This window comes from Lepus europaeus, chromosome 11 (genome assembly GCF_033115175.1).
Source record: "Lepus europaeus isolate LE1 chromosome 11, mLepTim1.pri, whole genome shotgun sequence".
Taxonomy (NCBI): Eukaryota; Metazoa; Chordata; class Mammalia; order Lagomorpha; family Leporidae; genus Lepus; species Lepus europaeus.
The window spans coordinates 88,179,185-88,240,132 of record NC_084837.1 but is presented as its reverse complement, the minus strand read 5'-3'; the positions used below and the strand labels follow the sequence as shown (position 1 = coordinate 88,240,132).

General features: G+C 50.3%; 2 protein-coding genes and 1 pseudogene across 2 annotated transcripts in view; 1 reads left to right on the top strand and 2 right to left on the bottom strand.

Annotated features, from left to right (window-relative positions):
* Positions 1–1,545: 1,545 nt before the first annotated feature.
* Positions 1,546–18,680, bottom strand: LOC133770602 (DIS3-like exonuclease 1). The gene is made up of 17 exons (XM_062206658.1): positions 18,538–18,680; positions 17,648–17,798; positions 15,648–15,735; positions 14,119–14,316; positions 12,308–12,484; positions 11,865–11,940; positions 11,148–11,288; positions 9,936–10,105; positions 8,843–9,004; positions 6,955–7,199; positions 6,415–6,507; positions 4,841–5,374; positions 3,908–4,062; positions 3,646–3,821; positions 2,930–3,075; positions 1,927–2,107; positions 1,546–1,836 (listed from the first exon to the last, which is right to left on the bottom strand). Exons 1-17 carry the CDS (start codon positions 18,674–18,676, stop codon positions 1,546–1,548), a joined length of 3,123 nt encoding a protein of 1,040 aa, XP_062062642.1. The 5' UTR covers positions 18,677–18,680.
* Positions 18,681–20,064: 1,384 nt separating this feature from the next.
* LOC133769601 (mitochondrial import inner membrane translocase subunit TIM14-like) lies at positions 20,065–20,398 on the top strand (annotated as a pseudogene).
* Positions 20,399–48,295: 27,897 nt separating this feature from the next.
* The window catches only part of LOC133770601 (DIS3-like exonuclease 1), a 17,046-nt gene continuing 4,393 nt past the window's right edge, over positions 48,296–60,948 (bottom strand). Inside the window, exons 4-17 of the mRNA XM_062206657.1 lie at positions 60,803–60,948; positions 59,030–59,206; positions 58,585–58,660; positions 57,867–58,007; positions 56,657–56,826; positions 55,581–55,742; positions 53,701–53,945; positions 53,161–53,253; positions 51,578–52,111; positions 50,652–50,806; positions 50,390–50,565; positions 49,674–49,819; positions 48,677–48,857; positions 48,296–48,586 (exon numbers count right to left, since the gene is read on the bottom strand). The exon at positions 60,803–60,948 is cut by the window's right edge and continues 52 nt beyond it. Of these exons, the coding sequence (XP_062062641.1) occupies positions 48,296–48,586; positions 48,677–48,857; positions 49,674–49,819; positions 50,390–50,565; positions 50,652–50,806; positions 51,578–52,111; positions 53,161–53,253; positions 53,701–53,945; positions 55,581–55,742; positions 56,657–56,826; positions 57,867–58,007; positions 58,585–58,660; positions 59,030–59,206; positions 60,803–60,948 (2,693 nt within the window). The remainder of the gene's footprint in view (positions 48,587–48,676; positions 48,858–49,673; positions 49,820–50,389; positions 50,566–50,651; positions 50,807–51,577; positions 52,112–53,160; positions 53,254–53,700; positions 53,946–55,580; positions 55,743–56,656; positions 56,827–57,866; positions 58,008–58,584; positions 58,661–59,029; positions 59,207–60,802) is intronic.

Here is a 60,948-nt window from a genome sequence, read left to right as displayed (position 1 = left end):
TGGATCACTCCCCAGATGGCCGCCAGGGCCAGGCCAGGAGCATCTTCCCGGTCTCCCACGCAAGTCCACTGCTATCCCAGACCGTAGCAGAGCTGGATGGGAAGAGGAGCAGCCTGGACTAGAACCAGGGCCCATATGGGATGCTGGCACCGCAGGTGGAGGATCAACCTACTGTGCCATGGTGCTAGCCCCAGACTGCAGTTCTCACGTCTGCATCCCACATCAGAGCACTGGTTCAAGTCCCAGCGGCTCCACTTCAGATCCAGCTCCCTCTAATGCGCCTGGGAAAGCGGTGAAAGGTGGCCCAAAGACTCGAGCCCCTGCACCTGCGTAGGAGACCCAGGTGGAGTTCCTGGTTCCTGGTTTTGACCTGGCCCAGGACTGGTTGTTGCAGCTGTTTGGGGAGTCAACTAACAGTTGGCTGAGCCCTTTCTCTTGGGTCTCCTGCTTTTTTCAGATGAATTTTTTTTAAAAGAGCAAAACAAAGTCGGGGGGTCGGGGGGGACTCTGTGGCATACTAGTTTAAGCTTCTGCCTGTGGCACTGGCATTCCATATGGGCGTCGACCATTCCTGCTAAGGGCCAAGGAAAGCAGCAGAAGATGGCCCAAATGCTTGGGCCCCTTCCATGCATGTTGGAGACGTGGATGGAGTTCCAGATTCCTGGGTTGCACCTGGCCCAGGCCCAGCCCCAGCCATCGTGGGCATTTGGGGAGTGAACCAGCAGATGGAAGACCTCTTGGTCTTCCCCTGTCTGTGGCTCTGCCTCAATTAAATGAAATAGATCTTTAGAAAAAAAAACAAATGGTTTGTTATCCCATCATTTTATAAAAAAACAGAACCACCAACACTCTACTGGGATCTGTCTGCCTTTATTTCTGTTGCTTTCTTGAGATTCTGTGATTTCTTTCTCTAGTGATGGTTTTACTGGAGGGCGACTTACAGACAGGAATGTACACACTCCGTGAAGCACAGCTGTGTCCCCAGCTCCAGACAGATGTTCCCAGCTCACCCTCCCCGCCTCCCCTCCTCACGGACTGCCCCTCCCCCAGCTGCTGCCATCATAGATCAGGTCTGCTAGTAAAAGACAAGAGTAGCACTACTTCTTTCTAGTGCTCCTCCATCAGGGCACTGTCCCATCTGTCCCCTCAAATCAATCTTCAACATGAGACAGTTATAAACGAGAGGAATATCTTCCATCCATTGGAAAACATCTTTAAAGAAATTGTATTCCCAAAGATTGTGCCCTTAGAAAAGGAAGCTGAGGACACATTGTAAGAAATACATTTATTATTTATGGTAAATATGCCCAATCAAGACATCACATACACTGTGGTTCACAATCTGCTGGGAAGATGAGGGCACACAGAATTCATCACTGTCCCAGGGCATCTTAAGCACATACTGCACTTGAAGTTGTCTCCATAGCAACAGGAGGTGGCGACACAATTATAACGGTACAATATGTACTACTGTTTATCCTGTACAAATAACAGGATTTGTGCAGTAAATGTAAAAATAGTCAATCGTGACTGACACTGAAAGTTTCATAGAATTCCAAGATGGCTCGAAAGGTCCTGGATCGCTCGATTCTTCATCTCTTCCAGGAGAGTGTAGAGGCTCTCTCCCTCTGTCTGCCGAAACTGCCGGTATTCCTCAGGGAGATTTTCTTTGCTGTCTTCGGCACACTGAGTGTTTCCCCCCACTAACTCTCTCGTGGGTGATGGGGAGCTTTGGGGAGTATGCCTTGCCTCTGGGTCCACGTAGGCTTTCTTGCTTATGATTTCCAGGTGTAGGTGATTGGGATGATACGGTTTTACTTGTGCAGATATTTTCACCTGTCACAGGAAGAGGAGAGATGTATTCCCGAATTGCATTCTCTACTTTGCATTGGAAAGGACACACACAAGGCACCCGCACAGCCTTACCGTAACATGCTCGAACATGCGGAAAGCGACGCCTTGCCCGCTGGATGTGACACGGTCTGTCCTCTTGTACCATCGCCTGGGTGCTCCTGGGGCCCAGACGCCAAGGTTTTCACCATTGGGCCCCAAATGGAGGACACAGCCATCTTTGGTTTTCAGATGTGCGGTTCCTTTAATCCCATACCTGAATCATTGACAGATAAGACAGTAGTTTTTTACAGCAGATTTTACACTTATCTACACAGTGTTCCTTTTGTAGTGAAAGCAAAACAGGCCGGCGCTGTGCCTCAACAGGCTAATCCTCCGCTTTGCGGCACCGGCACACCGGGTTCTAGTCTCGGTCAGGGTGCCGGATTCTGTCCCGGTTGCCCCTCTTCCAGGCCGGCTCTCTGCTATGGCCCGGGGGTGCAGTGGAGGATGGCCCAAGTGCTTGGGCCCTGCACCCGCATGGGAGACCAGGGGAAGCACCTGGCTCCTGCCTTCGGATCAGCGCGGTGCACCAGCCACAGCGGGCTGGCTGCGGCGCCATTGGAGGGTGAACCAACAGCAAAGGAAGACCTGTCTCTCACTGTCCACTCTGCCTGCCAAAAAAAAAAAAAAAAAAAAAAAAGGCAAAACAAGTGTTTGCCTGCATCCCATATTGGATGTGCTGGTTCGAGTCCCAGGTATTCCACTTCCCTGCTGATGTGCCTGGGGAGGAGGTGAATGTGACTACTGCTCCATACATCAAGCGGCGTTCCAAGATCCTGGCCAACTGTGGCCATTTTGGGTGGGAATGAGTCGATGGAGGATCTACTTCGCATCTGCCATCTTTCAGATAACTCACTGAGTTAGAAGGTGCACTGTTCTCCCATCTCCCACGTTGCCTTATATTTAGGCATCCTTACAATATGTGTATAGGGAACCTCCAGAAGCAGTGGTTTAATAATTTCGTCTGCTGTGCTGTGCGTGCTCTCTGCAGCTGAGGCAGGCTTTCTTACTCCCTACTGCAGCAGATGGGACATACCTTGGGATGTAGAGCTGCACAGCGGTGTCCCGGAAGCCATAGATGATCCCGTCGGCGACGCAGCGCTCGTCTCTGTCTGCATCTTTGTCTCGGAAGAAACGGCACTGGAAGAGTTCCGTTGCCTGCCTTTGGCACAGTTTCGCAGCCTGTAAGAAGCCACAGGCCCAGGGCCTGGTCAGAGATCCCCTCCACAAGGTTACAGCAGAGAGCGATTCCCACAGCCACTGCTCTCTGCTGTCCTGGGAACACCCAGGATCGTTGCCGGTGTTCTGTCTGCGCACCTCTAGACCTGGGAAGGCCATTTCCAGGAACTTCTCCAGGCCCCATCATCATGCCAAGTCTAAAACTCGAGTTCTTCCGCGAGAAGCTTCTCTAACCTTTCCTGCTGTGATGGGCTGTGCAGGAACAACCATGCGAATTTTACAGAGCATGGTCCAACAGCAGTGCTGTATCCTCTCGTTCGTGCTGTCCAGAACCTCAGTGGTGAGGTCTTCCTGTCTGTGTGATGTGAACCTTCCCACTTTTTGAGGACGTGTAATTTAGGCTGAAGTCCAAGTCCATGCAACTTTCCCCTCTTACATTTGTGAATGGATTGGGAGCATGGGTCAGATCCTTCTAGACTCACATGATCCTTTGCTGGACTAACATGGCACTAAAGTTGAGTACCCAGCACAGCTCACCAAGAGGCAATGGCTAAGAATTTAAAAACCTCCTACCCTGTGTCGTTCGTTGATATGATCACACAGCTCTTCGAGACTTCGTTCACTTAACAAATTCAGCTCCATTTCCGGTTTGTCTCTTGCAATAGCTGCACTCAGTAATCGATGTACTATGATATCGGCATATCTCCTTATTGGTGAGGTAAAGTGAGTATATTTGTCCAGGCCAAGTGCTGTGAAGAGAAACCAAACGATTGAAGATCAGATTTGGAAACAACTTGCTCCAGGCTATGGCAGCCCAGGACCCTTTGTCACTCACCATAATGGTGGAACTCGTGCTCCCTGCAGGAGCCTGTCGAGAAGTAGAGTGCGTTGGACATGGCCAGCGTCGCCATGTTCCGCAGCAGCTTGTTGACTATTGGGTCCGAAACGTCGTGCGCATTATCCAGGGAAAGCGCCAGGGACCTGTTAGAGCTGACAGAACAGAGGAGCCCGGTTTTACTCCAGGCACGGACAAGGCAATGCGTTCGGAAAAGCCTCCCGTCCCCTCTAAGTAACTTCCTCTGCCAGCAGGGAGACGTGTTTCATTCACGACCACATTTCAGAAGCAGCTCTTCTCTTCTACTACAGCAGCCTAGAGCTCCAGAAGTAATGCTACACTTGAGTGTCCCCCGAGTTAAGATTGTCCCTGCTGCGGCTGGCACCCCATATGGGTGCTGGTTCGAGTCCTGGCTGCTCTACTTCTGATCCAGCTCTCCGCTGTGGCCTGGGAAAGCAGTGGAGGATGCCATCCATGAGGCAGACCCAGAGAAAGCTCTTGATTGGCTCAGCTCCAGCCATTGCCACCAATTGGGGAATGAACCAGCAGGGGGAAGACCTCTCTGCCTCTGCCTCTCTAACTCTGCCTTCTAAATTTTTTATCGAATTATGGCCCCAGCACAACACCTCCTAAGATGCACAAAGAATCCCGAGTTTGTTAAGTAGATCTGGGAACAGGCATTGAGGCCCAACAGGCTACGCCTCCACTTGATACTGGCATCCCAGACGGCTTGTGATCCAGCTCCCTGCTCATGGCCTGGGGAAAGCACTGGCAGATAGCCCGAGTTCTTTGGTCCCTACCCCCATGTGGGAGACCCAGATAAAGCTCCTGGCTTTGGATCAAGGCCCAGCTGGGGAGGGAACCCACGGGTGAAGAACCCTTGTGGCTCTGCCTGCTAGCTAGTGACTGTGCAGCCCAGCCTGGCGCTCCTACCTCGTATCAATGTAGAACCCTCCGGCCTGGGCGCTCTGCTTGAGCTCCGAGAAGAGGTTCTGGCGTGGAGGCGGGTGCCGGCGCAGCAGGGCCTGCCTGGGGAAGCTTTCGTAGATTTTCCTGGCCACCCAGTGGTTGGCGAGTATCATACACTCTGCCACCATCCGATGGACTGTACGTTGCTGCCGGGGGACGAGGTCGAGAATGTTCCTCTCTTCATCGAACAGCACACCGATTTCAATGCCGTCCAGATCTAAGGCACCATCGAGACCTCGCTGCGCCCGGAAGTGGCTGGCTATGTCTGCCAACTTTTCAATCGCCCATGTTAGTTCCTGCAGCCTGTCTTCTTTCTCCTTTTTGTCCATATCTTGGAATTCCTTCATGTCATTTGTGATGCCCAAGTTCCCATCGAGGAGCTCCTGAGCTGCTTCGTAGGAGAGTTGGTATGTGGAATGGATAATTGACCTTCCATACCACACACTCTTAATCTCGTAGGTGGTCCTATGCAGTTCCCAGATGACACTCATAGCGTATCTACAAAAGCAGTAACATCAACAATGTCACTATCCACACCTTCACCCCTTGCAGCAAGAGAACTGAACCTTCAATGTGATTTGACTGAAATGACATTTCTACAGGTTTCTGCTCCAAAATGAGGCATACCGCCCCGACACTGGTTCATTCCAGATGCCCACAATAACCACAACTGGGGCAGGCGTAAAGCAAGGGGCTAGGAAATCCCATCAGGTCTCCACCACGGGTGGCAGTGGCCATCTTCTGCTGCATCCCCAGGCTCCTTAGCAGGACCGTGGAATGGAAGTGGAGCAACCAGGACTGGTGTTGGATGTTGACCCAAGTGCCAGGGCCAGTGCTGTGGCACAGTGGGTCAAAGTACCATGTGGCAGTGTCAAGGATGTAGTTCCAACCCTTCTATCAAGTGGGCAGAGAGAAGCAGACAAGGTATTGTGTGCAAGCCTATGGGAAATGAGGCATCCTGCACTGCTGGTGAGCATGTGCCTGCTGTGATCCCTGAAGGCAATTCGATCCTATTCACACTGACGCATGGGCTCCAGCTCAGATCCCACCTCCTGAGATTCCCCCCTGTCCTTCTGAACATGCAAAATTCAGCGCAGCTTTGCTTGTAATAGGACAATGGGCAAATACCTGACTTTCCAGTTCTTAATGTGGAATTCTCTCCAAGACACATGAACTGCTCCATTTAAAAAAATGCTAGGTGTGTAAGAAAGGAGATCATGTGTGTGCAGTATTGTCTCTAGAAAGGTTAAAGTCCTGGCTGCTCCTCTTTTGATCCAGCTTCCTGCTAATGAGCTTAGCAAAGTAGCAGATCCTGGCCCAAGTGCTTGGGCCCCTGCCATTCACTGTCTAACTCTGCCTTTCAACTAAATCTTCAAAATACAGATAGAGGTACAGATAGAGGGAGAGCAGAGGCAAGCGGTGAGGAGGGACAGGGAGGCTAGGGGAACAAGATCAGGCATTCGGGTCGGGCACAGACCAGCACAGGGTGGCTGGGGAGGAGAGCACAGTAGAACCAAGGGCTACAGTCGTGAGCTCACCTGTCAACGCCGCGCAGCAAAGAGCACACATTGGAGCTAAGGACGGAGGGCAGCATGTCATAGCGCCGGTCGGGCAGGTAGTACGTTGTGGCCCTGGAAACACATAGGCAGTGAGACTGTCAGCAGACATAGGCCCGCGGGCTGCGGGGTCGCACAGGGAGGAGACAGCCAGAAATCACTGCCCAGAATCCGAGGCCGTTTGCCTCTTCATCAAGTGCTAAAACGATCCCCATGGACCCACTTTGCTCTGACACTGCTCGGGGCACATTCTTCCGGGAAGGCAAACTGACATCAATCTTGCTCGTGGAAGCCAAATTGGAGTGTGATGACCCCATGCGTGACATCAAATAACACATTCCTATGTGACAACTTAGCCCGTGACCCGTTTGTGGGAGACAGGAAAGGCAAGCTGAGCCAGTCACTGAACTCTAATTGGTGTGTGGGTGTGTGGGGTGGGGGTTCCTGGACGAAACCATCAGCAGGGCACCAACAGATTCATCTGAAAGTCGCAGGCATTCCAAGGCTTGCACACGGCCTTACCTAGCCCTAGCTTCGTTATCCAGGCAAGATTTCGGCTTCACAAAGTGGGTTACATCTGCTATGTGAACGCCCAGCTCCAGGTTGCCGCTGCTCAGAGTGCGCACGGACAGCGCGTCGTCCACATCCTCACACCCTCTTGGGTCAATAGTGAACACGAGATTCGTTTGCCTTAGATCTCTGCGGTCTTGTTCTTCGGGGTCCACGCTCCAAGGCTCCTCTGGGGTGTTCACCGGCAACTCGCCCATCTGCAAGAGAGGCCACCTTCTCAGCCATTTGCCTCCTCTGACCCTCAGGGGCTCAGTTCCATTCTGCGTCATCCTGTGCTGGCCTCCGATGGGTCAGGTGCTGTGCCTCCTGCCCTGGGTGCCCTGGGGGTTTGACGGGAGACCTCCCACCAGCCTTGTAAGCAGACTGGAGCCAGCACGAGTAGCAAATTCTAAGAGCGCATGTACCCCTTTCCACAATGATCCACGTTTCAATGTCTTTGGCCTGTTCTGGTCCAACCATGGGGGACAACATCTAAGGCATTGCATGTATTAAAAAATGATGCCAGGGGGGCTGGCACTGTGGCGCAGCAGGTTCACACCCTGGCCTGAAGTGCCGGCATCCCATACGGGTCTTAGCTGCTCCTCTTCTGATCCAGCTCTCTGCTCTGCTCTGACAGTCCTTGGGCCCCTGCACCCACGTGGGAGACCCGGAAAAAGTTCCTGACTCCTGGCTTTGGATCGGCACAGCTCCAGCGGTTGTGGCTGTCTGGGGAGTGAACCATCGGATGGAAGACCTCGCTCTCTCTGCCTCTCTTCTCTGTGTAACTGACTTTCAAATAATAAATCTTTAATAAAAAGATGCCAGGGATGATTACAACAGGACCAAAAAGTATGGTCCTTCCTCTCCCTGTCCCTGTCTTGACCATCAGCTTGCAGTGCAGTGAGTTGAGGCCAACAGGGAAGAGAGAATTCTCGTCCTGTGACCTCTAAACCCACTTTATGGAATCATTTTCTCCAAGAGCTGCCAGACAAGTCAACAAAATAATGGCCAGGAACTACTGTAAAACATGAACATTTGACGACGTAAAGCATTCTCAAATATTTGACGAGGATAGCTCTGGTTCTGCCAAAACGCTCATACTCCTAATGGCGATGCAAGCTGGGAAACAGTCTGCCAACAAGTAACAAAGCTACTTCAATGTCCCCCTTGACTTGGAAAAGGTAATCCTTAACGTGAGATTACCAAGGGAAGGATTGACCACATCAAAAAAGTAATGTTGCTGTATATGTGAAGTGGCTTTTTTATAATACTGAATAGAAATAACAGGCAAACAGCCAAATGGCTGAGCACACAGGGGCACATCAATATACAGTAGTTTACCATTAACTGTTAAAACCACATAGGCTCTGCCAATATGTAATAATTAAGCAAAAGAAACCTATCAGCCAATAGCACATTCAAGAGAATAGCTATTATCTGTTTCTAATGACGTGGAAGTGATGGAAAAGCCAATGTGTTGTGTTTGTGGGCTTTCCGTTTTCTGGAAAGTCTAGGAAAGCTGCGTCACGAGCATTGCTCTCAGACCTAAGGCTCAGACGTACAAGCATCCTGGACTCTGCTCCCTGTTGCTGGGGTTGAATGATGGGTAGAGACGGAGCTCTGCTGGGGATACAACCAGCTCTCCTCGACTTGCCGGATGGACCTATCCTGACCAGGAGACACCGACCTGCCACTTTGAAACATAGCTGTAGGATCTACAGACTTGAGAGCTCCACTGGAAACTGACTTGGGTCTGGTTGAGGGTTATCTGTGGCTTCCCAGCGAGTCGCTGGAGTCTAGAGATCTTTCCCTGTGTGCATAACGTGTCTGCCATTAGACCAGAGGCCTCCGGGAATCTGACCTGGGCTTCAGAGAAGGGCCGCTCGGAGATGTCGTGCTCCACGAGCAGAGACTTCATTTCCCCTTCCAGGTCTCTACTTGTTCCCAGTGTCCCGACGACGTGTCCGTCCGGATACCTCGAACCCACGTCCCAGGAATCAATGTGGACGACTGCTTTGCAACACTGCAGGAGAAGGTACATAAAGCATTAGCCTCGCCTCCAGGGTTCCGTGGGTTATTGAAAGCATTCGCTAACGAGAGGTTCGAGACAGTTCTATAGAGGGTGGCCAGTCTGCAGGCTGGCGTGTTTGATTCTGGGACTTGCCAGGTGGTATGGAATGGCCTGGCCCAGTGCTCTTGCAGTGGGAGGCCTTTCTTCGGCATCAAATAAGGAGGCTGGAATGTGCCACCTGTGAACCGCCAGCTGGCTCACACTTGCAACACAAGCCGGGAACCCAGTGGTGCAGGGTTCAGGGTAAGTTCCGGAACCTAGGTCTCAGATTGTAGGAGGTACTTCGAGTTTCATGTCCTTTTGGGTTGGGGCATCAGTGTCAACAGGACCCTCACTGTCTAGCAGTTTCAGCAAGCCATTGAAACAGGCCCCTGGGAGCCTGTAACAAGGCTTAGGGTGTCCGAGGGACAATGACCAGGCTAGTGGGCTGCATAGCTGGAGGCAGGTGATGCTGGACAGTGCCTAGTCTCTTGGCGACAACATGTCTTCCCTCCCACCTCTATTCCTTCACGGATAATTGATTCTTTGAAGAGCTTCTACATCATCCCTACGAGGCACAGGGCTTGTATTTCTACCTTGCTTGCTGGAAGAAAGCGCGTTCGTGTTGGCCAAGTGCAGCTGTTGGAAGCTTCTCCATTGGTCAGCAGGACAATGTATTCTCTCTGGCTGTCCTACAGAGCGCTTTCTAGGACGTGCTCAAGCCTTCATTTGTTAGCCTTAGACCACTTAATAGATGGCACCTATATATTTAGGATTTCACAGCACCTTGGAATGCCAGATGCCACCCACAATTTATTTGCAAAGGAATTAACAGTGCTTTCTGGCACTGATCCAAAAGCTGGCCAAGACAGAAGCAGGGCAGCCATGGTGCAGTGTCCTTTACCTGGTACTTTTCAGCCTGTTTCCTGTGAATTTGAATTCTGGGGATCCTACAGTCCCATGGCACAGCAACGTATTTCTTCGTTTTCCTGCTGTAATACTGTATATCCTCCTTTGATGGAAAGGTTACTATATAATTGCGCTTGTGTTTCTGAGTAATGCCCACCACATGTCCTGTGGAAAACAAATCACAAGGGTTAGCCAGCTAGCTGTCATCTAACTGTCCCTGTCCCATTTTTCCAAGCACTTAATTCAAGGGAATCTTTGAAGATTTGCCTTCTTAGCCATTTCAAACATGTAGACTTTCTAGAGATGCCCGATTTTTTTTTTTTTTTTAACATGGATAATCTTTTGGTAGCTTTTTTCTATGGGTTCGGAGGTGACATTTGGAATCCTGCTTTTTCTTTTGCCATTACCTCATTGATTTTGGGTTTCAGTATCTTGGAAAATCAAATCATTCTCACCTTTGTTTTATTAAGGAAATAAACTTGTTGGGGCCAGCACTGTGGTATAGCTGGGTGAAGCCACGGCCTGCCAAGCAGGCATCCCACGTGGTTGCCTGTTCATGCCCTGGCTGCTCATTCAGCTCCCTGCTAACGGTCCAGGAAAAGCAGCAGAGGATGACCCAAGTGTTTGGGCCCCTGCAACCCCTGTAAGAGACCTTGATGGAGTTCTTGGCATACAAGAACTATTACTTTTCATTGCAAAATAATCAATTACCTATTTAAATATGCTTATTCTATCGAGAGGCAGAGAGAATGAGTTCACATCCACCTGCGAGTTCACTCCCTAAATACCCACAAGGCTAGGAACAAGGCTAGAGGCTACATCAAGGAGCCAGAATCTCACTCCAGGTCTCCTATGCGGGTGGCAGGAACCCTACCTGGGCCATCACCACTGCCTCCCAAGTATTAGAAGGGAGCTGGAATCTGAGCCTATATTGACCCCAGGGATTGCAGTGTGGTATGCAAAAGGGCTGGAGGTGGCAGCTGCTTTGAATAATGACAGAGCACAGGCTGGAATGCAATGAGAACTTGTTTGGGAAAAGCGGTAACCATGTGTCCCATGCTGGTTACCTCGATGCAGCCATTCTGCAGGATGTCCATACATCACAACTGGTCTGCCACTTTCAATGAAATTGCCCTATTCCTGGATTGCTGAGAAATACCCAATTCTGGAAGAAGGCTGGATGCCAGGGTGGCATCCGCTGGCTCACCTGTGGGCATATACTCGCCGGCCTCGCGACCTGTGGCCATTCTCCTCTTCCAGAGGGATTCAGGGAACAGCTTCACGGCTACCCGGTCTCCGTGGAGCGCGCGGTTCCGGGGATTCATCCCGTTGATTAGGATTTCATAATCTAGTGTTTGGGGCAGCAGAGAAATCACGACGTCAAGGGGGCTTCCGCTCCAGGGAGGCCCGAGTCCTCCTGTTCACCCCCTTGCCCTCCGAAGGCAGAGCCACACTTGTGTGCTTCTGCAGGCTGGGGCTGGAGGCCCTGTGCACACGCTCTCCCCAGGGCCGCCTCCTGTCCCTCTTGCTCCTCTTCCCACCCATTCCTGCTCATGCCCTATCCAGGCTTTTCCTTTCTCCACCCAGAGGTCAGTATGAACCAAGACTACACTCCATCTCAGGACAGCTCATTTACCTGGCTTTCTCCCCCCATTTGCATTCCTTTCGAAAGCCCAGGGAGCCGACAGACCACACTGAGGCAGGACAGAGCAATGTTTTTAAACCACAGCAACAGAGCCTTGGATCCAAGCCCAGCTTACTGGTTCTGAGACCTTAAGTTTATAAAAATGAAGTGAAAATGTAGGGAACTCTTCTCCACACCCCCTCACTGCTACCATGAGATTGGGGTGTCAGTAACACCTTTGCTTCCTTGTTGTGTGCTATCAAGTCAGGTGGAAATGTAGGTGAGGCTTATATACTGTACCTTCTTCCCTCTGGTCTGTGTCCTGCACGCGGACAAATGCTTCCGCTTTTGTTTGTCTATTCACACACAATATTCCCTAAAACCAGAAAAAAAATCAATGTGGTCAACAGTTTTTCTGCCCATTTTCCTTCCAAGTGCTATGAACAACAGTCGTCACTAACACCTATCCACGTGGTCAGGAGCCCTGAACAAATCTTATCTCGAAGCCAGTGACAGGAGGCATGTACAAAACTGCTTCGGTCTCTGGTCTTGAGGCTCAGGACACCACAACGGAACGGCATCATTCCAGAGTGGCCGCCAACTGGACAGCCAACATCGAGGGACACGGGCCCAAGACTGTGTGCACGTCCACTGTCCTGGCTTGCCTGTTCCCATCTGGTTTGCAGCCTCAGGCCGCCAGGAGGGGAAGGAAACAGCTGTTGCCTCTTCATGGCAGCCCTCACCTCCACGTAGCGGCCAGACTGTAGCCCAGCTTCTAGAACGTCCGGGGGGAGATAGTGGTTGTAATTAAGTCCTGAGGCTTCCAAGCGCTCCAGCTTTTCTTCATACAGGGCTTCATCAGTGAAGTCACAGGAGCTGTGGGCAGCCTCCAGATCCGAATAGAACTTTTTCAAATACTCCTGTGTCGTACAAAGGCATGGAGAAACAGGATCAGAACGGAACTGTGTGGTGGCACTATCCAAGCCCCGGCTGGCACTGCCGTCTGCACGGTGAGGACTGACACCAGCAGTCCCCTCCTGAGCCTCCTGCTGCCACTGAGTGGTTTTCTCCCTTCCTGTTAAAGCCCGAGACTCAGAGGAAGCCCAGGGGGTAGGGACCCGGACTTGGCACCTTGAAGGTGCCCAGGGGGTAGGGACCCGGACTTGGCACCTTGAAGGTGCCCAGGGGGTAGGGACCAGGACTTGGCACCTTGAAGTCTTTCCGATTGCACTTTGTATGGACCTCATGGCTACACACAATGGCCTACAGAGAAGGCAGAGGCAAAAGCTCCTCTTTATATGCTGTGTTAAAGATTGAGGGGCCGGCACCGTGGCTCACTTTGTTAATCCTCCGCCTGCAGCGCCAGCATCCCCTATGGGTGCCAGGTTCTAGTCCGGTTGCTTCTCTTCCAGTCCAGCTCTCTGCTGTGACCCGGGAGTGCAGTGGAGGATGGCCCAAGTGACTGGGCACCTGTGCATGGGAGACCAGGGGGAAGCACCTGGCTCCTGGCTTCGGATCGGTGCAGCGCTGGCCATAGCGGCCATTTGGGGGGTGAACCAACGGAAGGAAGACCGGTCTCCCTCTAACTCCACCTGTCTAATAATGAAAAAGATTGGAAAGGCAGGGTGACAGGAGCACTCCGAATCTTGCATCCTCTGGTTCACTTCCCAAATGACCACAGCCAGGGCAGGGCCAGGCCGAATCCAAGAGCCACGAAGAGCAGCCAGGCATTTCCATGTGGGATGCCAGCCCTGCAAGTGGTGGCTTGGCCCTCTCCTGGAGTCTTAGCTCACGTCTGTATTGGAATTGAACAGCAAATAGGTTGTCCTCAGTGTCAACACCAGCATTTCCCCCATTCATTTCCGGATCCTGTGGTAACTGCTGTTCTTCCTTTGGTCCTTTCAGAAGTTTTGTCTATGCTCACTTCAGGGCCTCCATGCTATGGTCACCGGCCACTTATCAGCACCAAACTTGTCATTATGGGCCAGCTTGTCTCAGTGCTTCTCCATCTCCAAAGATGCTGGCCTTCCCTTTCATCCAAACTCAACTCTGTTTTCCTGCTCTCACTCACCTTGAGGGGGGCACAGCTGGAGATGCTACACACAATGAGAAGTGTTCTAGACTGCTGGACTACAAAGAAAACTAATTCTCACAAAAAGCAAGGAAATGTAATACTTTTGACTCGACTGTCCTCTGCAGGACAAGACATGATATACTGCCACAGGAAAACACCAGTGACACTGCTATTCATATCCAGCACCCCTGGAAGTCTCTGGCATGCCAGAACACTTCTTTAGAGCAAGGCCACGAAAATCCCATTGGCAAATCTTTAGGAATACATGCTCCTGGGAACCCTCAGAGAACCTACAATTCAGAGTCCAGCTAGGGTTTCTGTAAATCCACAGCGATCGGAGCGTCTCATTAAGTTTCTACCTAGCAGGATGGAACTGCTTCAAGCTCTACTTTCTCTTTTCTGGGTTGCCAAAGGGATCTAGACTCCGAGGAGCAACACTGGAAGTGAACACACAGCCATGTACACCACAGCCGGAAATACCTTGAACGTCATGACAGATACTCCTTCGCTCTTCACTTTGAATCTCTTTATGGAATCTTCGTCTGCCACGATGACGATGGGCATCTTCTCCCCGCAGTGCTTATAATACCACAAAGCCGCGGCGTAGATCATCCTGGAACAAAGCACACAGGAGCCCTCACACTGCCAGAATTTCACCGATCTGCCGTCCTCTGGTCTCTTGAGACCACTCGTGCACTCCTCATCCCAAAAAGCTTTGGGCTTCTATTATTGCTAAGCCCCGGGTTCTGAGACACACACAGAGGAACCACAATTTGCATTTCTTCCTTGAGACACCCTGTCTGTCATATTTTAGCACCTTTTAACTGGAGGGCTCGCACACAGCACCCCACACGATGCCTGGGGAAGCCCACAAGATTTACAGGTGAATCTTTGGCTAACAAGACAAGGCTGCAAACAGCTGAAGACCAGGATGCAGTCTGAAACGGAACCATCTAAAATGCCCAGAAATCGGCTGCAAAGTACTTGAACTTGAACACAGTTCTCAGACCCAGGCTGTGCTTCCAAGACTGGGTTGTAAGCACAGGAGAGCCCAACGTGGATAAGCACTTCTGTGGTCCTCAGGGGTCCCTGTTGAGAGAAATGCTTTTTCCTTTCAGGTCTTGTCCCCTGAGAAAACCTGGGGCTGCAAAAGCACCCAGGATGGATCCATTCCTAGGTGCCTTTGCAGAACGGACGTGTTTAAGAGCTAGAGCAGATCAGTCGTGCAAGGAAAAGATGACATGTTCTATACGGTAAGGTTTTTTGTTTTTTTTTTGTTTTTTTTTTTTTTGGTGTGCCTAGCACCTGTACCCTGGGCTCACCTTGATGAGGGGCCACTAGACAGAGTCCACACCGCTTAGGAATGCCCCAGCTTTTGGGAGCAGCGAGCCCAATGCCTCTGCACCGGGGATGACTTCGGAGGCACATTCTGCATGGCATCTCAGGCCACTCCGCAGTGGCAGCTGGGCCTCGTGTCACTCAGCTGGCCATCGTGTCCTAGCGCCATCTCTGGGTATAGCTCCCACCCAGACACTGCCTATCGAAGCGCTTGCGCTGGGCTCTGCTGCTTAGGATGGATCTCAATGAAGCCACTGCACTTTCTCCAAGAGCTTTCAGAATTGTCATCTAGCAGTTCAGTGGGTCTAGCTGGGACTTTAGAACTCATACCCAACAAAATGAGATTATCTTATTGGCTTCAAAGCAGGGCCCCTTGTCCCCACACCCATGCCCCAAACATTGCATTATCCTGCAGTTAGGATCTGGGGCAAACTCCCACTGGCTACCTAGATCTTCCTCATCCCGATTTCTAAAATATTTCAATTACATATTCAAATGACATATCTAAACTACCAACATCATGTGTTTTTAGTATCATGGTTCCCCTAAAAAACTCCTGGTCTGTTTTAGATCAGCTTCCAATGAGGCAGCAAGAGATGCCCGCATGAAAACCACAGCAGATGACCATACCTTTTCTCCCAATCTTTCTTCAACATTTGCTTTCCCCAAGCGTGGTAGCATGAAGCATGGTACTCGTTTGCGAAGAGTACACACTCGTGGCTCGGGTCCTTGAGGAGGCTCCGCAGCTTGTTATAGTACCTGTGCCACGGGGGAGACAAGTCAGTGCACAGCAGGCACGCATCTCCATCTTGCCAACCCACGCCGAGGTCTTTTACAGCAGAAGCCGGGTGGTAGCTTTTGTATGATTTTTCTGCCCAGCTCCACCTGTCCCTTCCAGCAGCGTATAGCCACTTGTATTTTTGTACCTTGGGAAGCATTAACATTTTACTTCTTGCTGGCAGCCCTAGGAAAGGAGAGAGAATCCCAGCCACACTGGCCTGTGCCATAAATCAATGATGAAGTCTCACAGGGCCAGTTTCTTAGAAGGTGCTTTTTAGTAGTTAAGGTTGTATAGAATCACAGAAAACATCTGCCTATTTTAAAGGGATCAAGGGGTTAGTGCTGTGGTACATGTCCATCTTTGAGAGCCGCTTCAAGACCCGACTGCTCTGCCCCAATCCAGTTCCCTGCTTATGCGGCTTGGGAGGAAGCCAAGTGATGGCTCAAGTCCCTGGGTGCTTTCCACCCCTGTGGGAGACATGGAGCTCCAGCTCTGTCACTTTCAAATAAAGACATCTTAGTACAGAGCAGGTGAAGGCAGTTAGTGCTTGGTGGGTACCCTGATATCTTCAGAGCCCAGCCATGCTTTGGCTTCACACCTTCCCGTTAGACCCCAGGCATCTCAAGTTCAGCCCTCCGGAAACTGATGCATCAAAGCTTACCCGGGTACACAGAGCCACCACCACCCTGCCTGACACTTAGCAAAACACACAACAAAAACCAAAACAGGTTCACTCCCATACATGCAGGCTTCTTGCATCAGCTACCTATCAGCCAGGCAAAACAGATTAATAAATGGCCTGGCACAGTAACAGGACAAGCAGGAAACAGCAAGTCCCTCTGTGGGCCACAGGTGTGGGCTCTCGGTTGTAACTGAAGAGTGCAGCCACCCTAGCTGTATTTTCTAGTCAGATCAGTGCGCTTGATGGAGCTCAATAACCTGCATGCATGGCAGGTTAGGAGCGTCCCAGCACCTTGAACAGGTCTCCCCAGAACCCAGCAATAGCTTCAGACGGCGGAGGACAAAAAAATTGTATTCGGGCCCAATCACATGCCACGTCTTTTTTAAAAAGGCAGGAGACAAAATGATCTGTCATCTACCAGTTTACTCCCTAAATGGTCAAAATGGCCAGGCCTTGCTCAGGCCAAAGAAGTTTCAGCTGGATCTGCCATCCGGGTGCAGGGGCCCCCTCCTGCAGCCTCCCAGGGCTCAAATCAGCAGGAGCCAGACTCAAACCAAGCACTCTGATATGTGAGAACATCCCAAGCAGCAAACACCTGCCCCAACCTTGCTCCTCTCATCTCATCCCTGGAAGTCAACAGGTTTGTAGTAAGAGGGACTAAGACTGTGTGCCCCAAGGCCTCGGAACAGGAGCTCAAGAGGTGCTTACTATGTGCTAAGCCCAGGGGGTCACCTGGAAGCCGCTTTCCTAACTGCTCCTCCCTGGTTTTCACATTCAGTATAAGGGAGACAGGACTAAGCAGTGGAAAAACCAATCCTTTTTCATCAAGTTCACTCACTTTGAGATGTTCAAGAGAAAAGACATTTAAATACCCATGCTTTGCCTGTGAATGTCACAGGAATTGGCTTCGAAAGCAATCCTTAATATTAAAAATATTTTAGAAAACAGGTTGAAAAGGCTCGCAGTGTGTTAGCAATGGGAATAGAACAGCACATTGATTTTAGTAGCAGAAATATGACGCCTGGAGCAGCATTTAAACCTGGATATGAGAAAATATCTACATCTTTGTGTCTGAATAAAATCAACTTCACACTCACTTTAAAATATTCTATCTGGAAAAGCCTGTAAACAATCCAGCTAATGCATATTTTTAACAAACTGACCATTATCTTAAGGATCCTTCTCATTTCCACACAGTACAAACATACCTCCACCCTCTTTCCGAACGCAGAGCGTCAGTCACCGTCTGCAACCAAATGACTCCCTTCAATTCGGGCATTTCCAAGATGTCAAAGTAATGGAAAACGGAGCTGTCTGGGACCATGTAATGGGTCACCCCCGCAGGTAAGAGTTTGCCCACTGAAACACAAAGCACAAGAGAGAGAGCATTTAACCCTCGCTCCTCCCCAGGGGCAAGACACCTTCCAAGAACTGTGTAGATAACGGGACAGGCCGGGGGTCAGCCGCACTGGGCCGCTTCATCGTGTCTCCAAGCTGCCAGAAATGTGGGCTCCGCGGGGTGGGCGGCTGTCCACGTCCGAGCGTGCACACCTGCGGACGCCCCGCAAGCTCAGCTCGGAGGGAAGCCCAGGGCCGGCAGGGCGGGCTGCCCGGTGCAAGCCACGAGCCGCGCAGCGCTGTCCGCCCTGGCCCGAGCTGCGTGGAGGGGCCCCGGCTGCGCCCCCCGTGCCCTGCGAGGCGGCCACCCGACGTCGCCGCGGAGAGCCCCGGAGGGGGAGGTCTGGCGCGCACGGCTCCACACCAGCTGCCCGGCACGCGCGCCTGGCCGGGAGGCGGCCTCTCCCCACAGCCGAGTGGGCGGCGCCAGCCTCTGCCGCGCCCCGGCGCGCGCCGGAGCCCGCAGGCCGCCTCAGCCCGTGCGCGGGGCTGGCCGCTCCGGCCCTGGCCGCCGCAGGCCCGCGCCGCCCGCCCCGAGCCCCGGCCGACGAGCGCGCGCCTGGCTCGCAGCGCCGAGCGGTCCGGAGCGCCCGAGCCCGCGCCGCTCCCGCCTCGGAGCCGCGGCCGCGCCTCTCCCGCCGCCCGCCCCGCACCGCGCGGCCTCCCGGCGCCGCCCGCCCGGCCCCGCAGCGTCTCTGACCGTTGCGGCAGCGCTCGGGCTGGGAGCACAGCGCGCTGCTGCAGGGCACGCAGGGCCGCAGGTAGTGTTCTCTCACGACCCGCAGCGGCCAGCGGTAGACGGCGTTCACGGTGACCAGCCGCTCCGTCTTCTCCAGCATGTTGCTCTCGCCCGCTCTCCAGCAGTCCGACGAGCTGGACCCCGAACCCGCCGTCCCGGCCTCTCCGGAGTGGGTGAGCCGCGGCCGTCTTCCAGCGCCTGTGCCGCTCATCTTGCTGCTGCTGTGGGATCTCGGAGCTCGGGAAGCAAAGTTGTGCAAAAGTTGTCCAGAAGTGATGGAGTAGGTGGAGGGCAGCGCGTTTATAAACGCTTGGGTTGAAAGGGTTAGGGCGACCAGATGGGATTAGCCCGCCTTTGGGATTCTTCACACCCATGGGTGTGGATGGGGCTGCTAAAAACGCTGAGTTTCGGGGAATAAGTCAGCAGCCCTCCCAGCCCAACGTTGCCCCCTTAAAAAAGGCCGTCTCTGGTCTGACGTGCATGTGTCTTATACTGGCAGAAATTCAAACCATGTGGGTAAAATGGGTAGCAATCCTGAACTTGGAGGCACCGCTGGGCCCTAAGTAAACAGCCTTTGCAGCCCCTGGCCGAGCAATGCTTAGAACTGCCAGGGCCGGGCACCTGGGGCAGGTTTCCAATCTGAGAACTGCAGCCCCTCCTGAGCTGACACACCCTAGGTGGAGAGGGGGCCCAGTTTGCCTCCAGGCACTCAACCACAGCCTTGGGAAAGCAGCTTGGCCTGCATGGGTCCCTTTTGATCTCACTCCAGGTGGAAGGCGTGGGGCGTTACTATGACCATTTTATAGACTATGATGGGGGTGAAGGCCAGGCTCCCCGGTTATTAGCTGGGGCAATCACCAGGGAATCAGGACAGCTCTACAGGTGATGGCCATGTGTTCAGAGGAATGAAACAGGAGCTTCACCTGGGGAGGTGACTAGAGGGCACCCGGTGAAGGTGAGTGACAGCAGCTCAACCAGGGGCTGGGACACGTGGCTGGCCCCCTCCCCCACCCGGATGCTGCAGTGGGCAGGCCTAGGGGTGCCCACTCACCCACCCACTCAGGGTAGCAAGCTACTTTGGAAGTGTCAGATGGTGTGGACAAGATCCAACATGGAGCCTCATCAAAGAGGCAGACTGCGCAGAGCCGGCCAGCAGGCCAGAGCACAGGAAAGCCCAGAAGGCGACCAGCACTGCCAGAGGCCCCTTCTCCCTCAGGAGGTCCACGCTGGAGACCCCAGAGGGCGGGGTGTGGCCACAGTTGTCCCCCATGTAAAAATGCTTCTGGATTCCACGGGAAGCCTGTGCTTGGGCTGTTTGTGAGTGTAGCTGGCGGCTCCTCGTTTTTGGGTAATGGCGTCTGGTTGGTGGCCGCGGCCCCAGACTGGGATGTACGGTGCTCCCGGTGCAGGCAGGGGGGCTGAGCCCAAGCCGTGGCCAGTGCAGTAGCGGTCGGATTGACCATTGCTGCTGCAGGATTTGCAGGCCGTTATGTGTTGCAAGCTATGAAGCATATGGAGCAAGGTCTTCAAAGTCTACCGAAATCGGCCTTCAGTGGCGGCGATTACGAGGGGGGTTTGAACCCAAAACGACAAAACGAGCAGCCCTAATACCAGGTGTAAGCCGTACTGCCAACAAAGGAAAAATAAGAGATGCACATCGAGGAATTATGCTTTTAAATCACCCAGACAAGGGAGGATCTCCTAATATAGCAGCCAAAATCAGGGAAGCTAAAGATTTACTAGAAGGTCAAGCTAAAAAATGAAGTAACTACATGAATTTTCAGTTCATGTTAGCATGGGTATATGAGTACCAACTTTTTATAATAAAACACCTCAGGTACAGTTTTTAAAAATGATTTAGAACAAACTAAAAAAAAAAAAGCTTCTGACAGCTCCCTGCTAAAACAGCAGAGGATGGCCCGAGTCCTTGGACCCCTGCACCCGCGTGGGAGACCTCGAAGAAGCTCCTGGCTCCTGGCTTTGGATTGGCAGAGCTCCGGCCAGCCATTGAGGCCATTAGGGGAGTGAACCAGCAGATGGAAGACCTCTCTCTCTGTAACTCTGCCTTTCATATAAAATGTATAAAATAAATGTTGGACAGGGCGTGTGTTTGGAGCAGAGGTTGTCACTTGGGACTCCTGTGTCCCATAGTGGAGAGCCTGGGGTTGAGCGTCACCTCTGCTTCCAGGCGGCTTCCTGCTGATGTGCACCCTGGAGGCAGCAGATGACGGCTCACTTATTTGGGTTCCATGTGAGAGATCTGGATGGAGTTCCTGGCTGTGGCTCCTGGCCTTAGCCTGGCCCAGCTCTGGAGGTTGTGGGCATTTGGAGAATGAGCCCTTGGATAGAAGTTTCTCTCTCTCTCAGGTAGCTAGGTAGACATTAGCCTGTGTGTGTAAGAGGGGCCAAAGAAAATGGGAATTTATTTTTTGTGGCATTGAATGAAGGAAGAAATGTAGAAGCAAGCCTTGGAAGCAGCTCAGCATTTGCCCATCCAAAATCTTACCCTTGTTCCTTAACCTTGGATGGTCTTCTCCCTAGCCCAGCCTGCCTGCACCCAGAGGGCTGGTAGGTCCATCAACACTGTGCTGAGGAAGTTTGGGGAGGAATTTTAAGAGTTCTGTGCCCAGGAAGCCTTCCAGCCCGCGATATCCCCGAATTGGTGGGCCATACCCAATTTCTGTAAAACCTTCGGTCTGGATGCAGACTGGGCTCTCAGTCCTTTCCTGACACGGCCACCTGGCTTATCAGGTGTTGTTCCTCTTCTTTAAACTTTGCTGCCTCACTTAACCACTGCTTGCTCACATCTGAATGCCTTCTTCTGCGGAGATGAGACCCTCTGAGCCGTTTCTGGCAACAAGCTGAATGGTCTTTTTTTTTTTTTTTTTTTTTTTTTTTTTTATTTATTTTTTAATTTTTGACAGGCAGAGTGGACAGTGAGAGAGAGAGAGAGAAAGGTCTTCCTTTTGCCGTTGGTTCACCCTCCAATGGCCGCCGCGGTAGGCGCGCTGCGGCCGGCGCACCGCGCTGATCCGATGGCAGGAGCCAGGTGCTTCTCCTGGTCTCCCATGGGGTGCAGGGCCCAAGGACTTGGGCCATCCTCCACTGCACTCCCTGGCCACAGCAGAGAGCTGGCCTGGAAGAGGGGCAACCGGGACAGGACCGGTGCCCCGACCGGGACTAGAACCCGGTGTGCCGGCGCCGCAAGGCGGAGGATTAGCCTAGTGAGCCGCGGCGCCGGCTGAATGGTCTTTTTAAAAATGTTTAAATTTATTTGATTTTGAAAGGCAGAGGGAGACAAATAGAGAGCGCTCATTTACTGGTTCACTTCCCTGATACCTGCAACAGCGAGGGCAGGGCTGGGCCAGGCCGAAGCTAGGAGTCAGGAACTCCATTTGAGTCTCCCATGGGGGTGGAAGGACCCAAGTACTTGAGCCATCATCTGGTGTCTCCCAGGGTATGCTTAGCAGGAATTGGAATGTAGGCCCTTTGTTATAAGAGGCAGGCGTCCCAAGGGGCAGCTTAGTTACTGTGCCATACACCCCCCCCCCCAATGATTTCTCAAAGGGTAAGATTGGAATTTTAGCCAAAAGTTGATTTTTTTATCAGTACTTTAAGTAATCCAAAGCCTTTGCTTGCATTGTGACAATAATGTGCGAATCACATTTAAAAAAAAAGTTATTTAGCTATTTGAAAGGCAGAATTAGAGAGGCAGAAACATCTATGCACTGGTGCACTCCCCAAATGGCCAGAATGGCCAGAGTTGGGGTGATCCAAAGCCAGGAGCTGGGTCCGGTTCTCCCACATGGATGCAGGGGCCTAAGCACTTGGGACATCTTCTACTTTCTATTTTCCAGGCCATAGCAGAGACCTGCATCGGAAGTGGAGCAGTCTGGCCTCAAACTGGGGCCCATATTGGATGCCAGCACTGTAAGCGGCAGCTTTACCTGCTATGCCACAATGCCGGGCCTGCAAATCGCATTTCTAAAAGCATGACCCCTTAGTTTTGTTTTGTTTCGTTCAGATTCATTTATTGATTTGAAAGGCAGAGTTACAGAGAAGGAGAAGCAGAGAGAGCGCGCTATCTTCCATACCCTGGTTCACTCCCCAGGTATCCACAACAGCCAGGGCTGGGTCAGGCCAAAGCCAGGAGCTTCATGCAGGTCTCCCACATGGGTTCAGGACCCCATGTACCTGGGCCATCTTACTAAGCTTCCCTAGGCCACTAATAAGAAGCTGGATCAGAAACGAAGTTGCTGAGACTCAAACTGCCGCCCCCATGGGATGCTGATGTTACAGCATTAACCCGTTTTGCCAGATGCTGGCCTCCACCCCCTGGTTCTTAGCACTGATGATCTAGAATGGATCAGAATGACTTCTTTGTAGGATGGTTGGTCATGTTAAGGTAGCTAGACAGACATTAATGTATATGTGTTAGAGGGGTAAAGACGATGGGGATTTTTGAAGAAAATGGGGAATTTCTGTTTGGTAGCATGAGGAAGAATGTAGAAGCAAGTGGCCAACAATGATGTATTTGCAACCTGGTGCTGGTTCAGTGAGCTTGTTGGGTGGGTCCAGCCCCTCCCTGAGGAATCTCCCCCTCCCTACTCCAGTCATAGTCTGCCAGGAGAGAATGAGAGCAGTGATAAGTCCTGAGCGACCTTGCCCTGAGGAATATTGTGTGGCTAGCCACCTGTAATCCTTTCTCCTGCCTTGTCTGGGGGCAGCCAAGGCCTCTTTGCCAGAGGCTTTTAACCTAGGTGATGTGGGCTGGGGAGTATTGGTTTCTATTCCGGGCTCTTGTCCCTTACCCAGAGGAGCATTCTAAGTGCAGACCCTTGTAAGGTGCGCAAACTAATAACAGATCTTATTCAAAAGGCGCGAAAAGTGAACACGTACACACATGAGCATGGGTCGGCCCACACAGAGAAATGCCCATCAGAGAGGAGAGGTGGAAGACGCGCGGGCACCCACACAGCACTTGCAGCCACCTCCGCAGGACAGAGCAGATGCGTCCCAGGACAGAGGGTGTTTTGATTGGCCAGTAGGAGGATGGACTTACACTCGGGGGTTCTTTAAGGCTGCCAGCTCAGCAGCCCTAGACTAACACGTTGCTGCTCCCACATCATCATCACCCTGGCCTTTCCCCGGTCTTTTAGCCAAAGTCTCTTGGCCACACTTGTGCAGACACACACCTGCCCACGCCCCACGGCCAGTCCCATCAAGAGTATCTTTCAAGAGACCAGGGCCGGCTGGCTCACTCTGCCCACGCTGGCCCTCTCGGGCCTCCCTGATGGCCTGACCTGCCCAGGGTCTGCCCTCTCCCCCTTCTCCCTCATCTGTGTCGGCATGGCGGGGGATGTCCTGTCTGTCTAGCAGTCCAGGCCCAGAGTTGCAGCCAGCCCTCAGAGCTTTGCTTCTTACGTCCCTACTGCAGGATGCCATGGGCCTCTCCCTCTGCCACCGTTTTGTATGCAGTACTGGCAAGAACTTGTCTCGATGGTTTCTCTTAAACTGCTATGAAAACGAAAATGTGTTTGAAAGGCAGAGTTGCAGAGAGAAGAGGGAGAGAGCTTCCATGTGCTGGTTCATTCTCCAAATGGCTTCAATGGCCAGGGCTATGCCCAGCTGAAGCCAGGAACCTGGAACTCCATCCGGGTCTGCTGTGCGGGTGGCAGGGGTCCAAGCTCTTGGCCCAGCTGATGATACTGCTTTTCCAGGTACATTATCAGGGTGTTGGATTAGAAACAGAGCAGCCAGGTTGTGAACCAGTGCTGGTATGGAATACCCACATTGCAGGTGGTGCCTTACCCCACTGTGCCACAACGCCTGCTCCCAAAACTGTTTTTACCACTAACAAGACCGCTTGCTGGGCCAGTTTTCCAGCACTTTAACCATGCTCCTAGGTTAGCAGTGGCGGGCCTCCTGTCCCAAAGCGTCCACATTTTCTTGCTTATTAAGTTCTGAGTTTCTCTGATTGCCTATTTCAGATCCCTGTGTTCCGTGGTTGTAGACAATATGTGCCTGTTAAAGAGCTTGCCCATCGCCGCTGCCACTCATTATAGGTCCCCACACCGGACAGGACAAAACGCTCTGTGTGTTCTTTCTAAAAGTCTGTGTAGATTGCTGAGTTGTTACTGTGGCTGGCTGATCTTTTAAAGAAGATTTGTTTGTTTAAAAGAGTTACAGAGGGAGCAGCGCTGTAGCATAACATCCCATATGGGTTCTGGTCCCAGTCCCGGCTGTTCCATTTCCAATCCAGCTCCCTGCTAATGGCCTGGGAAAGCAACAGAAGGTGGCCTGAGTGTTTGGGCCCCTGCATCCATGTGGGAGACCCACATGAAACTCCTGGATTCTGGCTTCGGCCTGGCCCAGCCCCAGCCCTAGCAGTTGCAGCTATTTGGCAAGTGAACCGGTGGGTGAAAGATCTCTCTCTCTCCTTCTCTCTCTGTAACTTTGTCTTTCCAATAAATAAATAAATAAATAAATAATTAAATAAATAAAAAGGCAGAGTTACAGAGAGAGAAGGAGAGAGAGAAATCTTCCATCTGCTGCTTTACTCCCCAGATGGTCACAACAGCTAGGGGCTGGGCCAGGCCAAAGCCAGGAGCCTGGAACCTCATCCAGGTCTCTCATGTGGGTGGCAGGGGTCCAAGTACTTGTGCCATCTTTCCCTGCTTTCCCAGGGAGCTGGATCAGAAATGGAGCAGCCAGGACTCAGACTGGCGCTCATATGGGATGTCAGCATCACAAGCAGCAGCTTACTGTGCCGTAATGCTGGTCCCAATGACCATCTTTTTCTTTTCTTTTGCTTTTTTTTCAGTAAAATTTTGTCTTTTATTGTACAATATGCAATACTAAATGAAGACTTACATTAGACAGATATTAGTAGATGTTCACGACATTAATGAACAGATGATTTCCTTGTATTTGTTAAAAAAGCTAATGCCAATGACCATCTTTTTCTTTCTTTTTTTTAGATTTATTTATTTATTTGAAAGGTAGAGAATTAAAAAAAAAGAGAGAGAAAAAAATCTTCCATCTGCTGGTTCACTCCCCAAATGGCTGCAACGACTGGAATTGGCCGATGCTAAGTCAGGCGCTTCCTCTAGGTCTCTCACGTGGGTGCAGGGGCCCAAGGACTTGGGCCATCCTCCAGTGTTCTCCAGACTGGAAGTAGAGCAGCCGGGACTCAAACTGGTGCCCACATGGGATGCTGGCACTGCAGGCTGCTTCACCAGCTGCGCCTGAGCACTGGCCCCCTCATGACCATCTTTATAAGTCTTTTGACATCCAGTTGTGATTCTATGACAGTATTTGCTATTAACAGTCTTGATTCTGTACTTACATGCTTTGTAGGCTAAAGTGTGCACCACTTGGCAAAGTACAATTGTGGAAACAAAGATCAAAGCTGTACAAATTGTTCTTTTAAACATATGTTCCTCTTAATTTAGAGATATTGGAGGACTATGTTAGGACATGAATTGAAGGAAACAGTAGGTAGGAAAGAAAGTGTGGAGGAAGCATGTATTCTTGGTAAGGTTGGTTGAGAAAGAGGATGAGGTATGTTGTAAAGGTTTGTGGAAGTGAAGGGTGTGTGAGATTAAGCTGGGTGAGCTTAGAAGAAATTATGTTACAGTTAGGTCCTGTGTCTTCTCTACCTCTTTGTTCCATTATATATTTAATTGTCCTAAGTCATGGGTTCACATGCCTCATGCTAATCCTTTCAATTGAGCAGTTTTTTTGTTGTCCTTCTCAGGTCTTGATTGCTTGAAAACAAAAATGGGTCTTAAAGGAGCTCACATGATCTGCCTGTTTGAGTGACTCCCAGAACTCTAATTAGATCTGGGCCACAGCCTTGGGTAAAGTGTTCAGGTTAAGTGGATTAGTACTTTCACAAAAAGTCTAAGATCCTGTTTTCACCAAGTGGTTTGACCTCCCACAATTCCTTAAATGTAACTTCTGGCCGGCCTCTCTGGATTTTGACTGTCAGGTGGATCCCTGCAGCTCTCACAGGCCGAGACTGTCAGCTTGCAGAGATGATAGCTGTGTGAGTTAATTTAGGTCGCGTAAACAGTTTCTACAATGATGCCAAACTCACAAGTGCTCCTTTAAGGGTCTGATGGTTTACATCCTGGCATCAAAGGGGTGTGGTTCCAGAGCGGCCCCATCCCCCACAGCTCCAGGCCAGACATGGCCTGTCCTGCATGTTCCATTGGTTGTGTTGGTACAGCAGACTACAATTCTGTCTGCTCAGGTTCACGACCTGTGACCAAGACAAATGGACAAGAAAACATGAGCAGGAAGGAAACTTTGAGTGAAAAGCGAAAGCATGGTGTGAAATTTATATTTTAAAAGATTTATTTATTTATGTGAATGTCACAGACATCTTCCATCCACTGGTTCATTCCCAGATGGTCCCAATGGCCAGGGCTGAGCCAGGCTGAAGCCCAGGAGCCAGGAGCTTCTTTCAGGTCTCCGGTGTGGGTGCAGGGCCCTGGGGACTTGGGTCCATCTTCCACTGCTTTTCCCAGGCTCGTTAGCAGGGAGCTGGATTGGAAGTGGAGCAGCTGAGACATGAACCAGTGCCTATATGGAATGCTGGTGTTGCAGGTAGTGGCTTTACCCACTGTGCACAATGCCAGCCCATTTTTTTAATTTAAGATTTTATGTCTTATATATTTATTTATTATTTTTTTGACAGGCAGAGTGGATAGTGAGAGAGACCGAGAGAAAGATCTTCCTTTTTGCCGTTGATTCACCCTCCAATGGCCGCTGCGGCCAGCGCATCTCGCTGATCCGAAGCCAGGAGCCAGGTGCTTCTCCTGGTCTCCCATGCGGGTGCAGGGCCCAAGCACTTGGGGCATCCTCCACTGCCCCGGGCCATAGCAGAGAGCTGGCCTGGAAGAGGGGCAACCAGGATAGAATCCGGCGCCCCAACCGGGAATGGAACCCGGTGTGCTAGTGCCGCAAGGCGGAGGATTAGCCTGTTAAGCCACGGCACCGGCCCTTATGTCTTACTTATTTAAAGGGTAGAGTTACAGAGAGGGAGAGACAGGACTTCCATCTTCCCATTCCTTCCCCAAGTAGCTACAGCAGAGCCAGGAGCCTAGAATTCCATCTGGATCTCCCGTGTGGTTGGCAGGGGCACATGAACTGGGGCCCTCTTCTGCTGCTTTCCCAGGCACATTAGTAGGGAGCTGGATCCGAAGCGGAGCAGCTGGGCCTCGAATCAGTGCTCGTATGGGATGTTGGCATTGCAGACAGCAGCTTGACCCACGACACCACAATGCCAGTCCCGAGGGAGAGCAAAGTTCTATTGAAGCAAAGGAAAGCTCCCTCAGTGAGAGGTGTTCTCGAGCAGGAGCCTAGGGCTTTGTATCCTTTGGGCTGGGGGAAGTTGGGGCAAGGTTTTGCAAGCATCACACATCTCAGGACCATCTCATTGCTGGGAGTCAGCATCTGGAGCTGGCCGAGTCCAGCTGTAACCACATCCTGTTTGGTTTTCAGTTTTTGAGTCCTGGGGGCTCTTTGTCCTTCTGCACATTAGGCTGGAGTCAGCTGGGCCCTTTGTGCCTGGCTGTGGACCTAGGGTTGCTTCCTGTCTATCAGGGGGCTGCAGAGGGTGGCGGGAATGTATGCTCGGTCGTCGCTGAGACAGGGAGCTGGCTGCCCTCCCCCACTGCACTCCTAACCTCGCTCGCACCCCTCCCCTGCCTTCTCCAGGTACTCAGGGTCCCCAGGCGCTAAAGGTTAACCTCCCCAGGTTGGGGGCAGAATGTCTACATAGGGGTCCAGCAATGCACCCATGGGAAATCCTTGCCACTGGACAGGACACCTGTGTCAGGCCTGGGGTTTTACTCAGTAGCCGCGTGCATTTTGCCAGTAGCTACCCAGCAGTCATGGCTGGTCGAATTAAAGGGTAAACAAACAAAACCAAAAATGGGATAAATGCATGCTCTTGTCCTGCCCAAGCCAGCAGGCTCTGTCAACAGGCCAGATGCTCTACAGGGTGACTGACAGAGGCTCAGACAAGCTGAACGTTAAATAGCCGGGCATTTTGTGGGAGGTGAGCCAAAAGACAGGAGAGGTCCCCAAGGACACTTAGACACGGTTGCAGATGGCTCATGTGGTGCATACGGATACCAGAAATGAGCCGGGCTGTGTGGTCAACACATTAATGGGGTATGGGGTAAATGCCAGTGAAGTGTGGAATCCCCTGGCCCGCAGCCCACAAGCTCCACGCTCACTCCCGAAGCCCTGGGAAGAACTTACATGGAGCTCTCCAGGCGTCGGGAGGTGGCAGCGCTTCGGATGGCGGGGACGCCTGCCCTAGCTTCCCTGTTCCCTTTCAGATGGGGAACTGACCCTCATCCCCCTCGGCTCACCTCTAGGACGGATTCTCAAAAATTGGTCACGGTTTGACCCCCCCTCCTTCACTGACTTTAAGGATGAATGAAATGGCTAATTTCTCTTTGCAGCACCACCTGGCCACAATAAAAATTAGGTGACCAGAAAGCCTGGCCAGAAAATGGAACTTTAAATTATAATACCATTTTATAGCTAGACCTGTTCTGCCGTGGGCACAGTAAGTGGACAGAAGTCCCCGACGTGCAGGCCTTTATGGCGCTAAGAGAAAATCATGAACTCTATAAAAACTGCAAGCTGGACTCATCCATGCTAAAACTTAATCTGCCACCAAGAGCCCACCCTGAGGCAAAGCCAAAAGAACTGCCACCGCAGAACAGTGCCCCTGTGGGTACCCAGCGTCCCTGTGCCCTCTGCTCTCCTGTGCTTGGAGATTCAGCCCTCAGCCTTGAGTGTAGAAGCCACTGGGAGGTACCCCCTACAGGACACGAGGGACTGAACGGCTCCTGGGGGAATGCTCAGGGCAGGAGGCCTCTTTACAATACGAGACACAAAGAGGGAGATGGGAAGCTCTACATGGATAGATGGACGGTGTGAGCTCACTGACACGTTTACTCTTACCAGAAGGACACGGTTCTCCTCGCTCACAGGAAAACACACAGTCTAAAGATGCCCCTGACTGTAGGTTCCCAACTCGGGCCATTCCTGGTAGTAGAAGGAAGCTTCAAACGTTAGGGATAGGGCCGAGCACCCCCTTGGCTGACATGCGAAAGGCTGCCCCAGGTCTACTGTGACAGAGACCAGAAGGAAGAGGAAGGAGCTAAGCAGGTGGAGTGGTGGAGGAGCGATGGCAGGCCCAGCCGATAGCTGCTTTCCGCAGTGATCTGCCTGCCATCGAGGAGACCCAGTGAGGCCACTTCTGCCCACATAGCATCTGCGTTCCACGTGGAAGCCAGGGCACGGGGCGAGCAGCTGTCACAACAGAAGCTGGCCTCTGAAAGAGCCCTGGCCTCTCTGCCAAGAGCTGGGTCACCGCATTGCCCCGAGGGCAGGGGGACTCCCAGGTCAGCACCACAGGCCCTGCTGGCCCTGTGCCCAGGAAGCCCTTCCCTCCATCTGCTCCCAAGCCGAGCGTTGCTACCGGGGGGCCAGGGCCTAGGGTCGTTGGATGCTGCAGGCAGGCCATGCCTTTTCTTTTAGATTCTGGAGTTGCCTACTCTGTGCTAACCTCCTTCCCGGTCCTGCCTGGTAATGAGAGTTCACATGGTGCCTTCCCTAAGGAGATTTATGCCTGTGTTGCAATGTCTCTTCCAATACCCCATGTGAAGAGAGGTCTGGGCCTCACACATACCTGGCCTGCTCTATTATCATTAAGCCTAAAGGCCCCTCCTGTGGGTTCTTAGTTGCCAATGGCATAGAGTTACAGCTAACTTGGACAGTGCTACCACCTATTTGGACAGGCCCCTGCAGAGCACCTAAAGAACCAGTCTCTTGAGGCAGGTAGAGAGATCCTTGAATATGTAGACGATTTGCTGCTGTGTTCTCTCAAGACTCCAGGTTGGGACCTTTGACTAACACCCTTAACTTCCTAGCAGAAGGTGGTTACTGTCAGAAGTAGACTGTTTAGGGCTCGTGCTCACCCCTGGGGACAGAGGCTGACCCAGAGAGGACATGGGCCGTGCAGCAAAGCCCTGCTCTGACAGCCTTAAGACAGCTCCGCCGTTTCTTTAGCCGGTTGTAGATCCCTAGATACAGGAAATAATAAAGCAGGGAGAGAACAAAACACAGCCTTTTCCCAGGGAAAGGCTGTCATGGTTAGGGCCCTGCGCAAGGATGGCCAAGCCTAGTCCTTCAAAACAGGGGGTCTTAGGCATGCTAACTGCTGCCCAAGGGGGTGTGCTGCGAGATGGTTGTGTTTGGGTCAAACAGGACAATGTAAACTGTATTTACCATCTCTTGGCTGAGGCCAGGCAGCGCTAGGACCAGGCTGAACAGGGTTGGAATCTCTGGCGCCACACTGGGTTGTGGAAATCCCGGTTTTTGTCTCTCCTTGGCCTTATAGCTCTCATACTCTCACTGCTCCTTGGACCCTGTGTCTTTACTGCACCCGTTTGTTTTGTCTCTAACAGAATAGAAGGTGTGCGGCTCCAGATGATGATGAGGCAGGGCCTCCAGTCTGTGCGTCCATCAGATGACATGATCAGCCCGGTGAACCATGCCGGACCATCTTTTCCAACACCACAGGGCAGACCTCAAGAGAAGAGTACCCGTAACCAGCTCCACGCCCCCATATGCCAGCTTGAAGACAATGCAGAATATGGACCTTCACTCTCCCCCTGCCCCGCATAAGACTGTGGGTTACTTCTCTTGAGGGGAGGTGTTAAGGGAGCTGGCTAGACGTTGGCCTACCGTGTGAGACAAGCTGAAGACAATGGGAGTTTTTCTGAAGATGAGAAACTTCTGTGTCATGGAATGAGACAAAAATGTGGAAGCAAGCCTGACCAGCAATTACACATCTAAAACCTCGCTCTTGTTCAGTAACTTTTGTTTGTTTGTTGTTGTGAGCTCCTGCCCTGTCCCTGGGCTCTGTTCTCCCTACCCCGCATCAAGTGGGCTATCAGGTCCAGTAACACCATGCCAGAACTTAGTCCCATGACCACACCCCCAGCAATGGGCGTGGCTGGGGCAGGAGTTGCCTTCCCACCCCATGGCCTGAAGGCAGGGCAGTGACAGCCTTTGGTGAACAGCATCTGTGACTACCGGGGTTCCTCAGTGGAAACCCTTAGCCCAGAGGAGTCAGTCTGCTCTGCCCTTCCCTGACGATGTCCAGGCCTCCACTGCTCTCTTTGTCCCTGCCGCCCTGCCCTGCCCTGCCCCGCTGTCCCCAGGAGCCAGTGAGTCCAGTGTCCATCACAACACCTCCTCCGAGTCTCGGCACCGTCCCTCAGTGCGTGATTTGTTGTGGTGGACACTGACTCTGTCCATCAGCGTCATGTCCTCCTTTTCTGTGGCACAGAGATGAACCACACTCCCCAGCCTCCCTGGCAGATAGATAGGTGTGGCCATGTGACGGACTTTTTTTTTTTAAGTATTTATTTATTTGAAAGGCAGAGTTACAGAGAGGCAGAGAGGGAGAGAAAGGTCTTCCATCCGCTGGCACACTCCCCAAATGGCTGCAATGGCTGGAGCTGAGCTGATCCGAAGCCAGGAGCCAGGAGCTTCTTCCAGGTCTCCCACATGGGTGCAGGGGCCCAAGGACTTGGGCCATCTTCTGCTGCTTTCCCAGGCCATAGCAGAGAGCTGGATTGGAAGTACAGCAGCCGGGTCTGGAACCAGCACTTATATAGGATGCTGGTGCTGCAGGCGGTGGCTTTACCCACTATATCCCAGCGCTGGCATCTTGACTGACTTCTAATGGGTGGAATGTAGTGGCCCCACGTCCAGACCTGGCCCATGGCGACCCCCATGCATGCTCCACCTGGATCTACTGCTGGATGCCAAGGCCCCAGGCTTCTGGGAAGTCATCATTAAAGATGGCGGATCCTCCCCTCTCCCCAGTCAACTTGGAAACCTGGAGGACTCTGCAGAGCAAAACCTTGCCTACCTGAACCTGGGAGCATTCTTGGTGGATTCTTGGAGATATAAACTTGTAGCAGCTAGCATTACCCTAATTAATACACCGGTGCTCTGCAGAGGAGATTAGGAAACTTGTACAGGGTGGCTGGCACTGGGGCGTAGTAGGCTAAGCCTCCGCCTTGACTCTGGCATCCCATGTGGTGCCAGTTCATGTCCCAGCTGCTCCACTTCCATCCAGCTCCTTGCTAACGCACATGGGAGGCAGCAGAAGGTGGCGGACCTGGATGAAGCTCCTGGCTCCTGGCTTTGGGCTGGCCCAGCCCTGGCCATTCCAGCCAATTAGGGATTGAGCCATCAATGGAAAATTTCTGTCTCCTTCTCTTTCTCTTTTTAAAGATTTATTTATTTGAGGCCGGCACCGTGGCTTAACAGGCTAATCCTCCGCCTTGCGGCACCTGCACACTGGGTTCTAGTCCCGGTCTGGGCACCGGATTCTATCCCGGTTGCCCCTCTTCCAGGCCAGCTCTCTGCTGTGGCCCGGGAATGCAGTTGAGGATGGCCCAAGTCCTTGGCCCTGCAGCCGCATTGGAGACCAGGAGAAGCACCTGGCTCCTGGCTTCGGATCAGCACGATGTGCCAGCCGCAGTGGCCATTGGAGGGTGAACCAACGGCAAAAAGGAAGACCTTTCTCTCTGTCTCTCTCTCTCACTATCCACTCTGCCTGTCAAAAAAAAAAAAAAGGTTTTTATTTATTTATTTGAAAAGTAGAGTTACAGACAGTGAGAGGGAGAGAGAGAAAAAGGTCTTCCATCCTCTGGTTCACTCCCCAAATTGCCACAACGGCCGGAGCTGCACCAATCCGAAGCCAGGAGCCAGGAGCTTCTTTCGGGTCTCCCATGCTGGTGCAGGGGCCCAACCACTTGGGCCATCTTCCACTGCTTTTCCAGGCCATAGCAGAGAGCTGGATGGGAAGAGGAGCAGCCGGGTACTAGAACCAGCGCCCATGTGGAGTGCCGGCACCACAGGTGGAGGATTAACCTACTACACCACAGTGTCAGCCCCTAATTCATTGTCTTAATACAAGACTCAAATGGAATTCACTTTCCCACATTCAAACATATCCATAATAAAATAGCAAAATAAACAAAGACTCCATAAAGTACATTAATCCAATGCAATAAGCATTTATCATTGCTGGAAATAAAAACCCTGCAAGACAGATGAACGTGTAATTGTACCAAATGACATCAATGCTAAAAATTAAACAATAAACAGTGGTGCTTCTATTTTTTTAATTATAAGCAGCTATCTGCACAAGTGAATTTCCCCTTCGATTGTTTCAAGATTAAATGATTTTCTTTTTCTTTATCAATCAATGAAGCCTGGTTGCTAATTAAGGTTGGAGCATCTGAGGTGTGTGTGTTGCCTGGAGTCATGGAATGCATTTTAAGGGCACGATGTGAAAGGCCAAGTTTCCAGGAAGGCATCAGCCCAGAGGGGGACTTCAGCAGAGAGACCCCTAAAAACTCAAACCAAAACGATGAAGCAGCGCCCCTTAGTGGCAGAAGGACAAAACTCTCGGTAGGCGAAGCACACAGCGCTAAAAATCTTGCTGAGACACACCATTTGGTGAGAGCAAAATAAGTTTCCCTTTGAAAAATTAGCAAGAGTTAAGCAGAACATTTTAGAGTAATCATTGTAAAGTGGATTACGGGGATTCACAGGGCGTTTAGAATGCCAGAAGGGAGCCATTGGATCTGCTGGGAAAAGTGAAAACCCAGGATGAACAGCCTCGAACATATAGGCAATGAAATTATCCCTAATGGAAGCAGCAGAGCAACCTCAGAGGCCATTTCTCCTCCGATGTGTCTCCCACGGAGAGGCGTCCAGGTGGAAATACACTGACTCCTCAGACAGACCGGGTACTTTTACACATTTAGGGGAGCCTTTGGAATCACGAGGTCATTCACGTTAATAGCCAGCATCATCCCTCCTGCCAGCCGTAACTTACAAGTGGAGTCCCTGAGACTCCGGGAGTCCAGGTAAGGGCAGGGTGGGTACTGAAACGTGGCGGGGAGGGGCAGGCGCGGTGGCCCAGCAGGTTATGCTGCCACTTAGGACTCCTGCATCCCATAGCAGAGCGCGGGTTCAAGTCCCGGCCGCTCCACTTCCAATCCAGCTTCCTCTAACGCAGCTGGGACGGCAGCAGAGGAGGGCCCACATGCGAGGATCCCCGACACCCACGTGGGAGACGCAGATGGAGTTTCTGGCTCCTGACTATGCCCTGGCCCAGACCTAGCTGTCATGGGTATTTGGGGAGTGAACCAGTAGATGGAAGCTCGCTCTTCCCTCTCTCTCACTCTCTTGCTCTCTTCGCTCTCGCTCTGTCACCTTGCCTTTTTTTTTTTTTAACTTTTATTTAATGAATATAAATTTCCAGTGTACAGCTTATGGATTACAATGGCTTCCCCCTCCCATAACTTCCCTCCCACCTGCAACCCTCCCCTCTCCCGCTCCCTCTCCCCTTCCATTTGCATCAACATTCATTTTCAATTCTCTTTATATACAGAAGATCAATTTAGTATAAAGATTTCAACAGTTTGCACCCACATAGAAACACAAAGTGAAACATACTGTTTGAGTACTAGTTATAGCATTAAATCACAATGTACAGCACATTAAGGACTGAGATCCCACATGAGGAACAAGTGCACAGTGGCTCCTGTTGTTGACCCAGCAAATTGACACTCTAGTTTATGGCGCCAGTAACCACCCTAGGCTGTTGTCATGAGTTGCCAAGGCTATGGAAGCCTTCCAAGTTTGCCGACTCTGATCATATTTAGACAAGGTCATAAAAGACAGAGTGAGGATAGTAACCAATGATCCTAAGAGTGGCATTTACCAGGTTTGAACAATTATACAGCATTAAGTGGGGAAGAGGACCATCAGTACACACAGGTTGGGAGTAGAGCCATTGGTGGTAGAGTAGAGGTTATGATTACAAAGGAATGAGGCCCAAGTGCACTAGACAGGGCCTAGAACAAAGGACAGAGTCATTATTAGAGGAGCTAAGAAAGGTGCTGTCTAAGCTACAATTAAGTTTTCTGATTGAGTGGCAAATAGAACCTGATAGAAGGGGCTTGATAATAATCTGGTGGGCTTTAGGCCTTGTAAATTCAGAGGCCCAGACCTATCTATCTCTTCACATGGGGTATATCCTAAGGGAGGTGTGAACCTCCTAGGGGAAGGCACTCTGTTGACTTTCATTACTTGGCTGGCCTGGGAGGAGAGCTGGCCAGGTAAAGGCAGGGGGCATCTCTAACAAGAAATGTACAGTTCTGCCTGCAATGTTGCTGACCCTACTTGACCATCCCCTCAGCTGCAGTGGTCACTTTGGAAGTTGGGCTGAGTGAAGGGCTTTTCAGCTTAGAGCCAATAAGATCTGTGGCTCTGACCTGGGCATCCTTCGACTCCAGGGCAGGTCCATTTCCAGTGATCCAACTCTTGGCAGAGCTGCCAGGGCTCTTCACAAGCTGACTTCTGCTGAAGCCCAGGCTTACCACATTGAAAGCCACTGCAGTGGACTGGCCTGTTGGGTCTGCTTGAGGGCAGATCACTGTACAGATCAGCCATTAATAGGCCTGCCACCCATTGCTTCTGATGCCGAGCTTTCTTTTCCTCCTGGTTTGTGTTAAAGCAGACCAGAGGATGCAAGTCAAGGGAGTGCCCGTGTCCCATCTCTAATCTTCAGTGGCCTGAACTACAAGTCTATAGTCACAGGCATGTTCTGTAGTAGTTTTTCTAAGGTAGACAATGCCCATGAGGAAAATTATATTCTCACTTTAAAACTTTCTTTCCCTTTGGTCTGAAAGGGAGGATTTTTCTACTTACTGTATACTTCGCTGATGGCGAAGTGAATCTAGCTATGAGATTATTATTTAAGTTCTTATTTTGGCTATGCTATTACAGAAAAATGTTAGCCATCTCTTTTATAAGGTCTAAAGATTAAACTGTGCATCCTACAGATTCCTTCATAATAGAATTAGTTTCCTACCTTGAAGAGAATAGAGAAATGAAAGAACAAGTTGGGCTTAGAATGGAGAAATGAGGGAGCAAGTCCTAGATCGCTTGCTGACAATAGCAATATCACATGAATACTTAGCAAACAGTTTCAACCATTAGATAACAACTTAAGAAAACATTTACCAGAAGGTCCAATGCCTTCTATAAATTTTAAGAATCATGTATTTGAAAACACCTCTTAAATATCTAACATGGTGTAGTTTGTTTAGCCAGTAAACTTAAGCACAACCATCTAAAATGTTTTTAGTTTCTTTCTACCAACACGTTTAAAACATATGATACACAGATTCAGGTCACTCAAATTAAAATGTATCTTTGATTGATTTTAGCAGCTTAAATTTATGGACAATCTTATCTATAAGCCATTTAAAATAAAACTCTTAATAAAATTTCCCCATGTGGACATACAATATGTACACACATATAATATAGCATAATAGACCAATATAGCAATTTTAATAATAGCTTTTAAAATCTTTAACTCTTTCTGTAGATTGCCAATTGATTTGAATTGCTTTTTCTTTTTAGTAACCTCAGTTAACCATACTTTCTCTCTGTTGGTACTGTTAATACATTATTGGCTTCATCTGTTTACAGAGCCATCCCAAAGTACTGAATACAATAAAAGTGGCTGGAAAAAGTCCATAGGAACCTATAGGAGGACAGCTAAACACAAAACCAACAACGCTTTAGTTTTATGAGCAGCACATCATATATAACTGTGGATGACAAAAGACTTTAAGTCGCCATGTTTAAAATTATAAACTCATCAACCAACAAGAGGCACTTGCTTCCTTCACAGTATTTTTGAAAGCACCTGTAGGATTTTACAAGTATTTAACCCTTTAGGCCTCTGGGGCTTTCTCATTAAGATAACTATCATGTCTAGTAACACAAGATCATTAGACTTTTTAATTCTCAAACATTTGTATTAATAGCATTTTCCATTATAGAAACTTAAAGTCTGGTACCACATCACATCTTGACAGTCCTTCTAATATCATCCAAATAGACTGATTAGTTGGTGTCTCTATAAGATGAGAGACATAGATCCTTCGATTTTTTCAGTTGGGCCCAAACTGGAAAAACCAAAGTCCAGGATTTACTGGAAATTTTAGAGACCAGATTGTTTGAAACTTTGATTTTTTGAATGCCTGTCAAGAATGCCAAGAAGGCTCAAAATCCAAAATATCTGGTTGAAATAAGATTCCTTAAAATCATGACATAACATAGACCAAATTTGATCACTGTTACAAGGTGATTATTCAAATTTTTGAAAATAAGCACATATTTAAATAACCCATAGCTCTTAATAAAAATTCAGCTGTTTTTGAACAATTAGAATTTAACAGACATCAAGAGAACATAATAGATTACTTTAACACATTGCTTTAACAGAGCATCAGAGTTTAATTCTATGTCAAAGAGAAATTGAGCTTCCTGTGATCTTTTGCTGTGAGGTTTCCTTCCTTTACCTTCTTTCATATTGGTGACCATGTTTCTGTGTTTCTGTGTGTAACACATCTTTAAGCATCTTTTGCAGGGCAGGATGAGTGGCAACAAATTCTTTTAGTTTCTGTTTGCTATGAAAAGTCTTAATTTCACCTTCATTCACAAATGAGAGCTTTGCAGGATATAGTATTCTGGGCTGGCAGTTTTTCTCTCTTAGTACCTGGGCTATGTCTCGCCATTCCCTTCTAGCTTGTAGGGTTTCTGATGAGAAGTCTGCTGTGAGTCTAATTGGAGATCCTCTAAGAGTAATCTGACGTTTCTCTCTTGCACATTTTAGGATCTTTTCTTTATGTTTCACTGTGGTGAGTTTGATTACAACATGTCGTGGTGAGGATCTCTTTTGGTCATGTTTATTAGGGGTTCTATAAGCTTCCTGTACTAAGATGCCTCTGTCCTTCTCCAAACCTGGGATATTTTCTGCTAGTATCTCACTAAAAATGCCTTCTAATCCTTTCTCCCTCTCCATGCCTTCAGGAACTCCTAGAACCCGAATGTTGGGTTTTTTAATAGTATCCTGTAGATTCCGGACAATATTTTTTAGATTTCTAATTTCTTCTTCTTTTCTTTGGTTTGCCTGTTTCCTTTCCTGTTCTCTGTCTTCTAAGTCTGATATTCTCTCTTCTGCTTCACCCATTCTGTTTTTAAGGTTCTCTAATGTGTTTGTCATTTGATCTATTGAATTCTTCATTTCATTATGATTTCTCGTCACTATCACAGTTTCTTGTTCCACTAGTTGTTTCATTTCATTTTGATTCCTCCTTAATATTTCACTTTCACGAGAGAGATTTTCTATCTTGTCCATTAAGGATTTCTGTAGTTCAAGAATTTGTTTTTGAGAACTTCTTAATGTTCTTATCAATTTTTTGAGATCCGCTTCTTGCATTTCTTCGATCTCATCATCTTCATAATCTTGAATTGGGGTGTCTTTTTCATTTGGGGGCGTCATAGTGTCTTCCTTGTTCTTGTTAGCTTGGTTTTTGTGTTTGTTGTTTGGCATGTTGGAGATATTTGGTTTCTTCACTGTGGTGTTTTTTCTTGTTACACTATGGCTCTATATTAAGTGGACTGTCTGCTTTCAGTGGAGCCTTAGAGGCTTGAGATGAGTGTGGACTGAGAGCTGTGTTTGGTTCCTCAGGGTTGAGGGTGTGTCAAAGATGACACTCCCAGGTTAGGTATGGTAAATCTCTCTTTCTTTTTTTGATTTAAAAGGGAAGTAATTCCGCACAGCTGAACGTAATTGGAGGTAGTTAGCAGGCAAATGATATACCCACAGGAGCCAGAGATTGGAAGCTCTTTCCCAAGGACCACACAGGGAATCTCTGCTGCCCTCAGTGTGGGCTCCAATTCTCCTGCAGTCTCCCACTGGGTTGCCAAGTTAGATGCTAATCTCCTGTTATTTCACCCCTCCCCCCAGAGTCAGGTGTTTCTGCTAGGCTCAGGGCTGGTGCAGACCTGAGGTCGCCCTGCTTATGACGTATGTCCAAAATGGCGCCTGCTCTGTCTTGCTCGCCTTTGAGAGGTGAGCGGAGAGAGAGAAACTTGTGTCTGTATTGGTCACTTTTTTTATTTTTTTCCTATCTCTCTTCTAGTTAGCCTGGTGAACTTTTCCCCACGGAGTTTCAAGCCTCGTTCCCTCTAGCCTCCTCTTTCCGCTTGCCCGCTGGTATCTCGGGCTATTGAGGTTGGGCTCACCTCGCGTTCCAGCGCTGGTGTGTTGAGTCTGCCGCTGGTGTCCCGAACTTGGGCTCCCACGCTCTCCACGCAGGTCCACTGTGAATCACTAGTTCTGGAAGAGTTTCCTCTGCTGTTTCATCCCCTACTCTTCCTTGACCCTGCAGTATCTCCACTTATATTAAACTTTCTCTCCCCCCGGACTAACAGTGTGCTCCCTGCCTATTCCGCCATCTTGTCACCTTGCCTTTTAAATCAATTTTTTTCAAAAAAATTTAAATGCCATGGTTCAGAATTCTGTAGCCCTGTAGGTGTGTTCATCCACAGTCTACCATCATAGCTTATACTCCAGTTTCCTGAACTCTGATCATTTCCTAGCCGAAAGGTGGCACAGCCGGGTCACTACTGCATGAACTCTGTAACCAACCGCTTGGGTTCAAAATGACTTTCCCAGGGATTGGGTATACAGACATGGCAGTCACTTCATCCCTTCTCCATGAGGGGTCTTTCAAAACATCCATGGAAAATGTGCATTATGGGGGAAAAAAGTATGCATGAATTTCAAAAAATGTTTGCACCAAAATAAATTTTGAATTCCACTTTCCAAGAACTTTTAAAATTATCCCCATTACCAGCTGTCAACAAGGGTGAATGACTCGGGAGGGAAGAGTTCAGAAAGGAACAGACTTGAACATTTTTGTCAGGCGTATGCATGTTTCAGCACTGTTTGTGTTGCCACGTGCACATTGTACTAGTGTGATACACTTATTTATTTGAAAGGCAGAATTAGAGCTAGAGAGAGAGAGAGAGCGAGAGAGAGAGAGAGAGAGAGAGAGGTCTTCCATCTGCTAGTTCACTCCCCAAATGGCCACAATGGCCAGGGCTGTGTCAGACCAAAGCCAGGAGCCTGGAATTCCATCCTGTCTCCTACATGGGTGGCAGGGGACCAAGCACTTGGGCCATCTGCTTCCTCAGACTCACTCGCAGGGAGCTGGGATGTGGGACTCCAAGCAGGGTATATATGATACGCCAGCATCGCAGGCAGTAGCTCAGCCCACTATGCTGCAACACTGACCCCACTAGGTGATCTTAAATAAAGAAAGAAATACAGAGCGTTTCAAAACTGGCTTCCATAAGCACTCTGGCCCTTGGAGCTCACCTCCAGGATTTCTTTAATGCACTTAGCCTCCCTGTCCTCTTAGCTGTTTGTTAGAATGCCCACCTTCCCCGGGCTGAGCTTTTGATGAGACCTTTTGATTTTAATCCAGCGGTTGCTGATGTCTGCACTCCCATACAGATGCTACACGCTCCTCTGCAGCCTGAGCACGTGGGTGCTCAGCCTGGGGGAGCCTGAAGTCAGGCACCAGCAAAACAGAGCCACAGTCAGAGATTTCCATCAGCAACACAGTGCTGAAAGCTGCGAGAGCAGTGGGCTGTCCTGTGGCCTGGGGTCCTTGGACAGCCAAGGGAAGGGAAAGCCAAAGAGAAGAGGCCATCAGGCATCCCAGCCGGCGTGGCACTGCACTGTGGCCCAGGACAAACCAGACCATGCCCAGCTCCTGCAGGCCACTGCCATTTACAAGCAGGCAGAAATCCGCGAACACCTTCACAAGGACTTTCAGTATCTAGTGTGTGTGTGTGTGTGGGGGGGGGGGGTTGAACAAACAGCCCTGCGACCTTTGCACAGCTTTAAACTTTTTTTTTTTTTAATTTAAAAGTTACATAGAGGGGCCAGCGCTGTGGTGTAGTGGGTAAAGCCGCTGCCTGCAGTGCCAGCATCCCATATGGGCGCCGGTTCGAGTCCCGGCTGCTCCACTTTGAATCCAGCTGTCTGCTGTGGCCTGGGAAAGCAGTAGAATCTGGCCCAAGTCCTTGGGCCCCTGCACCCAAGTTGGAGAGCTGGAAGACGCTCCTGGCTTCGGATTGGCACAGCTCCAGCCGCTGCAGTCAATTGGGGAGTGAACCAGTGGATGGAAGACGTCTCTCTCTCTGCCTCTCCTTCTCTGTGTAACTCTTTCAAATACATCTTTTAAAAAAACAATTAACTAAATAAAAGTCACATATTTCTTGCTTGTGCTTCTATTCCAATTGGAGGCATTGTGTTCTTTTGCAGAATCTTTTTAAGCTACCGCTCATGTGTTTTTTTGGAATTGTTTGGGTGAGACAAGATCATATCTGTGTGTTTACTTGACTGGGCAGTCAGAAACAACTGTGTCCCCGTGTGCTTACACTTAAAGTGAAAAGAAGCCCCGCTCTCTCACCTTTCCAGGGAGCTCACAGATGACAGTGACTGTGATAAGATTTTAAACCTATTTGTAAAACTCACTTTTCTTAATACTTAAATGGAACATCTAATCCTTACCACTGTGGATCACGTTGGAGGCATCCTGCTTTGAGATAACTGATCTAGGTGGTTTTACGAGTTTGTTAACATTAATAATGTAGAGCATTTATTTATTTTATTTTTTTATTTTTTATTTTTGACAGGCAGAGTGGATAGTGAGAGAGAGAGACAGAGAGAAAGGTCTTCCTTTTGCCGCTGGTTCACCCTCCAATGGCCGCCGCGGTAGCGCGCTATGGCCGGCGCACCGTGCAGATCCGATGGCAGGAGCCATGTGCTTCTCCTGGTCTCCCATGGGGTGCAGGGCCCAAGCTCTTGGGCAATCCTCCACTGCACTCCCTGGCCACAGCAGAGAGCTGGCCTGGAAGCGGGGCGACCGGGACAGGATGGTGCCCCGACCGGGACTAGAACCCGGTGTGCCGGCGCCGCATAGAGCATTTATTTTCTAAACATTATTTTGGGAATATGTCTGCAGATACAAATTTCTTTTCCTTTTTCATTTGTGTCTGCTTTGCCCTCTAAAAGATAATGGCCTACATAAAATTATGACTGTATGTTATACAGAGACACTATGGCCAGAAATTAAAATGTAGAACAAGAAGATGATTTGGATTCTTTCAGCTCTCTTACTGGGCCAAGCATAAAATATTTGTAATCATAACTAAGAACTTTTCCTTTCATGCATATTTTAAATAGTATTTCCATTTGACTAACATGCCTCATTATAAGTGATTTATAAATGTGTCTTTAAATCAAGAATATATTAAGTATATATTTCCACATTCTCTTTATTAAGATTTCTTTATTTATATGTTAGAGTTACATAGAGACAGAGAGAGAGAGAGCGAGCCAGCGAGTGAGCTTCCATCTGTTGATTCACTCCCCAAATAGCTACAATAGTCAGAACTGTACCGATCAGAATCCAGGAGGCAGGAGCTTCTTCTGGGTCTCCCAGGTGGGCGCAGGGGCCCAAGGACTTGGGCCATCTTCCACTGATCTCCCAGGCCACAGCAGAGAGCTGGATGGGAAGAGGAGCAGCTGGCGACTTTACCTGCTATACCACAGTGCTGGCCCCTATTCTCACATTCTCATGCCTTACAAATTATTTCTTCGGGTAGACGCCTGCCCCTGACTGATGACGAGCTCCTTCTGTAACTAGTCTAATACTACAGATGTACTGACGTTTCCTTTTCTACTGCAGATGACGTAGGGGAGAATAATGACCGTGATATAACTGCTGCTGAAATAGATCCCTTTTTTACAAACTCACCTGAAAGTGCGAAGTTTGCCTCGGAATCGAGTGGAAGCCTGACAGAAGAGCAACAACAAAGAATCGAGAGAAATAAGCAGCTGGCCTTGGAGAGAAGGCAGGCCAGGCTGCTGAGCGACAGTCAGTCCTCAGGACACGGTACCTGTCATGCTGAGTGTTATGGGCTCCTATGAATACATCAAGGGCTTGTTAGACATTGTAACTTCTTTACTATCCTCTCAAAGTATCTTTAGGAATCAAAAGTGTGAATGATTGTTGAAGATGCTGGTTGAGATGCCTGTGTCCCACCTCAGAGCTTCTGGGTTCCTTTCCTGCCTGCCTTCCTGCTTACGTGGTCCCTGGGAGGCAATGGTCATGGCTTAAGTAGCTGGGTTCCTGCCACCTTTACAGGAGACATGAATTGAATCCCCTGTTCCTGGCTCACTGTATTCAAACCGCGGCCACACACACACACGGTCTTCCCGGGAAGCCTGTGGGTAGTGAACCAGCACACACACACACACACACGGTCTTCCCGGGAAGCCTGTGGATAGTGAACCAGCACACACACACACACACACACACACGGTCTTCCCGGGAAGCCTATGGGTAGTGAGCACACACACACACACACACGCACGCGTGCAAGTGCTGCTGCTCTCCCTTTTTCCTTGTCTCCTTGGCTCTCAAACAGTTATCGTAACCATTTAATAACTGATTTAAAATACTTTAAAGCTATGTTTTTGAACTCCTTAAAGGATGTGATACATGCTGTCTTTAGCATAATTATGAAAACTTATTGTGATACAATTCTAATCATATAAACGTTACATTGTGTACCCATTGAGGATTTTAAAGCCATGTGCTGCAACATGAATACGTCTCTTTTTTTCCTTTTTTAAAATTTACCTATTTATTTGAAAGGCAGAGTTCCAAATAGAGCAGGAGGAGTAGATGGCCAAAAGCCAGGAGCTTCATCCATGTCACCCATGTGGGTGCAGGGGCCCAAGGACTTGGGCCATCTAAACTCCCTTCCCAGGTGCATTAGCAGGGAGCTGTTTCAGAAATGGAGCAGTTGGGGCTCCAACTGGTACCCATATTGGATGCCATTGTTGGAGATAGCAGCCTAACCAGTATGCTACAATTATGGCTCCCATGAATAGGTTCTAAAATACTTAATTTATTTTTAAAGATTTATTTATTTATTTAAAAGGCAGAGTTACAGAGAGGCAGAGCGCGAGCGAGCTCTGGGCTGGCACCACGGCTCACTAGGCTAAGCCTCCGCCTGTGGCGCCGGCACCCTGGGTTCTAGTCCCGGTTGGGGCGCCGGATTCTGTCCCAGTTGCTCCTCTTCCAGGCCAGCTCCCTGCTGTGGCCCAGGAGTGCAGTGGAGAATGGCCCAGGTACTTGGGCCCTGCACCCACATGGGAGACCAGGAGGAAGCACCTGGCTCCTGGCTTCGGATCGGCGCAGCGCCGGCTGTAGCGGCCATTTGGGGAGTGAACCAACGGAAGGAAGATCTTTCTGTCTCTCTCACTGTCTAACTCTGCCTGTCAAAAAAACAAAAAAAAAAAAAAAAAAACGCTTCCATTTCCTAGCCCACTCCCCAAATAGCCTCAACTTCCAGAGCTAGGCCAATCTGAAACCAGGAGCCAGGAGCTTCCTCTGGTTCTCGCAAGGTCTTGGGCCATCTTCTCCTGCCTTCCCAAGCCATAGCAGAGAGCTGGATTAGAAGTGGAGCAGTGGCCAGTGCTGTGGCATAGTGGGTAAAGCCAATGCCTGTGGTGCCAGCATTCCACATGGGAAAGCAGTACAGGATAGCCCAAATTCTTGGGCCTCTGCACCCATGTGGGAAACCTGGAAGAAGATCCTGGCTCCTGGCTTTGGATTAGCTCAGCTGTTGTGGCCATTTGGAGAGTAAACCAGCAGATCGAAGATTCTGTCTCCACCTTGCCTCTCTCTAACTCTGCCTTTCAGATAAATAAATAAATCTTTAAAGAAAAAAAAAGGGGGGGGGTGTTACAGGATAGGAAGTGGAACAGTTGGGATGTGAACTGGTGCTCCCATATGGGATGCTGGCATTATAGGTGACAATTTAACGCACTGGACCACAATACAGCCCACCCATGACAACTGAGATGAAGGTAAAACTATTACTGACAACAATGGCTCTTTTTTTTTTTTTTTAAACCAACATATACCTGAAAATAGATGGTTAAGGATCACTTTCTATTTATAAGATTAACACATACTTACAACAGCCAAGGGTGCACCAGGCCAAAGCTAAGATCCAGGGATTTCCTGCAGGTCTCATACGTGGGTTGCAGGAATCCAGGGATTTGTGCCATTGTCTGCTGCCTCCTAGGTGTTGCACAGGAAGTGGGAAGTAGAGGCACTCCATGCAGGCATGCAGTCGTCCCAAGTGGCAGCTTAACCTGCTGTGCCACAGTGCCCACTCTTTAAAGTGGACATGAAATTATCCAATCATTGGTTTTTTATGTTTTATTTTATTTGAGAGGCAGAGTTGAACAGTGCTCCCCATCCCCTGGCTCACTTCTGAAACCCCCAAGACTAGGCTGGGCCGAAGCCAGAAGCTGGGAACTCAGTCAAGGTCTCCCACATGGGTGGCAGGAAGCTGGAATCAGGAGCCAGAGCTGGGAGTCAAACCTGGCATTCTGATCCAGGTGTCTGAACCATGAGGCCAAGTGCCTGGCCCTCTTTGTGATCTCAGTGGACTTCCTCCATATATGAAGAGGTTTGTATTTCTAAGACAGTGATCAAAATTAGGTTTCTGAAGAGATTTGTGTACATGAGGTGAGACAGAATCATGTAATTAAAATCAGTGATAATGGTTTGGTTTCTCTTTCAGATACGTTAATGGACACACCCAGAACACAGACTGTTGAAGAGGTGAATACTGGGGAGGATCTAGAGGCGGAGGGACGTGGGTCAAGCAAGGCCATTTCCATTTGTCCACAGAACGGTGCCGCAGCCACTTCTGTAAATGAAGAGGAGGAATTAAAGACAGAGGAGACACCAGCGGACCGAGCCTGTGGAGCTTCGTGCACCTAGGGCTGCTGCTGTGGCTGTACGGCCTCTGCCTGTGCCTGTTGAGTCATGGTTCTGCAGGCGCAGGAGGAGTGTGTATCGTCTGTGTGTGGAAATCCTTAGCTGATAAATCGTACGCCTATTCCTGCTAACTTTGTCACATTACGCTAATTTATTCTCTGTGGCATTGATTTTTGTACAAGTATGACGTCTAAATACATGATCCCTGGGAAATAAGCAGCAGCCGTTTTGAATGTCTTCAGTAGATTCCGGGATGTGTAATGTGTATTTGCATCTTGAAACAACTGTTGCTGTGGAGTGTGTCTATTTTTAAACAGCAAAAACACAAATTCCTATTCTCTTTAGGAACATTTCTTGTTGCTATTTAGTTCTGTAATTTACACTTTCAGTATATACATCTGGTTGACGCTTTACCCAGCCCCAGTGAGTTGAAAATCCAGCTCTAGGTCTGCCCAAGTAATTGGGCCATCTTCTCCTGCTTACCTAGGCACATTAGCCGGGAGCTGGGTCAGAAGTGGAACAGCTGGGACTTGAACCGGCCAGTTTCAATAGCAAGCTTTTAGTTTTTGGGGAGTCATCCACTGGATCACTCCCCAGATGGCCGCCAGGGCCAGGCCAGGAGCATCTTCCCGGTCTCCCACGCAAGTCCACTGCTATCCCAGACCGTAGCAGAGCTGGATGGGAAGAGGAGCAGCCTGGACTAGAACCAGGGCCCATATGGGATGCTGGCACCGCAGGTGGAGGATCAACCTACTGTGCCATGGCGCTGGCCCCAGACTGCAGTTCTCACGTCTGCATCCCACATCAGAGCACTGGTTCAAGTCCTAGCGGCTCCACTTCAGATCCAGCTCCCTCTAATGCGCCTGGGAAAGCGGTGAAAGGTGGCCCAAAGACTCGAGCCCCTGCACCTGCGTAGGAGACCCAGGTGGAGTTCCCGGTTCCTGGTTTTGACCTGGCCCAGGACTGGTTGTTGCAGCTGTTTGGGGAGTCACCTGACAGTTGGCTGAGCCCTTTCTCTCTGGGTCTCCTGCTTTTTTCAGATGAATTTTTTCTAAAAGAGCAAAACAAAGTCGGGGGGTCGGGGGGGACTCTGTGGCATACTAGTTGAAGCTTCTGCCTGTGGCACTGGCATTCCATATGGGCGTCGGCTCGAGTCCTGACCCGCTTCAGATCCTAAGATGCTAAGCGGCAGAAGATGGCCCAAGTGCTTGGGCCCCTGCCACGCTGTTGGAGCCGTGGATGGAGTTCGATTCCTGGGTTAGACCTGGCCCAGCCCCAGCCATTGTGGGCATTTGGGGAGTGAACCAGCAGATGGAAGACCTCTTGGTCTTCCCCCGTCTGTGGCTCTGCCTCAATTAAATGAGTAGATCTTAGATCAGGTCTGCTAGTAAAAGACAAGAGTAGCACCACTTCTTTCTAGTGCTCCTCCATCAGGGCACTGTCCCATCTGTCCCCTCAAATCTTCACCATGAGACAGTTATAAAGGAGAGGAATATCTTCCATCCATTGGAAAACATCTTTAAAGAAATTGTATTCCCAAAGATTGTGCCCTTCGAAAAGGAAGCTGAGGACACATTGTAAGAAATACATTTATTATTTATGGTAAATATGCCCAATCAAGACGTCACATACACTGTGGTTCACAATCTGCTGGGAAGATGAGGGCACACAGAATTCATCACTGTCCCAGGGCATCTTAAGCAGATGCAGCACTTGAAGTTGTCTCCATAGCAACAGGAGGTAGCTACACAATTATAACGGTACAATATGTACTACTGTTTATCCTGTACAAATCACAGGATTCGTGCAGTAAATGTAAAAATAGTCAGTCGTGACTGACACTGAAAGTTTCATAGAATTCCAAGATGGCTCGAAAGGTCCTGGATCGCTCGATTCTTCATCTCTTCCAGGAGAGTGTAGAGGCTCTCTCCCTCTGTCTGCCGAAACTGCCGGTATTCCTCAGGGAGATTTTCTTTGCCGTCTTCGGCACACTGAGTGTTTCCCCCCACTAACTCTCTCGTGGGTGATGGGGAGCTTTGGGGAGTATGCCTTGCCTCTGGGTCCACGGAGGCTTTCTTGCTTATGATTTCCAGTTGTAGGTTATTGGGATGATACGGTTTTACTTGTGCAGATATTTTCACCTGTCACAGGAAGAGGAGAGATGTATTCCCGAATTGCATTCTCTACTTTGCATTGGAAAGGACACACACAAGGCACCCGCACAGCCTTACCGTAACGTGCTCGAACATGCGGAAAGCGACGCCTTGCCCGCTGGATGTGACACGGTCTGTCCTCTTGTACCATCGCCTGGGTGCTCCTGGGGCCCAGCTGCCAAGGTTTTCACCACTGGGCCCCAAATGGAGGACACAGCCATCTTTGGTTTTCAGCTGTGCGCTTCCTTTAATCCCATACCTGAATCATTGACACATAAGACAGTAGTCTTAGTATGCAGATTTTTCACTTATCTACACAGTGTTCCTTTTGTAGTGCAAGCAAAACAGGCCAGCGCTGTGCCTCAACAGGCTAATCCTCCGCTTTGCGGCACTGGCACCCCGGGTTCTAGTCTCGGTCAGGGTGCCGGATTCTGTCCCGGTTGCCCCTCTTCCAGGCCGGCTCTCTGCTATGGCTCAGGGGTGCAGTGGAGGATGGCCCAAGTGCTTGGGCCCTGCACCCCATGGGAGACCAGGGGAAGCACCTGGCTCCTGCCTTCGGATCAGCGCGGTGCACCAGCCACAGCGGGCTGGCTGCGGCGCCATTGGAGGGTGAACCAACAGCAAAGGAAGACCTGTCTCTCACTGTCCACTCTGCCTGCCAAAAAAAAAAAAAAAAAAAGCAAAACAAGTGTTTGCCTGCATCCCATATTGGATGTGCTGGTTCGAGTCCCAGGTATTCCACTTCCCTGCTGATGTGCCTGGGGAGGAGGTGAATGTGACTACTGCTCCATACATCAAGCGGCGTTCCAAGATCCTGGCCAACTGTGGCCATTTTGGGTGGGAATGAGTCGATGGAGGATCTACTTCGCATCCGCCATCTTTCAGATAACTCACTGAGTTAGAAGGTGCACTGTTCTCCCATCTCCCACTTTGCCTTTCTATTTAGGCATCCTTACAATATGTGTATAGGGAACCTCCAGAAGCAGTGGTTTACTAATCTCGTCTGATGCGCTGTGCGTGCTCTCTGCAGCTGAGGCAGGCTTTCTTACTCCCTACTGCAGCAGGTGGGACATACCTTGGGATGTAGAGCTGCACAGCGGTGTCCCGGAAGCCATAGATGATCCCGTCGGCAACGCAGCGCTCGTCTCGGTCTGCATCTTTGTCTCGGAAGAAACGGCACTGGAAGAGTTCCGTTGCCTGCCTTTGGCACAGTTTCGCAGCCTGTAAGAAGCCACAGGCCCAGGGCCTGGTCAGAGATCCCCTCCACAAGGTTACAGCAGAGAGCGATTCCCATAGCCACTGCTCTCTGCTGTCCTGGGAACACCCAGGATCGTTGCCGGTGTTCTGTCTGCGCACCTCTAGACCTGGGAAGGCCATTTCCAGGAACTTCTCCAGGCCCCATCATCATGCCAAGTCTAAAACTCGAGTTCTTCCGCGAGAAGCTTCTCTAACCTTTCCTGCTGGGATGGGCTGTGCAGGAACAACCATGCGAATTTTACAGAGCATGGTCCAACAGCAGTGCTGTATCCTCTCGTTTGCGCTGTCCAGAACCTCAGTGGTGAGGTCTTCCTGTCTGTGTGATGTGAACCTTCCCACCTTTTGAGGACGTGTAATTTAGGGTGAAGTCCAAGTCCATGCAACTTTCCCCTCTTACATTTGTGAATGGATTGGGAGCATGGGTCAGATCCTTCTGGACTAACGTGATCGTTTGCTGGACTACCATGGCACTAAAGTTGAGTACCCAGCACAGCTCACCAAGAGGCAATGGCTAAGAATTTAAAAACCTCCTACCCTGTGTCGTTCGTTGATATGATCACACAGCTCCTCGAGACTTCGTTCACTTAACAAATTCAGCTCCATTTCCGGTTTGTCTCTTGCAATAGCTGCACTCAGTAATCGATGTACTATGATATCGGCATATCTCCTTATTGGTGAGGTAAAGTGAGTATATTTGTCCAGTCCAAGTGCTGTGAAGAGAAACCAAACGATTGAAGATCAGATTTGGAAACAACTTGCTCCAGGCTATGGCAACCCAGGACCCTTTGTCACTCACCATAATGGTGGAACTCGTGCTCCCTGCAGGAGCCTGTCGAGAAGTAGAGTGCGTTGGACATGGCCAGCGTCGCCATGTTCCGCAGCAGCTTGTTGACTGTTGGGTCCGAAACGTCGTGCGCGTTATCCAGGGAAAGCGCCAGGGACCTGTTAGAGCTGACAGAACAGAGGAGCCCGGTTTTGCTCCAGGCACGGACAAGGCAATGTGTTCGGAAAAGCCTCCCGTCCCCTCTAAGTAACTTCCTCTGCCAGCAGGGAGACGTGTTTCATTCACGACCACATTTCAGAAGCAGCTCTTCTCTTCTACTACAGCAGCCTAGAGCTCCAGAAGTAATGCTACACTTGAGTGTCCCCCGAGTTAAGATTGTCCCTGCTGCGGCTGGCATCCCATATGGGTGCTGGTTCGAGTCCTGGCTGCTCTACTTCTGATCCAGCTCTCCGCTGTGGCCTGGGAAAGCAGTGGAGCATGCCATCCATGAGGCAGACCCAGAGAAAGCTCTTGATTGGCTCAGCTCCAGCCATTGCCACCAATTGGGCAATGAACCAGCAGGTGGAAGACCTCTCTGCCTCTCTAACTCTGCCTTCTAAATTTTTTATCGAATTATTGCCCCAGCACAACACCTCCTAAGATGCACAAACAATCCCGAGTTTGTTAAGTAGGTCTGGGAACAGGCATTGAGGCCCAACAGGCTACGCCTCCACCTGATACTGGCATCCCGTACGGCTTGTGATCCAGCTCCCTGCTCATGGCCTGGGGAAAGCACTGGCAGATAGCCCGAGTTCTTTGGTCCCTACCCCCATGTGGGAGACCCAGATAAGCTCCTGGCTTTGGATCAAGGCCCAGCTGGGGAGGGAACCCACGGGTGAAGAACCCTTGTAGCTCTGCCTGCTAGCTAGTGACTGTGCAGCCCAGCCTGGCGCTCCTACCTCGTATCAATGTAGAACCCTCCGGCCTGGGCGCTCTGCTTGAGCTCCGAGAAGAGGTTCTGGCGTGGAGGCGGGTGCCGGCGCAGCAGGGCCTGCCTGGGGAAGCTTTCGTAGATTTTCCTGGCCACCCAGTGGTTGGCGAGTATCATACACTCCGCCACCATCCGATGGACTGTACGTTGCTGCCGGGGGACGAGGTCGAGAATGTTCCTCTCGTCATCGAACAGCACACCGATTTCAATGCCGTCCAGATCTAAGGCACCATCGAGACCTCGCTGTGCCCGGAAGTGGCTGGCTATGTCTGCCAACTTTTCAATCGCCCATGTTAGTTCCTGCAGCCTGTCTTCTTTCTCCTTTTTGTCCATATCTTGGAATTCCTTCATGTCATTTGTGATGCCCAAGTTCCCATCGAGGAGCTCCTGAGCTGCTTCGTAGGAGAGTTGGTATGTGGAATGGATAATTGACCTTCCATACCACACACTCTTAATCTCGTAGGTGGTCCTATGCAGTTCCCAGATGACACTCATAGCGTATCTACAAAAGCAGTAACATCAACAATGTCACTATCCACACCTTCACCCCTTGCAGCAAGAGAACTGAACCTTCAATGTGATTTGACTGAAATGACATTTCTACAGGTTTCTGCTCCAACTAGACAGAAATATGAGGCATACCGCCGACACTGGTTCATGCCAGATGCCCACAATAACCACAACTGGGGCAGGCGTTAAGCCAGGAGCTAGGAAATCCCATCAGGTCTCCACCACGGGTGGCAGTGGCCATCTTCTGCTGCATCCCCAGGCTCCTTAGCAGGAAGGTGGAATGGAAGTGGAGCAGCCAGGACTGGTGTTGGATGTTGACCCAAGTGCCAGGGCCAGTGCTGTGGCACAGTGGGTCAAAGTACCATGTGGCAGTGTCAAGGATGTAGTTCCAACCCTTCTATCAAGTGGGCAGAGAGAAGCAGACAAGGTATTGTGTGCAAGCCTATGGGAAATGAGGCATCCTGCACTGCTGGTGAGCATGTGCCTGGTGTGATCCCTGAAGGCAATTCGATCCTATTCACACTGACGCATGGGCTCCAGCTCAGATCCCACCTCCTGAGATTCCCCCCTGTCCTTCTGAACATGCAAAATTCAGCGCAGCTTTGCTTGTAATAGGACAATGGGCAAATACCTGACTTTCCAGTTCTTAATGTGGAATTATCTCCAAGACACATGAACTGCTCCATTTAAAAAAACGCTAGGTGTGTAAGAAAGGAGATCATGTGTGTGCAGTATTGTCTCTAGAAAGGTTAAAGTCCTGGCTGCTCCTCTTTTGATCCAGCTTCCTGCTAATGAGCTTAGCAAAGTAGCAGATCCTGGCCCAAGTGCTTGGGCCCCTGCCATTCACTGTCTAACTCTGCCTTTCAACTAAATCTTCAAAATACAGATAGAGGTACAGATAGAGGGAGAGCAGAGGCAAGCGGTGAGGAGGGACAGGGAGGCTAGGGGAACAAGATCAGGCGTTCGGGTCGGGCACAGACCAGCACAGGGTGGCTGGGGAGGAGAGCACAGTAGAACCAAGGGCTACAGTCGTGAGCTCACCTGTCAACTCCGCGCAGCAAAGAGCACACATTGGAGCTAAGGACGGAGGGCAGCATGTCATAGCGCCGGTCGGGCAGGTAGTACGTTGTGGCCCTGGAAACACATAGGCAGTGAGACTGTCAGCAGACATAGGCCCGCGGGCTGCAGGGTCCCACAGGGAGGAGACAGCCAGAAATCACTGCCCAGAATCCGAGGCCGTTTGCCTCTTCATCAAGTGCTAAAACGATCCCCATGGACCCACTTTGCTCTGACACTGCTCGGGGCACATTCTTCCGGGAAGGCAAACTGACATCCATCTTGCTCGTGGAAGCCAAATTGGAGTGTGATGACCCCATGCGTGACATCAAATAACACATTCCTATGTGACAACTTAGCCCGTGACCCGTTTGTGGGAGACAGGAAAGGCAAGCTGAGCCAGTCACTGAACTCTAGTTGGTGTGTGGGTGTGTGGGGTGGGGGTTCCTGGATGAAACCATCAGCAGGGCACCAACAGATTCATCTGAAAGTCGCAGGCATTCCAAGGCTTGCACACGGCCTTACCTAGCCCTAGCTTCGTTATCCAGGCAAGATTTCGGCTTCACAAAGTGGGTTACATCTGCTATGTGAACGCCCAGCTCCAGGTTGCCGCTGCTCAGAGTGCGCACGGACAGCGCGTCGTCCACATCCTCACACCCTCTTGGGTCAATTGTGAACACGAGATTCGTTTGCCTTAGATCTCTGCGGTCTTGTTCTTCGGGGTCCACGCTCCAAGGCTCCTCTGGGGTGTTCACCGGCAACTCGCCCATCTGCAAGAGAGACCACCTTCTCAGCCATTTGCCTCCTCTGACCCTCAGGGGCTCAGTTCCATTCTGCGTCATCCTGTGCTGGCCTCCGATGGGTCAGGTGCTGTGCCTCCTGCCCTGGAGGCCCTGGGGGTTTGACGGGAGACCTCCCACCAGCCTTGTTAGCGGACTGGAGCCAGCAAGAGTGGCAAATTCTAAGAGCGCATGTACCCCTTTCCACAATGATCCACGTTTCAATGTCTTTGGCCTGTTCTGGTCCAACCATGGGGGACAAAATCTAAGGCATCGCATATATTAAAAAATGATGCCAGGGGGGCTGGCACTGTGGCGCAGCAGGTTCACACCCTGGCCTGAAGTGCCAGCATCCCATACGCGTCTTAGCTGCTCTCTTCCGATCCAGCTCTCTGCTCTGCTCTGACAGTCCTTGGGCCCCTGCACCCACGTGGGAGACCCGGAAAAAGTTCCTGACTCCTGGCTTTGGATCGGCACAGCTCCAGCCGTTGTGGCTGTCTGGGGAGTGAACCATCGGATGGAAGACCTCGCTCTCTCTGCCTCTCTTCTCTGTGTAACTGACTTTCAAATAATAAATCTTTAATAAAAAGATGCCAGGGATGATTACAACAGGACCAAAAAGTATGGTCCTTTCTCTCCCTGTCCCTGTCTTGACCATCAGCTTGCAGTGAGTTGAGGCCAACAGGGAAGAGAGAATTCTCGTCCTGTGACCTCTAAACCCACTTTATGGAATCATTTTCTCCAAGAGCTGCCAGACAAGTCAACAAAATAATGGCCAGGAACTACTGTAAAACATGAACATTTAACGACGTAAAGCATTCTCAAATATTTGACGAGGATAGCTCTGGTTCTGCCAAAACGCTCATACTCCTAATGGCGGTGCAAGCTGGGAAACAGTCTGCCAACAAGTAACAAAGCTACTTCAATGTTCCCTTTGACTTGGAAAAGGTAATCCTTAACGTGAGATTACCAAGGGAAGGATTGACCACATTAAAAAAGTAATGTTGCTGTATATGGAGTAGCTTTTTTATAATACTGAATAGAAATAACAGGCCAACAGCCAAATGGCTGAGCACACAGGGGCACATCAATATACAGTAGTTTACCATTAACTGTTAAAACCACATAGGCTCTGCCAACATGTAATAATTAAGCAAAAGAAACCTATCAGCGAATAGCACATTCAAGAGAATAGCTATTATCTGTTTCTAATGACGTGGAAGTGATGGAAAAGCCAATGTGTTGTGTTTGTGGGCTTTCCGTTTTCTGGAAAGTCTAGGAAAGCTGCGTCACGAGCATTGCTCCCAGATCTAAGGCTCAGACGTACAAGCATCCTGGACTCTGCTCCCTGTTGCTGGGCTTGAATGATGGGTAGAGACGGAGCTCTGCTGGGGATACAACCAGCTCTCCTCGACTTGCCGGATGGACCTATCCTGACCAGGAGACACCGACCTGCCACTTTGAAACATAGTTGTAGGATCTACAGATTTGAGAGCTCCACTGGAAACTGACTTGGGTCTGGTTGAGGGTTATCTGTGGCTTCCCAGCGAGTCGCTGGAGTCTAGAGATCTTTCCCTGTGTGCATAACATGTCTGCCATTAGACCAGAGGCCTCCGGGAATCTGACCTGGGCTTCAGAGAAGGGCCGCTCGGAGATGTCGTGCTCCACGAGCAGAGACTTCATTTCCCCTTCCAGGTCTCTACTTGTTCCCAGTGTCCCTACGACGTGTCCGTCCGGATACCTCGAACCCAGGTCCCAGGAATCAATGTGGACGACTGCTTTGCAACACTGCAGGAGAAGGTACATAAAGCATTAGCCTCGCCTCCAGGGTTCCGTGGGTTATTGAAAGCATTCGCTAACGAGAGGTTCGAGACAGTTCTATAGAGGGTGGCCAGTCTGCAGGGTGGCGTGTTTGATTCTGGGACTTGCCAGGTGGTATGGAATGGCCTGGCCCAGTGCTTTTGCAGTGGGAGGCCTTTCTTCGGCATCAAATAAGGAGGCTGGAATGTGCCACCTGTGAACAGCCAGCTGGCTCACACTTGCAACACAAGCCGGGAACCCAATGGTGCAGGGTTCAGGGTAAGTTCCGGAACCTAGGTCTCAGATTGTAGGAGGTACTTCGAAGTCCGGGTATCAGTGTCAACAGGACCCTCACTGTCTAGCAGTTTCAGCAAGCCATTGAAACAGGCCCCTGGGAGCCTGTCACAAGGCTTAGGGTGTCCGAGGGACAATGACCAGGCTAGTGGGCTGCATAGCTGGAGGCAGGTGATGCTGGACAGTGCCTAGTCTCTTGGCGACAACACGTCTTCCCTCCCACCTATATTCCTTCACGGATAATCGATTCTTTGAAGAGCTTCTACATCATCCCTACGAGGCACAGGGCTTGTATTTCTACCTTGCTTGCTGGAAGAAAGCGCGTTCGTGTTGGCCAAGTGCAGCTGTTGGAAGCTTCTCCATTGGTCAGCAGGACAATGTATTCTCTCTGGCTGTCCTACAGAGCGCTTTCTAGGACGTGCTCAAGCCTTCATTTGTTAGCATAGACCACTTACTAGATGGCACCTATATATTTAGGATTTAACAGCACCTTGGAATGCCAGGTGCCACCCACAATTTATTTGCAAAGGAATTAACAGTGCTTTCTGGCACTGATCCAAAAGCTGGCCACGACAGAAGCAGGGCAGCCATGGGGCAGTGTCCTTTACCTGGTACTTTTCAGCCTGTGTCCTGTGGATCTGAATTCTGGGGATCCTACAGTCCCATGGCACAGCAACATATTTCTTTGTTTTCCTGCTGTAATACTGTATATCCTCCTTTGATGGAAAGGTTACTATATAATCGCGCTTGTGTTTCTGAGTAATGCCCACCACATGTCCTGTGGAAAACAAATCACAAGGGTTAGCCAGCTAGCTGTCATCTAACTGTCCCTGTCCCACTTTTCCAAGCACTTAATTCAAGGGAATCTTTGAAGATTTGCCTTCTTAGCCATTTCAAACATGTAGACTTTCTAGAGATGCCCGATTTTTTTTTTTTTTAAACATGGATAATCTTTTGGTAGCTTTTTTCTATGGGTTCGGAGGTGACATTTGGAATCCTGCTTTTTCTTTTGCCATTACCTCATTGATTTAGGGTTTCAGTATCTTGGAAAATCAAATCATTCTCACCCTTGTTTTATTAAGGAAATAAACTTGTTGGGGCCAGCACTGTGGTATAGCTGGGTGAAGCCATGGCCTGCCAAGCAGGCATCCCACGTGGTTGCCTGTTCATGCCCTGGCTGCTGATTCAGCTCCCTGCTAACGGTCCAGGAAAAGCAGCAGAGGATGACCCAAGTGTTTGGGCCCCTGCAACCCCTGTAAGAGACCTTGATGAGTTCTTGGCATACAAGAACTATTACTTTTCATTGCAAAATAATCAATTACCTATTTAAATATGCTTATTCTATTGAGAGGCAGAGAGAATGAGTTCACATCCACCTGCGAGTTCACTCCCTAAATACCCACAAGGCTAGGAACAAGGCTAGAGGCTACATCAAGGAGCCAGCATCTCACTCCAGGTCTCCTATGCGGGTGGCAGGAACCCTACCTGGGCCATCACCACTGCCTCCCAAGGATTAGAAGGGAGCTGGAATCTGAGCCTATATTGACCCCAGGGATTGCGGTGTGGTATGCAAAAGGGCTGGAGGTGGCAGCTGCTTTGAATAATGACAGAGCACAGGCTGGAATGCAATGAGAACTTGTTTGGGGAAAGCGGTAACCATGTGTCCCATGCTGGTTACCTCGATGCAGCCATTCTGCAGGATGTCCATACATCACAACTGGTCTGCCACTTTCAATGAAATTGCCCTATTCCTGGATTGCTGAGAAATACCCAATTCTGGAAGAAGGCTGGATGCCAGGGTGGCATCCGCTGGCTCACCTGTGGGCATATACTCGCCGGCCTCGCGACCCGTGGCCGTTCTCCTCTTCCAGAGGGATTCAGGGAACAGCTTCACTGCTACCCGGTCTCCGTGGAGCGCGCGGTTCCGGGGATTCATCCCGTTGATTAGGATTTCATAATCTAGTGTTTGGGGCAGCAGAGAAATCACGACGTCAAGGGGGCTTCTGCTCCAGGGAGGCCCGAGTCCTCTTATTCACCGCCTTGCCCTCCGAAGGCAGAGCCACACTTGTGTGCTTCTGCAGGCTGGGGCTGGAGGCCCTGTGCACACGCTCTCCCCAGGGCCGCCTCCTGTCCCTCTTGCTCCTCTTCCCACCCTTTCCTGCTCATGCCCTATCCAGGCTTTTCCTTTCTCCACCCAGAGGTCAGTATGAACCAAGAACTACACTCCATCTCAGGACAGCTCATTTACCTGGCTTTCTCCCCCCATTTGCATTCCTTTCGAAAGCTCGGGGAGCCGACAGACCACACTGAGGCAGGACAGAGCAATGTTTTTAAACCACAGCCACAGAGCCTTGGATCCAAGCTCAGCTTACTGGTTCTGAGACCTTAAGTTTATAAAAATGAAGTGAAAATGTAGGGAACTCTTCTCCACACCCCCTCACTGCTACCATGAGATTGGGGTGTCAGTAACACCTTTGCTTCCTTGTTGTGTGCTATCAAGTCAGGTGGAAATGTAGGTGAGGCTTATATACTGTACCTTCTTCACTCTGCTCTGTGTCCTGCACGCGGACAAATGCTTCCGCTTTTGTTTGTCTATTCACACACAATATTCCCTAAAACCAGAAAAAAAATCAATGTGGTCAACAGTTTTTCTGCCCATTTTCCTTCCAAGTGCTATGAACAACAGTCGTCACTAACACCTATCCACGTGGTCAGGAGCCCTGAACAAATCTTATCTCGAAACCAGTGACAGGAGGCAGGTACACAACTGCTTCGGTCTCTGGTCTTGAGGCTCAGGACACCACACAACGGAACGGCATCATTCCAGAGTGGCCGCCAACTGGACAGCCAACATCGAGGGACACGGGCCCAAGGCTGTGTGCACGTCCACTGTCCTGGCTTGCCTGTTCCCATCTGGTTTGCAGCCTCAGGCCGCCAGGAGGGGAAGGAAACAGCTGTTGCCTCTTCATGGCAGCCCTCACCTCCACGTAGCGGCCAGACTGTAGCCCAGCTTCTAGAACGTCCGGGGGGAGATAGTGGTTGTAATTAAGTCCTGAGGCTTCCAAGCGCTCCAGCTTTTCTTCATACAGGGCTTCATCAGTGAAGTCACAGGAGCTGTGGGCAGCCTCCAGATCCGAATAGAACTTTTTCAAATACTCCTGTGTCGTACAAAGGCATGGAGAAACAGGATCAGAACAGGACTGTGTGGTGGCACTATCCAAGCCCCGGCTGGCACTGCCGTCTGCATGGTGAGGAATGACCACAGCAGTCCCCTCCTGAGCCTCCTGCTGCCACTGAGTGGTTTTCTCCCTTCCTGTTAAAGCCCGAGACTCAGAGGAAGCCCAGGGGGTAGGGACCCGGACTTGGCACCTTGAAGGTGCCCAGGGGGTAGGGACCAGGACTTGGCACCTTGAAGTCTTTCCGATTGCACTTTGTATGGACCTCATGGCTACACACAATGGCCTACAGAGAAGGCAGAGGCAAAAGCTCCTCTTTATATGCTGTGTTAAAGATTGAGGGGCCGGCACCGTGGCTCACTTTGTTAATCCTCCGCCTGCAGCGCCAGCATCCCCTATGGGTGCCAGGTTCTAGTCCCGGTTGCTCCTCTTCCAGTCCAGCTCTCTGCTGTGACCCGGGAGTGCAGTGGAGGATGGCCCAAGTGACTGGGCACCTGCGCATGGGAGACCAGGGGGAAGCACCTGGCTCCTGGCTTCGGATCGGTGCAGCGCTGGCCATAGCGGCCATTCGGGGGGTGAACCAACGGAAGGAAGACCGGTCTCCCTCTAACTCCACCTGTCTAATAATGAAAAAGATTGGAAAGGCAGGGTGACAGGAGCACGCAGAGATCTTGCATCCTCTGGTTCACTTCCCAAATGACCACAGCCAGGGCAGGGCCAGGCCGAATCCAAGAGCCACGAAGAGCAGCCAGGCATTTCCATGTGGGATGCCAGCCCTGCAAGTGGTGGCTTGATCCTCTCCTGGGGTCTTAGCTCACGTCTGTATTGGAATTGAACAGCAAATAGGTTGTCCTCAGTGTCAACACCAGCATTTCCCCCATTCATTTCCGGATCCTGTGGTAACTGCTGTTCTTCCTTTGGTCCTTTCAGAAGTTTTGTCTATGCTCACTTCAGTGCCTCCATGCTATGGTCACCAGCCACTTATCAGCACCAAACTTGTCATTATGGGCCAGCTTGTCTCAGTGCTTCTCCATCTCCAAAGATGCTGGCCTTCCCTTTCATCCAAACTCAAATCTGTTTTCCTGCTCTCACTCACCTTGAGGGGGGCACAGTTGGAGATGCTACACACAATGAGAAGTGTTCTAGACTGCTGGACTACAAAGAAAACTAATTCTCACAAAAAGCAAGGAAATGTAATACTTTTGACTCGACTGTCCTCTGCAGGACAAGACATGATATACTGCCACAGAAAAACACCAGTGACACTGCTATTCATATCCAGCACCCCTGGAAGTCTCTGGCATGCCAGAACACTTCTTTAGAGCAAGGCCACGAAAATCCCATTGGCAAATCTTTAGGAATACATGCTCCTGGGAACCCTCAGAGAACCTACAATTCAGAGTCCAGCTAGGGTTTCTGTAAATCCAGGCGATCGGAGCGTCTCATTAAGTTTCTACCTAGCAGGATGGAACTGCTTCAAGCTCTACTTTCTCTTTTCTGGGTTGCCAACGGGATCTAGACTCCGAGGAGCAACACTGGAAGTGAACACACAGCCATGTACACCACAGCCGGAAATACCTTGAACGTCATGACAGATACTCCTTCGCTCTTCACTTTGAATCTCTTTATGGAATCTTCGTCTGCCACGATGACGATGGGCATCTTCTCCCCGCAGTGCTTATAATACCACAAAGCCGCGGCGTAGATAATCCTGGAACAAAGCA

Bases quoted from the DNA above. Each gene is read 5' to 3' on its own strand.
- LOC133770602 (XM_062206658.1), bottom strand. From the start codon at position 18,676: ATGCTGGAGAAGACGGAGCGGCTGGTCACCGTGAACGCCGTCTACCGC. The intron at 6,508-6,954 runs GTAAGGCCGTGT...ATGTGTTTCCAG, and splicing joins GATAACGAAGCTAGGGCTAG to GGCCACAACGTACTACCTGC. The intron at 2,108-2,929 runs GTATGTCCCATC...TCAATGATTCAG, and splicing joins GTGCAGCTCTACATCCCAAG to GTATGGGATTAAAGGAACCG.